A 72,089-nucleotide genomic window follows, 5' to 3' on the forward strand; every position below is an offset into this window, starting at 1 on the left:
GATTAAACAAATGTTGTGGTTAAAACATTGTAAGTTTTGTTATTAAGCCTCACATCTGCAAATAATGACTTTCCTGGGTAAGTCTTTATTCCCCCCTCTCTCATTAAATTTTAGGAAATGTTTGGAATAGGTATGTAAACATAGTAAGTTCCTGCAGGACATTTAATGTAACCCTGTAAAAGAGGTTTAACTCACCTTTCTGGGCTCAGATGTCTGTATTTTGATTCTTTTTGGAGTACACAGATATAACATTCCCTAGCATCTAGTCCTTAGCTTGAGGATCAACACAACATTTACACATTCCCAGGTATTTATAATGTCTAGCATATCAACTCTCTTCTTTGCAAAGATTCTTGTCACTGAATTATAACTTCTCACTAATCAAATTTAAAGTCAACATTTTGTGATTTCACTTATAAAAAATGCTTAATATTATAACCAGCAAAATAAATCTTGATAGTTTATTATAAAATTCTCATTAATATATAATATCTGTACACCTCTATGGGGTACATATGGTAATTCAACACATATATAGAATGTGCAATAACAAAATCAGGGTAATAAGCACTTCCATCTCTTCAACCATTTATTTTTTATGTGTTGGGAATTTCGTACTCTTATACACTGATTTTGAAATATATACTAGATTGTTTTAAGCAATAGTTACCCTAGTATGCCAAAAAAAAAAGTAATTCCTTCACTCTAATTCTACACCTTAATAAACTTCTTTCTGTCCCGTCCATCTACCTTCTTCAGTCTCTAGTAATCACTATTCTATTTATTCTATTATTTGGCAAGATTGACTATTACTTTCTACAAATGATTAAGAACATTTGATATGTGAAATGCTGATTAATTTTGAGGGATTTTCTATTATCATTGCCACAATAATATCAATGACTTTTAATGGATTATGAGGAGAGAAAAGATATTTGAATTGAAAGATCAAGTTAAGGTCTTATAAAATATATATTTATCACTCACTGATCAGGCTATAGTTTGTGTAATGTAATATAAAGTATTTGAAACAGAACATCCAAGATTTATCCCAGTATAAACTTTTAAAAATTACATAATTAGACTATCAGGTGGTTTTAGTCCTAAACACAAATATATGAGAATAAGATGAAAAAGAAGATAAATCTTTTTGTTTTTAGCAAACAAATTTGGCATATTTTTATTTTACTTAAGGCTATATATAGAGATAACCAATTCATATGAATTTAATTTCCTTATTCCATTCTAATAATGAGAAATTTACATATTTTTGCAAAAGAATATTGGCATATTCCACTGACATTTAATGAGATCTAATATAGTCACATTATTTACTTCTACAGTCATTTCTGCCTCTACATGATAGTAATTGGGATCTCTTCCAAAACACATTAGACCACTTATGCTGTTTGTTGTCTTAAAATGTTACATTTACCAATTATCTCTTAAATTTGCTCCAGAGTTGGCTTGTTTATACTCATTAAATGTACTTCAGCATTTTTAACTTTTAAGCAAATTAGAAGGTCTCTCTTTTGTTATAAAAGTTGCCAATTGCAAATGCCTTAGAAACGCTTTAAAAAACTAAAATATGGGGCCGGGGATTTAGTTTAGTGGCACTGTGCCTGCCTTGTAAGCGCAAGGTCCTGAGTTCAATCCCCGGTACCAAAAAAAAAAAAAAAAAAAAAAAAATCAATAAACTAAAATATTGAATCCATTTATAATTTTTCCTTCTGCTATAAGGGAAAAAAATCAGAAGGATATAGAAATTATGTTATGACTTCCACAAGACAAACATATGTGGACACAATTGGAAACCTGAGATAGGAAAAAATTCTAAACATTTAGAATAGGTACATTTTCATATCTTTTGAGAATACAATCCTTTCTCTTGTAATATTGATATGTTATATGAAAGTATTTTCTGAAACGGCATCCAAATCTAAGTATTGAGGTTACACTGCATGGAGTTGAATACTGTTTTCACTACTTTGTATACATACAATAGACATTATCTGATCACAGTGTGTTTTTCTCTTTAGCATTTTGTTACGTTTTACACATGAGCAAAAAGCAAACTGTAAATAAATGGATACAAATTTATTTAAATATATATTTACACACACTATATATAGTCTTAGAGATACTATGTGTACATATACTAATTTCTTTATTGTTATTTGACTAGCTAACACTGGGTAGACACCATCACACATCTTAGTCATGTCCACTAATTCTACAGTTTTACCAATTAAAGATAGGACTGTTGATTCTCAATCTATGAGTCAATATCTAGGTCTATCTATATTTGGCAAGATCTATAATTTTGCAAATGAAGGCAAATGTCTTGAAAATATTGGAGTCTTACTTTGCCACAGTTAGAACCAGTATTACTTTGAGAGATCTCACTATAGATAAGTAGGCTACAAAATAATACCAAAAATGAAATTGGTCTTCAGCACCTGCACTATATTTCCCTTCCTATTAGTCTCTTTAGAGTCTTTCCTTAAGAATGTAACGCATTTTCTAAAGACTATCTAGACCTTTCAATAATGTTAGTGTCTACCTGCTTCCTCTTTTATCTATTCATTACAGAATTTCTTTAAAAGGGTACTAAGCCATTGTGAAAGAGACATTTGCTTTATGAACAGAGATCTTTAGATTCATAATAAAGATTACAGGACAGCCTTCCTCCCTCATTATATAGATACTACAAACTGTCAGATACTATAGAGCTGACACCTACCTGTATTATTCAACCGTTAGCTTAGTGTCTGGACACAGAATGAGTTCAAAGTTTGTTTTTAAACTGAATAAATGTGGCCAGTGATTAGCAAATTAGCACCCTGGTTTTAATCCTATTAGATCACATCATGAACTATTTAAATATACTATTCAATCTTCCCAACTAGACTTTATGTCTCTCAAATCCTGGGATCTTGTATTTTTCAAGTACCTGAGCACAAGTCTTTCAAAACCATATTAATTCTTGGTAACTCTTTCTTGTGAAAATTAGTCATAAGTCACTATTTAAGAATAAAGTAATAATGGGAAAATATTAGTAATATAAAAGGTATAACAGGATTGGGTTACTGGAAAGAAAGAAGAACAATGTTGATAAACAGAGAAAGAGTTCTTGAGGATCTGTGCAGCGGTCCAGCGCGCCGGTTGCCTTAGCTACGGCAGAGAGCGTCCAACTACGCCCAGCCTACCACTCTTGCCCACAACTCCGCCCCGGCCCATCCTCAGTCCTTCCCGTTACTTTCTCCTATCCAATACCCTTACTTCCGCCCTAACCTGCCAGTGGGACCGAGGGTCCTAATATCTATGCCTACACTTGTGCTGCCTTACTACAAATATGAGCGCAAATAACTGAAGTTAGAAAAACATCCTTTCCGTATCACCAGTGCTTCTGTTTCAGAAACAAAAATACATAAGTAGTAGGTTGTTGTAAGATTAAGGCTGTGCCTATAATGAGCATCTGCGCACGATTTTCAGGCAGTGCTTTGGATAGCAGCAGTTTTGGAGGACCCCGGCTTGCCGAGGGACACGTGGACCTGAGTGGGGCGGGGCCGAGCGCTTCCTCATTGCTCAGGAAGTGTTCGGGTAGGCCGAGCTAGGTTGGCGTGTCTGTCCAGGCCGGGTCCACCATGTAAGTTATTTACTTGTCGGCCGCCCGCCCCACACCTTGGTTTGCTACCCAGTCCTAAGTTTCTCCCCTTGTGTTCCTTAGGTCGAAGGTTTCCTTTAAGATCACGCTGACGTCGGACCCGCGGCTGCCTTACAAAGTGTGAGTATTGTCTTGCCTGTCCGGGGCCGGCCTGGGCTGGAGGTGTTCGGAGCTTTTCAGGCACTCCCATTTCACGCAGCCTGCTTTCCTTCCCTCCCTTTACCCGTCTGTAAGGAGCTTTCCCCACAGGAGCCTGAAACGAGAGTTTCCCTTTGTGCTCTCGTGGATGTCACCTGGGCCCTGTCACGAGGGTCCCGGGAACGATGACTGCAGAGTTTCTGCTGACCGCTGGCCTCCCCAGGTATTCATTTGGTGGACAAGTGAAGTGGGGGGAGGACCCTTTTGGACAGGGGCTTCAGTAGTTTGCTGCTCTTCTTAAGCAGTTCTTGTCATCTGATGATTGGAAAGCCTTTCAACTGTTTGCCAGCTGTTAAAGGAATAATTGGAATAAAGGAATAAAGGAATAATTGCATATTCCAAAATTACTTGATTGCTTTTTACTGTCAGGCATTTTATTTTGTATGCCACCGAACAATAGGCATCGCAAAGTAATGAGGCTCGAATTACACATTTTCTGTGTTAGGACTTAATACGTGGTGTTCATAGAATGGGCAGTGTGCTTTTTTGGGTTTTTTTGTACCTGGGATCGAACTCAGGACGTTGCACTTTTGAGGCAGGCGGCGGAACCGTTGAGCTAAATCCCCAGCCCTAGAATGGGCAATGTGAATCAGGCCTTTTATCTATGTGAGGCCTTTCCTTACTCTTAACAGTTAGATGGATTATCACTGGTCCAAACACATGCCCATCTGGAACTTCCAATGATTCTACTTTGACACTGTTGATGTTATTTCAACTAAAAGTCTCATATGTGGCAAAGAACAGGACTAGAGTAAAGCTTTATGGAGACTCAAAAAACAAAAGATAGAAATTCCATTTGACCCAGCTATTCCCCTTCTAGGTATCCTTCCAAAAAATTTAAAGACATCATATGTACAATGATACATGCATACCTATGTTTACAGCAGCACAAGTTCATAATAGCAACATCTTGAAAATGGCCCCTATGTCCATCAACAAATGAATAGACAAAGAAAATGTGGTATTTGTACACAGTGGAGTAAAGAGGGATAGAGTTGAGTCATTTGTTCCATTGAGTCTTTTGATCCATTTGAAAAATGGATCCACCTTGAGACCGTAATGTTGTGAAATAAATCAGACACATAAGCTTAAAAATCACATGGTTTCTCTTATATGAGAAACTCAAAATATAAATCAAGAGCAAAATAAAAGATAGGTAGTAGAAAATAGGGAGATCTTTTGCAAAAAGGAGAGGTACCAAGAGAAGGAGGGAGGGGTTAATAGGAAAGGGGAAGAAAAAATTAAGATGAGTTATGTACATGTACCAGCTCTCCACAAGGAATGTAATCGTTATGTATGGCAAACATGTACTAATAAAAGTAAAAAAAGGAAAAAAATATTATAATCAGAATAATTACTACCATGGCTTAATTGAGCTGATAACAGCTGTCATCCCTTTCAGTGACTTCCAGTCCATCATCCATGCAGCCTGCAGGCCTTTTGTTCCCTTGTCTTTTCTGTCTCCAAAATATTATTTTCACACCTTATCTGAAGTATTCATTGTCATGGCCTAGAAGTTTAGGGACTCCAATAATTGCTCCATCTCTTAAACGTTGTTTTCAGGCCTTTTCTTAAAGATAACTGTGTTGTCTCTTTTCAACTCATTACTCATTATCAATTTTATAATACTTCCTTTAATTCATTGGTCACACTGTTCTTTTTTAATCTATCACTCCCCTCCCCAGTGCTATACCTGACTCATTTCTTACTTATTCAGCTTAGAGTCCATGGTACATCTAAATCATTTTCTTGGAAATATCCTCAATTCTGATGCCCCCTCTCTTCCTAGTGCATTTTGCTTGATGAAACAGCAACTCTGAACCCAACCATTTGTGTTCTATATATAACTAAATATTTCTGGAAAAGTTACACAATTAAGCTGTTAAGTTTTACGTAAAATTCTTGACTAGCATTCTACATCCCCCAATTTTGTTCATTTTTCTCCTCATTCTCAGAAATATTTCAGATTTTCCATAGCTCTTTCTCTTCTTACTCAAGCCATCAGAGGGGGAGTCTTTCATCTTTCCATCCCCACATATATAAATTTCCACGACTTATATAAACCCATGATTTCAGTCGCTTATTCATTTATAAAGATTCATTTATGAATTCTGTTCATTTAAAGAGTATTCATTTATAGAGTTCCTGTGACAAGCTGGTTGGTCCACTTGGGTTTTAGATCTTATCTATTTTAGTCTTCTCAGAATTAAAGTAGATGAAGTTAGCTGAGGGAAGTGGCATATGCTTGTAGTCCCAACACTCAGCAGGCTGAGCCAAGAGGATCACTGTGTTCTAGGCCAGTCTAAACTGTACGGCAAGACCTTATCTCAAAAAACAAAACAAAACAAAAAATAAAGTAAATGAAGTTAAGGGACCTCTTTCTCCCTGTCATTGGTTTCACCTTATGTATTTATTTTCATCAGTGTATACATGTGTTCTAGATGGGGAAAATAAAGGGGAGAGGGAGAAAGAGGACAGAGTAGGACAATATTAACATCTGTAGTATGACTCCAAAATTGTACCGGTGATTAAATTTAGTAGCCATTATTGTTATTTAGTGTAGGTTTAAGTGTGTGTGTGTGTGTGTGTGTGTGTGTGTATGTATAAACGGTAGAGGTACTGCAGAAATTCAAAAACTATTGTGTACTTTGTAAGCTGCTGGATTTTTAAAATAAATGACTGTCCTTTAGAATTATGCTTTCATTTTCTGTCTCCACCAAAATAAAAACAGGAAAAGTATGGTAAGTTTCATCCTTTAGCAATAATTTGGAGGAGTGAAATGGTGACAGCCAAGAAATCTATTCTTTGTAAAATACAGTATAGTATGCTGTTGTTGATATAATGATTATATTATATTCAGAGATTTGTAGACTAAATGAGGAATGTGGGCATATACCCGAGTGTTACATAATGGTAGTTAATGTTAACTTTAATATTGAGACATTAAAGATTGATGCGATGATGACAGAGAGTTTCAAAGAGAAATGTTACCTTGCCTCTTTTCCCTACTTGATTATATATTTTCTGTTTTTAATCACTATAATTTACTTTACCTTAGGAATCTTACCTTTTTACTTTTTAAAAAACCTTTTGTTGTGTTTTTAATTGTAATGTCAATTTATTTTTTAAACTGGGAATTCCTGCAGATTTATCTTTGGGACAAAATCGTTTTTTAAAAGTCTGTTTATCAATATGCTTGATATTAACAATCAATTAACAAAATCACACATCTCTTTCTAAAATGTTATATCAGATACTATTAAGCTCTTTTTCAGATGATGGTAAAAACTCACTTCATTGTTACCATATTTTCATCAATTTGGTCTACTATTTTAGACATGTTTATTAAGCCTATACATACTGAGATTATCGGAAAGCTTTATTATGTCATGATGCTTCCCAGGTCTACCTATAATGAAAATGATCACATTACTGCATTGGGTATAAAGAAATTTAGACAAGAAGCAGGGAGGATCAAGGAGAGATTCAACTTGTTGAAACCATATCCAGAAATAAACAGGAGCCTAGACTTACTTGTATCAAAATGGTAAAACATAACAATATGGATTTGTTAGTTTTTAGGTGCTACATTGGACACCTATTCTAAGGCTATTTGCTTTTTAATATTTTAAGATTTTTAGGGCTGGGGATTTAGCTCAGTGGTTCCGCCACCTACCTCGCAAGCGCAAGGTCCCAAGTTCGATCCCCGGTACCAAAAAAAAAAAAAATTTAAGATTTTTGTTTTTAGGGTTAATACATTACAATCAAAACAGCCAATTTTGAAACTCGAAAAGCAACTTTCTTCAGATATGTTACAATGGAAGGAGGAAGGGACACAGGCTTTAAAAAACTTACATTCCAAAATTTCTTTTTTTTTTATTCCTACAGACTCAGTGTTCCTGAAAGTACACCTTTCACAGCAGTCTTAAAGTTTGCAGCTGAAGAAGTAAGTGAAAATTGGAATAACCCTTATGCAATTCAATTTGGCAGTATGTTTTAAACTTTTAAAAAATTTGCATATACTGTCACCCATTATTTCCCTCTGGTTTTAGGGGTTTATACTATTAAAAAGTCACAAATTAAAGCTTCATTTTTTAGATACGAAAAGGATGACTTAAACAAATGGATAAGTTTCATGTAACCATTTAAAATTATAAGATCTTTCATTGAACTTAAAGGTACCAATGATAGGTAAATTTCTTTAAAAACCTTATATCATCTTATATTCTATAAACTAATTTTTTCTAGTTTTAATAGTAACAGTATAATTTTTTAGAAATCTGTCTTTTTTTTACATTCTCTGAAGGATCATGTGGAACTCAGTAAAATTTCTTTTGAAAAAAGTCTAGTTTTTAAAAATGTTAGAATTTTGTTTTTAAGAAATAATAATTCTCCTTCCAAAATTATCAGAAATGTCTATAAGCAGCTCTTCGGACATGACACTTGGAAGAGTAGCTTTATCTGGTAAAAATGTCATTAAAATATGACTTTGGAGACTTCAGATTTGTGTTTTAGTTTTAGCTGTATGACGTGGGGCAGTTTCTTCACATTCTTTGTTTCTTTTTGTTTTGTGTTTTTTGTTTTGTTTTGCAGTCCTGGGAATCAAAGATAAGTCCTTGGGAATACGAGGCAAATTGTGTACCACTGAGCTACAACCTCTGAACCCTCACTTTGTTAATCTTTGAAATGATAGTAGTTATTGCCTGTACTTCCTATCTAAGTGATTTTGTGTAAAAATATAATACTCACTAAAATTTTGTGGTGAAGTGAAAAGTGCTAGATGTGATCAGATTAACCCAAATCTAAATACTTGGGTACAGAATCCTCAGAAAAATTTATAGTCACAGAAAAATTATTGTAATAACTAAATAAGAAACCAGCTTAATTCATAGCTCTGCCCTGTGTTTAAATGATTAACTGGATGTCAGCCAACCCATCTAAGTGCTCACAGCTTCTGGTGAACTATCTCAAAGACCACTAGCATCAGTTTTTATTTACTCAGAATTAAACGCAAAAGTGGTGGTATTTGTTTTAAGTCGATTTTGATCTATTCTTCATGACGAGAGAGTAAGTAAAATGAGAGACACAGATCTGGGTACTTTTTTGCTGCACAGATGACTTGCAAGAAATATTCCAGGGACATAACAGATGCCAGATTTAAGAATTATATCTGAATAAGCTGTTTGTAATAATCATCGTTTTATGTTTTTAGTTATTTTATAGTGTCCACTTTAGTATAAATGCATTGCTGTGACCTTAGTTGTTTTGTGAATGTAGAAACAATTGTAAAGGAATGTGCAGTAGAAAAGTAACAAATATCACACAACCATATATACAAATAAAGTTTGAGAAGGACTCTCAGGAAATGATATTGTGGCATCTTTCAGTGAAAACAAAAGTTTCCTTGATTCACCATGTGTCAAGATTTAAATCCTTGATAAAATTCTCTTATTAAACAATAAAATTCCCCAGTACACAACTGGCAATTAATTCAAAAAGTCATAAGTTGTGATAACTTGAAAAGAACCTCCTGATCATCTCACATTATAAGAATTGTGAAATAATCCGAGTAGGAAAACAAATGAAAATTGAGGAGCATAAAATAAAATGCATCCAGGAGAAAACTTATCAATAATGAAGGACAAAAAGGTTAGTGATTGTGTTTTCTGTCATGAGCTATGCTTCCTCAGATTTCAGCTTAACTGTTTCTTCTGTACTCTTTAGAGAAGGAACAAACTATATCAGCAATTGCTTTTGGCTTTTAAAATACATTAAGTATGTGCTCACTTATGACTGTGACTAAGAAAATGCACAGCTTATCTTAATATGGGCATAATCTTTAGAGTAAGTCTCAGTAAGGTAACTAAAACTTGTAGGATTCTTAGTTTTGAAGGTCTGTGATACTCTAATTAATTTGAAAGTAAGCTTTTAATTGTTTTTAATCAATTGTGCATAAAGTGACCCTTTATTAATGCCTAGAGTTATATTGTCTTTATACATGCCTAGAGCAGAGCCACACACGGAAACCTAGTACAACTTTAAAAAAAAAAAATCCTTGAAAAATGGATTAGTAGCTAGGAAGTACTTCATTTACCATTTTCTTCTCAAAGATAAATAAACTGTATTGGCAATATATTAAAGGCTTTTGAGAAGGTGACTAGGCTAATATAATGTTTTTGAAATGTATTTGATTACAAAACTCAACTGTAATATTTATTAAATTAGTCCGTAGTGCAGACATGTTTAATAAGTACTGCTGGTGGGAGAAATGAATAAATTAGCAAGACTTGAAACATTTTGTCAACTGCAGGTTCTTACAGTATTAAGTGATGGACTCTACCTTATCTACGAATCCATACCTTACCTCATTTTATTGAATTTCTTCGATGACATTTCTGAAATAGGTCAGGGATGTTTTCCTGTGACTTGGCTATGGCTGTCACATAATTATTTAGTGGAAATGCACCTAACTGAACTTAGTTGTTATATCCTACTGATGTAATTGGAATATTTCAGTCCCTTGGGATGTTAAGTTAGCAAATCATGAGAATTTCAAGAAAGGGTACAAGCCTTGGCTGTTATCTGAAAACCTCCTGGAAGTCTCTCCCATTAAACACAAGAGCATCTGTTAGGAGGCAGGCGCCAGAACCACTGAGCTAAATCCCCGGCCCTTAAGAGCATCTATTAGGAACTTACAGTTTCTACCAAGAAATTTTAGAAATATTCTCATCAATTTATTCTGCTTATGTTTTGTTTGTATAAGAGAACTACATATGAAAAAAATGACATGTCTAGGGCCGGGGATTTAGCTCAGTAGTGCTGCCACCTCGCTCAAAAGTGCAAGGTCCTCCCAGTACCAAAAAAAAAAAAAAAATGACATGTCTGCATTTGAAAGTTTAAACATTGATTTGGCCATAGATTGATGTTTTTCCATTTGTTCAGTCCATAAAATAAAAGGTATTTTACAATCTTTGGTATCTTAATACAATCAGACACATTTTTTAGGATATAAGGTTGTTTAAAGACAAAGCAAATTGTAGTACTTCAATCTTGTCACTCTAAAAGATAAGTCACACTAGAATTACAGAATTGGTCATAGGTACCGCATCCTTGTTATTCATCTTTTATAGTTAAATATTTATAGAGATATCTTTCTTTTCTGCCTTTTAGTTTAAAGTTCCTGCAGCAACAAGTGCAATTATTACCAATGGTAAGAATTTCTTTAAAACTATTACCTTTGAGCTATGGACATTGTTGAAGAAGAATCTAATTAAAACTGGCTCAATCTAAAAAGCCCCAAATATATGTTAACATATATGATGTACTTAATGGTAAAACTCAAGTCAGAGTCGTTGCCTTTACTTAGCTCTATTCAGTTTCTTTGTACTTCGGTATAGATAGCACTTTATAATTTCTGGTATCTTTATCACTGCATCCCAGTTTATTACTGGGAATAGCTAAGTAGCTTTCTTTTTTTATTTGCTAAGATGTTTGGTGGTGTCATTATTTATATAAAGTTGTACTGTATGAGAAAATGCTTTAGAGAACAGTAAGTTAAACAGGAGTTTATCTTGACTATACCATGTTATTTTTCTGTAGAAAACATTCTTATAGGCTTGCAATATTTAATTCAGTTAGGTGTTCAGTTAAAATCTGAATATTTTGGAGTGCTGATAATAGTTAAGTATGATGAAATTAGTCTTATGGGAAAATAGTGAAATGATAAGATGAAGGGTAAAGCTTGCAGGAAGGAGTTAACTCTTCCAAATATAGGAATTATATTATATTTGGATATTTATATTAAATGCATGCTGTAGTGGTCCATGTGCTGTTAAGATAGACATAGGAGGTGGATTTAAAGTGCGGTACCATGATTCATCTTAGGTATGACAGAATTTCTCTCTTTAAAATATTCTGCATGTTTTCACACTGAAGTGTTTCTGTTTACAAGAAGGCTGGCCTAAAGGAAAGCTTTAGGCTCACCAATGAGTAACTCGCAGAAAAACGTTTTAAAACTTTCAAAGTGTCAGTGGAATTTTAAAGGAATGATTTGTGCTCTCTCTATTCTTAAGATTTTATGCCTCAGAGGAGTAAAGAGATGATTAATGACATACCTGGAGTGCTTTTAGCCTTTTGGAAGAAATGACAAACTTTATTTTTTATTGTATGTGACAAAACTATCTCCCTAGAAATTACTTCGATCACTGTGTTGACAGATATTCTTGTCTAATCCCACAAGATGTATAAATATTTATAGCAATAGATTTCAACAGACAGGTAACTTTTACTTGAAAGATTGTCACTTAGGTTCTGGAGTTTAAATTGTTCAATTTATGCCTGTACACACAAGCAATGTTGTTTTGGCAAATCTCTTCTTGTTACTATTTTAGCTTTAGAAATAACTTGCATGATTTTACAACTTATTTTGTAGATGGAATAGGAATAAATCCTGCACAGACTGCTGGTAAGTATTCTGTTTGAAAACTCATAAAGTGTCATTGGAGCTATGAGTGTTGATTGATGCTGAATATTTAATTTATTCTAATTAGGTTTGAGTTTTTCATCAGGATGTAGCTATTATTTAGAAATTACAGAGCATTCTTATGAGTCTGAATAATAGTTTGTTTCATTACCTGTGACAGTTATACATGTTTTTGGCTACAAGTAAACTGCATAATGGCTTTCAAGTATTAAGAGTGTTGAGTACACATAACAAAAAGTCTGAAAGTAAAATTGTGCTGATGGGAGTAGTGATTTAGAACTACCTCCTAAGAGGGTGCATTATACGTGGATAACATTTAGTAAGTGCTGCTGTTATTTTAATGAATAATATAGTCATTCACGTTTCCAGATACCGAATCCACACTTAGATCTTTAAACTATTAACATAATTCAGTGATACACTGATATCCTAATCAGCAGGCAAAGTAAAAATAGTATTATACTTTATTATAAGGAGTCTTAGACTTTTAAAAAGTGATTTTATATTTTTAAATGTCTTTTTGAGCCAGTAGTCTAATTATAAATCTTTTGAAACTGTATATGGTGTAATATACTGTAACCTCATTGTTGAGCAGTACTTAATTATTCTAAAGTTTTTTTATTATAACAAAACTATATCATCATCATGGGCCATATACTACATAGTTGAAAAGTCATTTTAAAAAACAGTTAATTCAAGAAAGAGTTTTTGCTGTATAATTTAATGAGTTTGAATTACTGCGTACTCTAACATATTGTATGTTATATTGCCTTTCATAATTGAATTGTATATATCATTGGGCATGAAGAAAACCTTGAAAGACAGTTGACCCAAATCACCATATCTAAATTTTTGTCACTTGTTACAATTTAGATTTTTTTTCCCTTGACTTAGGTCTTTTATTGTGTATTAAATATTCATGATTAAGCTAAATCATCTTATTTGCTGACTGTATTTTTTTAGCATTTCCATGACTAATTTTTTTTTTTTTATACTGGGGATTGAACTGAGGACTTTGTGCTTGCCAGGCAGGCATGGTGCCACTGAGCTACATCCCCTGCCCAAGACTGATGTTCTTATTTAAAATTTGTAAGCATTTGTTGAGTGTTGAAGACAAGGGAGGAATAGGAACAAGACATTAAAGGCATGGAATTGGTTCTCATGGTGCTTAAACGTTTGTACCTACTTTACTTTTCACTATCTTGTTTATGGTATGCAATAACTGTTGGAATATTAAGATAACTTGTCATTTTTTAAATACCTAACTTTATGTTTTGTTTGTTTGTGTAGGAAATGTTTTTCTAAAGCATGGTTCAGAACTGCGAATTATCCCTAGAGATCGTGTTGGAAGTTGCTAATGCCTGCTACTGGGAGCATGCAGTTACCTTTCAGAATAAAAATTGCTTTTTATTTTGGTTGTAAAGGTGAAATCAGGCATGTCACATACAGTGAAAACAACAAAAGTCAGTGAAACAATGAAAGGTGACTTCTTTGTCCCTTGTTCTTGTTCATACTCTTCATGTGAGGAGGAAGTGGTTATGAATGGACAGTACTAACACCACAGAAAGTCATACGGTGGTTGACTGCTGCCTCACCATACATGTGGGGAGTTGATTTGTGGTAAATGGATTATAAAACTGAATTTTTTACCTGGAAGATAATGATAATTTTTTCTGAGTTTATTTGGAAAATTAAAATTTCCTAAGTGTTACATAATTGTCTTTGAGTTAAAAGTGTAGAAGGATTGATTGTGGATCATAGATGGCATTTTGCTTGATAGCGTCTTATAGACTCACATATAGTTTGATTCTTAAATATACATTTTGTGATAAGTATAATAGACATGCCATTGAATACTTAACTATCTTTATCATTTACATTTTAAGTTTTCAACCTTAATGTATAAATTTTAATTCAATATCAAAAAACCAAAACTTTAATTTCTTGATCTAACCATTATGAGCATAAACTAATGTCCCATACCAAATTTTTTTTTTCCCCAGTACCAGGGATCGAACTCAGGACTTTGCGCTTGCCAGGCAGGCGCGGCTCCACTGAGCCAAATAGTTTTAACAGTATTCTTGCAAAATCCAATATTTGTCAGGGTGGGAATTGACAATACAGTAGAAGCAACCTTTGCTGAGTTATGTATTTCTTTAGAATTATGTGTCTCTATCAGTTTCTTAATGTGACATTCCTATGACAAAAACCCTTAAACGATAACTTCTTGAAGGTATTATTTCTGAATAGCATTCTGAAAGAATGTTGTTAGAGTGAAGATCTGAAGGTCACTACAAAGCCTAAAAAAATACTGATCGGAAGTGCTGATGAGTTATATTTATTGAAAACCTAACTTTGAGGAGGTGCTAACATTAGACACCCAAGTGGATAAGCCAGGAAAGGGAAGATGGGAAAGCTCAGATGACCAGGCTGTGGCAAAGAGGAATGAGTGGCAAGGACAACAGTAAAGAGTAATGGAAAACTGTCACAAAATGTCACAGAAAATGCCAAGGGGATGAACAGAACTGTGGAGGGTATGTTAGAAAAACTGAAATGGAAAACAAAATACATAGAATGCAAAGAAAAAAGTACCCATTATGAGTATTCAAAAAATGATGTCCATAATAAAAGATTATATTTGTGTTTACAGGGGAAATCAGTATCTGCACAGTTTGAGAGGTGAATTGAAGGCTCGTAGTGATCAGAATTAGTGCTTGCCCTACTGTATTATAAATGGGGAACCTTCTAGAGCAGGGGTTTGCCTTTCTCGTTCTTTTTAGAGATGGAAAGGTAGATGTTCAATAAATAGTTCTCAGTTTATTCATGAATAAAGGCTCTCTATGACCAATATTTATCTTAGCGCGTTTCAGTGTCTTTGCTGTTACGGCCCCAGGTTTATTGAGGAAAAACTACAATAAAATGCAACACAATCAGCATCTGAAGGATGATATCAGTACTTTAAGAAATTAACATTTTCCAAAAATCTGAAGAATAAGGAGGATTTTCAGTTATCACAGGAAAAAAGTTTTGCTAAAAAATAAATATACTAGTTTGGGATGTTTTTATTTTTATAAAAAATCTGATGCTCAAAGACCCCTCTTAGGCTTCATTTGACTAGGTATTTCTATATTCCCAATACTTGAATTTTTAGCTTAGTTCAATTTTTTTTTCCATTTTTTCTAGCACAGAAATCTGCTTGCTGTTTGCATAAGTTTATGGTCTCTTGTGCCATAAAGTGATTTATCTAATACTTTGGTTCTTTAGTTTTGAAAATTAGACTTAGTTCTTAAAGTACTTTGTTAAACAATTAGACATTTTATTATTAAATGTGGTCTATAAATTTTCTGTCCAGAATGCTTTAAAGTATTGTATTTATTATAAATACATTTTACTACACTATAAACTATATTGTCTGATCTTGCTTGATCACTTAATCAGCACACCCATTGATCCACTTTATTAAAAAAACATTTAAAACTAAAACTGATTAATGGTCATAAGCCTTGGAAATGAATATATTCTTCCAAATGCCAGTTTTACAGAAGAGAAAAAGTTCAGAAGAAAGGATTTTAGTAATTGACTAGAGCAGACAGAAGGTCACACACCTACATGATTATCAGTAACTGAGGAAATTAAAATACAGCTTTGGAAACCACTCCTCAGATTCTAACTCATTAAGTCTAGAGTAGTATATAGAAACTAATGTAAAAGACAGCTTTGGTAACAGTTGCTGTGTAGTTACTTGGAAATAATGAGGCCAACTTTTCACTTTATAGAAGAACAAAATGAGATCCAAGGGGACCGAGTAACTAGAATGTATTCCAGAATGGTGGACAGTTTCATTTTTACTGCTTAATTCTGTAGTAGCTTGAGTAAGTTCAAAGATGTCTCACTCACTGATATGGACGCTAAGTTTCTCAAGTCAATTTTTTAGTTATTTTCTTAAGAGTTATTAAATGAGAGAAAAGTTAATAGAAAACTCAGTTCTCTATTCCCCAAATTAAAATACTAAAGCTACATATATTTTTACCCAAAGACCTTGATATATTTGAAAATTTGAAGCTTTAATATACTTTAATGGAGTGATTCTAAATTAACTGATATTAATGTTCCCAAGGCCACTGATAAAACCACAGAAATAAATATGGCATGTAAATTATCCAAAAGAAATCTGTTGCATATCTGACTCTGATAGTTTAATGGATAATTACATTATTCTTCACAACAATGCTAAATTATCTCCCTTATAGGCAAAAAAGAACAAAGTTGAGGTTTGAATCCATCTTTTGATTTTGAGACTCAGCACATCATACTGAGAGAACTTTTCACTATCCATTTTCTGCAATGTGTTAGATCTGTATTGAATTACAAATTTTAAGAAATTTTTTATTAAGTTAATTGGTACATTTTAGGTATATAATATGACATTCATCATAGGAAATTTGTACCTTTACATGATATATCTTGGTTCTTATTTTTTCCCCCATTCCCCTGCCCTCCCTTCAACCCCTCCACCCCTCCCTATTTACAAAGACTTTTTGAAAGTAAGGTTTACCTTCCATGTTAGTGTATGAAATATATGTGTAAAGATAATGCCATTACTTTTAATACATGGTTTAAATATGGTAGAAATATAAAAGTTTTGGACATTATATAGAAACTAACAAAAGAGATGATACTGATGTTTCTCTGTAGTCGGGCTTAGTGGAAGTAGGGAATATCTGCTAATTCCCCATTAGATAGTTTATATTTTTTATCTTATATATCATACAGATTCCACTGCAAGATTACTTATAGCCTACTCTTTCAACTTGATTGCTGTCCATAAGCCCTTCTAACACAGAAATTCTGTATTGGCCCTCTGTTTAGTGTTAGAGATGGTTAAATCATTATTTAAACCATTAATTAAAATGTGTTCTTGAAAAGCTCAATCAACTCTTATCCACATCGAAACTGCCCAGAGGTATCTGTTAACTCATTAGTTTCCTTTCTCTTGTCATATCAGACCAATCATCAAATTCTATTGATTCTCATAACCATCTCTAATGCCCTCACGTTTGTATATATACTATCACAAAAACTACTAGCCTATATATTTCCTCTTTCACATATGTTGTATGGAGGTTTTTTTACATGGAATGTGATCATGTTATTCTACTAATGAGAAGTTCTGCTGAATAAAAATCTGACATACAAGGCTCTTCATGAACCAGTCTTTGTTTAGAGTAATCTTTTATTACTACTTTCTTCTGTATAGTTTTCTTCTCCAGAATACATTGCAGCTACACTCAACTACAAAGAGTATTTAATACCTCTGGTGTGCCATGTTGTCATACTGCAATGCTTTTACTTTCCCTATTTGTGTGACTGGAAGACCTAGGACTCATTCTTCAAGTTCAAAAGCCATTGCACCTTTTTATGACTTCTTCCAAGCAGAATTAGGAATTTTGCTATGTAGGTAATCATTGTGGTTTTATTGTTGTTGTTGTTGTTTTTTGGTACTGGGGATCGAACTCGGGTCCTTGCGCTTGCGTGGCAGGTGGAATTTGTTTTGTACATTCCTTTTTTATAGCAATTACTAAATGTGTATCTCAACTATAAATTTTATAAAAGTCTAAGATCATGGCTGAAATGATTTCAAAATTGCTTTGGCTATAATAATAACTGAAAGATATGTAAAAGAACGGATACTTTGAAAATTGGACCTATTTGTGTTTTATCTGTAATTACTAAGCTAGAATAGTTGCTTGACTATTTCTCTCACCATTCCTTACAGCAGGAATTTGTCTAAGAAATGAACTGATAAACGGAAACAAAGTCTTTGCAAATAGGGAAGGGAGGGCAGGGGAAGGGGAAAAAAATAAGAACCAAGATACTCATGTAATGGTACAAGATCCCAATAACGAATGTAACTGTTTTTCATACCTAAAATGTACTAATAAATTTAATGGGGGAAAAAATTTTTTTAAAAAAAAGAAATGAACTGATGATTTTTTAAAGATGCAAAATAGTCTTCAATTTTGAACAAATATAAGGCCTATTTTCATGAGCTCCTGAAACTTACTCAGTTCAAAAAAACAAAACTATCCAGTTAAGCAGTCATGAAGGTGAAGGTGGGATGGGCACTTTATATAATTAATCTCATTTGATTCACAAAATACTGACATTTGTTTCTTCACTACTGTTAAGGAGGCTGAGATTTGATTAAAGTATCCACAATTATAATGATACTGACTCTGAGGTTTATGTGATTATAAGTCCACACTGAATCATGTTTCCTATCATTTCTGCTAGAATTATACTAAAACATTTTTCCAAAATGAAAATGTCTGCAAGGCTGGGGATTTACCTCAGTGGTGCCGCTGCCTGCCCCACAAGCGCAACGACCCAAGTTCGATCCCCAGTACCAAAAAACATCTGGAGAGGGCTACATAGATCCTATTGGACATTTCTGTTATCTCACTTTGCTTGAAAAATGTAACAGTAATTGACATAAACATTTACATTCACAGGCTGCCTTTTAGTGAGCACATTCATAGATCAACAAAGGATTGTGAATATTTGAAAAGTAGGTTTATGACCCTATTGCCTACTTCCTATATAGAGACTCGTATAATTTTGTCACTGGATTCAAAACACTGGCCAAGGTTGGCAGACAAATGCAGAGAGCCAGTTTTTGGCATAAATAGCTGATTTTCTGGCAAAATTTGTTAGCAATGTACAAGCTGCTATTAAGAGCATATTGTGATGATATATCGTGTCAATATTTGGCTGAGTAACACTTGAATTTAATAAATTCTTAAATTCACAATTTACAACTAATGTGCTATTTCAGAAGTAACCTTTTTTTCTTTTTTTTTGGTCAGGGCCACAAACATTTTGACAAGTCTTAAATGGAGAGATTAGGACTTTCCATATATTCGTAATTGTCCACATCTAAGCACTGAAATGTAAGAGACAATGAATAAATGAGACATGGGGTTAAATGATTAGGATTGAAAAGAGAGTCACATTGTGTGTTGGGAACTACATCCTTGAGCATAAAATGACTTACTCAAAGCAAAGGGAAATGAAGGTTTTGGAGGGCAAAGAACACTGACAGATCTGGTGAATTGTAGTCAATTTTACAATTTTACAATTTTAGGTTATTCAACCTAATCTTGCAATTGCATAATCTTGCTATTTGATTTGTGGTTGGGATTAAAAGAGGGAGACCCCTCATCAGAGATTGTTGAGGGCTTCATTGTGACATGCAAATAATCATGTTCCAGAGATCATAATTTATTTTTTAAAGTTAGCTACCAACTACCTGTGCTAAGATAATGTCTTTATATCATAGAACCTTACATTTGGGGAAAGAGTCTCTAAAATGTAATCTATCTACTTATATTTCCTGGTGAGTCTGTATTTTTAAATATTTGTTTTTTAAAATATTTCATAGGAATTTTAATAAAAATAAATCTGTCTCAAGGATGCCATCCTTCTCCTCTAAAGAAAGAAATGTAAAATACTAACCTATTGTCTCTTCTACTTTCCCACTTTCCATCCCCACCCACACTTGCATGAAAGAATGTCTCTTGCTCTGGAAAGTAATAAATCTACCAAAGATTTTCCTAAGAGGACTTTTATTTGCTTGACTTTTGAGGTTGACTCTCATTTGGCTTCCATAGCCTCACTACACAGCCTTTGTATCCCTCCCTCCCCCCTCCCTGTCCCTCTTCCTCTCTTTGTATCTATCTCTTCTCTGTCTCTATCTGTTTCTATCTCTATAGATCTCCAAACAGTGCCATGAATCATCTCCTGTTTTACTTGGCTACACTGTTGTGTAGTGAATTTAAATTGGCCCTTGCAATCTTAATTCAGTCATGCTCTTCAAGCATCCTAAAATAGAAAAAAATTTTCTTTATATTGTCAAATGCAACTGGACTTAAAGCTATAATTAGTACATTCTTCTAGATGGATTTATAGTTGAGCACTTGACAGAATTTCATGTGTCAAATATATAGGTCAGTCTTCCCAGGGTAATTAACATCACCATTCTCAGAAATTTTATATCCTGAATTAAAATGGGTTATAATTAGCTTTTGAACATTATGTAGTTATTGCCAAATGAATGTGACAGATAATGAGCGTCACAGGAATCCAAAGGCTTATTGAGGGCTGTGCTGTTAGAGAAGAATTTACAGCAATGGGAATGATTTGAGCAAGAGTGTAAAGAAGGCATGTAGGGCATTAATTAAGCCAATAAGGATATCTTGGTTACTTACTAAGAGCTCGGTAATATCTGCTCATCACTGATCAAGTAATGGGATAAAAGTGCCCCTGGCTGCATAGACCTTGTAGAATAGTGGGGGAAAGACAGAAAATGTAATATTTATTGCTATGATTTAAAAAAATATACAGGATTTTAATTAGGATGGTAAGGAATAAAGGATATTTCAAATGAAACGATGAGGCTTTCCCTTATGTACTATGTGGTAGAATGCTATTTCAGAGAATAGAAAAATAAATGCAACCTGCCTTGAAAAAGACTCCCGGTGGTATATGCATAAGCAGTAAGATCGAAGTGAACCCTGCCTGTAGGTTCCTTGGTGTCAGCTTGCCCAGCTGTACACAGCATTACTGAGAGTCAATTTGAGGAATATGAAAAGGACCAGTGAAACTAGAACATAGTTAGAGAAGAAAACTGATCTAGACATAAGACTGCAGAGAGTTATGGGTCAGAACTGTAGGAATAAAGTTGGATTGCAGGAGCCCAGTTAAACGCATTTTGTCAGCAAGATGTAATGAATTTGGTCAGAGGTAGAAGTTCTAAGAAGTACAGTCAACCTCCATATCCTTAGGTTCTGTGTTCTTGGACTTAACCAAACACAGAACACAAATAGTTGGAAATGTAGAAAAATGATTCTATATTTCTTTATTGTTATTCCCTAAACACAATATATAATGATTATTTATATAATATCTTCATCCCTTGAATCATCAAGTTTTTGTGCTATATAAGTGATTGATTCAATTGTAAAGCTTGTTTTGGAGAAGTTATTTTTTAGCATTTCAGTTTGATATCTAAAAACCTGTGGATTAGAATCTTGGTAAAATTGCTGTATTAACATTCTCTTCCATTGTAAATGTATTTCTGATTCATACATCACAACAGCTATACATCTAGGTATGATTTTTTTGCAATTTGATATATAAAGTAATTAAACGTCAGAGAGGATAAGTAATCTGGCTCTTATTTCCAAGCTAATAAACTATTACACAAAGTTTAACTTGTGATTCTCTAACAACAAAGTCAGTGCCTCCTCTCCCAGCATAGTGCAAGACAGGAACAGAAGAGCAGAAGAGCAAAGGACAATCCCAGGAAAACTAAGTTCTTAATACCATAACTAATGACCATGACCTATAACCTTGCTTTAGGAAGTAGAAAACTAGAAAAGTTTATCTTTCTAGAAACAAAGACAGCATTTTTTGTTGATACATCCTGGTTGATTAAAATAAACCATATTTCAAGGTCTCCTGACTAGTATTGTATATATGGTATGTGTATAAACTGGAAGAGAACACACAACAGAAAAACATTGGCACCTTCTAGATTTAGAACAGTGGTATATTTAATTTGTGTGCATTTATGGATTTCCATTCAGTTATTCAATAAACAGTCTCTTCTTTATAATAAGCATTGTGCTAGTTGTTTGTTGTTCCAGAACTTAAATATTTCAGTAAGATTTCACAAGAAACAGGGCTTTTCTAAAACTGGACCCATAAATGAAAAGTTTCTATGGATTTAGGATACTCCAAAATAATATTAGAATATTGAATAAAACAAGGGGCTATGTTCTGTGAGCCTTCTGAAGCCATTTCAGTACTGAATTTGCTTTGGCTTCAGTAGGAATGTTGACAGGAAGCTGAAAATGATATCCACTTGTGCTCTGCAAAGCTAAGACTAAGGTCCTTTTCTGTTGAGGGAAATCTCTCTTGTGAGTCCAAGGCTGAGGGAACTCTAAAGATTCAGCTGTATAGTGAATGAACTGATTCATTCTAGTGAAAAGTTTGCTAGTTTTATTTCTAGAGTCCTGTGGGCACCCTGTGTCCTTCATGTTATTACATTATTTCCTTTTACGTTTTCATTGCAGGGACCTCATAAAGGTGAAATAGCTGATCCAATATTTTGTTCATTTTTCATAGTAATACAGTTTCTTGAGCCAGGTGTGATTACACACACCTATGATCCTTGCACTCTGGGAGTCTGAGGCAGAATTTCAAGTTCAAGCCCAGCCTGGCTAATTTAACAAATTAATTTTAAAAGGATTGATGATATAGCTCAGTGTTTAATCCACAGCACTGTAAAAAGTATATAAAAATAATATAATGTCTCACATTCAACTGATATTTTGCTCTTTGTTGGAGGAAGCCCTGTTATCTTTTAGCCCTAAATCATTGTGCTTATCAAAAGCTTACTTATTAGAGTTAACAGGCCTTTTGAATGGTACTACTTCTCTTGATTGTAAACTATGAGTTCAACTGGTTTCTTAAGATACATTCATGAGGAGATGGAGTTGGTGTTGGTAGGGGTATGTAAAAACGTCTTGATATCTGTAGTTTTACTTGTGGGACAGAACAATCCCATGAATGGGCCTCTTTCCCCTATATTTGCTTGAATCATTAAATTGCCTTTATTTCTAGATCAAAATTGAAGACTGACAATTTTCTATGGCTAAATAAATTGGATAATCTAGTTTTGGAAAAAGGTCATGTCAGGGTATTTCATATCAGCAAGGCAGGATTCACAGGGTTCACATTAAGTCATCATTGATAATATAACCCGAAGACATTGTAATTACTAGACATCTAAAAGATTACTGTTTGTGATGGAAAATACATCAATATGCTCTTTACATTAAGGAGGTTAAATGTGAGAGACGTTTTTGAATTCCAGTTAATCATGCAGTTGCCTTCGAATCTAGGCAGATCTGATCAATTACAAGGGCTAAAGCTGAGCCTCTGCAGACTATGAACAAGGGATGGAAGGTAACTTGATTCTCTCCTCCACAGGGGGGGAAAAAAAAAAGCTGGACATCTTATCCAGGCTCTCATTTTAGTACTTCTTTGTGAACAGAAATACCCACATTTTAAAGGCTCTTATTATCCCTGATACCAAAGCCAAAGAACACACACAACTATAGACTAATATCATCAGCCATTATCTATATCATTTAGACATAAAAATCCTCAACAAAGTTTGGCAAATCATATCCAGCAGTATATCACATCTTAATCATTTTGCCCAGCTAAGTATAAAAATTATATATTATTGCCAAATGGGATTCATTTCCTATATGCAATACTGGTTCAATATTTGAAAATCAAATTGTATAATACATCACAACAGACTAAAAATCATGTCATTACAATTGATACTTAAATATGTATTTGTCAAAATCTAACACCCATTCATTATATAAAAAGAAAAACTTTCAGCAAACTTGGAATAGAGAGGTATCTTCCTCAACGACATAAATTATAAAACCCTACAATTAATACTAAATTTAGTGGTGAGAAAGCAGATGCAAAAGACTAGGGAGAATGTGTGCCCTCTGCATACCTATTGAACATTGTACTAGGAAATACTAGCCAGTAGAACAGGGCAAGAGAAAATAACAGGCACTCAGACTAGAAAGGAAGAAATGTGTATAGGCTCGAGAGGTGAAAACAGACACTGAAATTCCAGATGAGGTTAATCTTGGAATTAGCAGAACAGAGTCACCATGGAAAAAATTGAAGACTACTTAATAACTACACTACAACTGTTGATATTATGCAAACACATCTCACTGTGGATTGCTATAATCTTTTGTAGTTCTTGCTGTGAATCTGTACTGCTTGACAGGTTCACTCAACATCTTCAGTTTCAACCTCATGATAGAAAATGCTGAAAAAATAATTTGCTGATTTTTGGAGTGGTGACCAAGTTTTCCAGACATCACTGCAGAGGTATAAGCTGTCATAGTCCCTCTTCTCATGCTTCTTTTTGCAACCAGTAAAGGCTGTTCATTCAGGGGAAAAAAATGGTGAATTACTAACTCTTATTTTATTTACTATCTTATTGATATGGAGAGATATACCTGGTATTTTGAGGCCTGAATGTAAAGGTTTTTTCATTAGTACATGTTTGCAGTACATAATGATTACATTTATCATGGGTGAGTTTTTATGTGTATATAACACACCTTAATTCTTTTCTCATCTCCTTCCCCTTACATCCCTCCCTGCTTCCTCAACTCCTGTTCTCCTTCCCATTTGCAAATGTTCTGTGTCAGGTAAAAGGGCCGAAGACCAAGACCAGACCAGGCCACAACAAGCCTTTATTAGGGGAATAGATCTGCCGGGCTGTCTCTGAACAAAGGAGAGACAAAAGCAATATGGCAGGGGCAGGGAGAGTCTTTTATAGAGACTGGGGTGGGGTTTGTAGGGGCAGAGGTGGGGTTGAGTGAGGTAGTGACTAGGGAATGGAGGAGCCCATGATGTCACTAGATGGTAGGAGCTGAGCGAGTATTAGGTTACTTTCTAGGCAGGAACAGGGGCATACTGGGAAGAAGGGTTTATTCTTTGGTGGGAGCAACCACCTTGGCATGACATCACACAGGGGAGGGGGCAAGGCACCATAGGAAGAGGGCAGCTACTATACATAATAGCTGCTGAGGTGGTGGGAGACCTATCATTCTGTTTCCATTTTTTTCTTCAAATCTCTTTCTTCCATCCTTGAATATAAAGTCTTAAAAAAGAAATAGTCATTTTAAAAAGGAAGTCACATTGGTGTTCCTTTCTGAACAAGGTGGCACACACGAACAGCTAATATATACAGAGTATTTACTATGTACTATGTTTTGTTTTACATTCACGTTTACTCCTCAGTATAGTCTAAGTTCAGTAAAATTCTTACTGTGTTTTAGATTGAAAAACCACAACTTTGGGAGTATTTAGTAATTTTTCTTTTTTTTTTCCAATAAATTTATTGGTACATTTTAGGTATAAATTATGGTCACATTCAGCATTGGGAATTTGTACCTGTACATGATATATCTTGGTTCTTATTTTTTCCTTATTCCTCTTCCCTGCTTTCAATCCCTCCACCCCTCCCTATCTACAAAAGCTTTGTTTTCGTTTTTTCCTTTTCTCTTTTTTTCTCTTTTCTTTCTTTTCCCCCATCCCCTCCCCCTACTTCCCCTTCCCCTTTGAATATTTTCTTCCTGTTTCACAGTATCTGTTAAACATTTTTGTCCTCATTTACACTTTCAGTTTCTCACACCAGAGAAACAATACCAAATTGTTGGTATTTAGTAATTTTTCTGACTTTACACAGGTTGCAAAAGTATGACTAAAATCTTTTCTTGAGATCTTGGTGCCCACTCTCTTGGCTAATAGACATACAGCCTCTGCTGTGGAGGCCTTTGGTAAGTTAGCTTAATTTACATCCCAGAAAGCTTTGCAATGTTTTTCTTCCCATTTGTCTTCTTCCTAGTCACTCATCTTGACCTACTCTTTAATCTCTCCATGTAGGTTAAAGTCAATTAGAAAGGTGACATGAATTGCAAACTCTGTAGTTGCATCCATATTTCCTAATGGTACTTCATATCCACCTATGTAATTCTTCCATTCTTATACTCAGGCATTTATTCACTGAGAATACAAAGATGAGTTGACCTACTCATTGCTCTTTTGAGTTAAAGGTTCCTGTTTCTGAGGCTTGGGAACAAAGCAGGCTGGCACTGATGTCTACTCATTTTCTATTGCTGTCATTGGATATTTTCATCCCTTACTTAAGGCCTGACAGATCCCTGTAACCTATTTCTGCTCACCAAGTTTTACCCTTCATTGGATAACTCAAATTGTGTCTATGAAAGAGCAAAACATTCAGAGACAAAAATAGGTAAAGCTTTGAATTCAGAAATGTAAAAATTCTAGACTGGAAGATGGCCAGGAACCATGAAGTTCATAAGTAATAGCCGAAGGCACAGCAAGTACCTTGGTATATGTATGTCTCCAGGAGTGTTCAGAATTAGACACTTAATTTGAAACAAGTACTGTTCTATCCACACAGCTGGAAGAAGTATGAAATCAAGGACCTGATCTGTCCTATGCCTCCTGGTAAGAAATGGATGACAATAAAGAGTTTGCTTAACTTAAGTGGAATGTATTATAGTGTTATGCCCATAAGGACAAATATGGATAGCTGCAAAATAGTTATTTGTTATAAACATTTCACTGAAAATAAGCTATAAGTACCGTAACAGTATCATTGCATTAATTTTTCAACTGGAATTAACTCTCCTAATAAAGTGTCAAAGTTAATATCAATGGAACAATATAATGTCTTAAAGAAAGAAACCTCAATTTTAAAGCATAAGTTTTCCAGGCCTATGGTAAGGAATTGGGTTTGGATTTAAACAAGAGTAATTTAGAGCCCAGCAGTTTTGGAGGCTGAAAGTCCAAAATCAAAATGTCAGCAGGATTGTCTCTTTCCAAGGGCTGTGAGGAAAGGAGCTATTGCTGGCCTCTCTTTTTGTTTTGGAGGTGGTCATTGTTTTCATGTCACATCTTCTATCTGTATTTGTTTGTGTTGTAAGGACATCAGTCAGACTAGGGCTTTCTCTGGTGACCTCATTAACCTAATTACCTCTGTGAAACTTCCCAGGTCCTGGGGCTTAGGACTCCAACTTATCTTGTCGGCAAGGGATAATTCAACCTCTGACAGCCTGTATAATGCTCTTTGTTGGTTGCGGCTTTTCAGACAAGGCTATCAGTTAAATAGATGAATTTAGTAAATACATGTGTTCCAAATAATTTTTTGCATATATAATTACAATTCACAAATCCAATCAGAAATTTAGGAATAAAACTCCATAATTTTAGTCATTTGAATGACTTGGAATAAATAGAAGGGAAAATGAAATGCGTTATTAATTCCCAGATTTCACTTTATCATCACAGCAAGCAGAATGATGTTAATCAGCAAATGATACTGTGGGTTCCAGTTCTCTTCAGACCTTTCCTTTGGAAGGACTCTGCAGAATTGATCAATGCCCTAAAGGTAGGTAGCTGAAAAGAAGTTTGGGCTAGCAATTCATATACCTTAATGGTTAGTTCCCTGCCAACAGTTTAGTTGCCACAGTGGCTGAAAAGTTATATGCGATTTCCTAGCTTTGTATGTGTCACTGTATACAGCTATATAATCTAAATTAGTGAAAAGGTTGTTTCCAGTAGCCAGGCTGCTTTCCATTGCTTACAGCACTTAACAAAGAACTACCCAGCATTCAATAACCTCTTTGATACAAAAATGTAAGGGCACACAAAATACCCTCTAAAGAACAATCTGTAAGCAAGAAGAGGCTATTAACATAGAGGCTTCATATTAAATGGAAAATTTAAGCAGCAGAGCCAATTATAGGTTTATTTCTAATTGCTGAAGAGACTTCAAAATAGAGGATTTAAAAATCTGCCTCAAAATGATTTCTTTTAAGTAAAATTTTTTAAAATTATGATAGGCCATATATCAAAAGGAACATCCAGGTTGCCTATCAAAGTAATTGCTTTCTCCCTCTCACTAGATTCAAGGCACAAGATAATTACCCCTCTGTGATGCTTTGTTATCAGCATTATAAATAAACCACTCAGGTGGCACCCAAGAGTAGTACCCCAGGACTCCTCCATCGAGCCTCAAAACTATAATTTGTTGCAAACACTCTAAGCAAAATACATTCTTTCTCAGTCTCTAGACTTGATAATTAGATGTGTTCAGTTAGAGTTAAAAATAAAATGAAGTAGAAGTAGAACATTTTCCAGGTGCAAGTTATTAATCTGAAGTGCTAGCAGACAGAGAGGGACTTCAGAAAGAAAATTCACGTATTTTGTGGAAGTCTTGTGTTTTGGACACTTTGCTAAGTGCTTTATCAAACGTATCTTTTTATTCTTCACAATAACCTATTAACACAATCATTTTGTGGATGTCAAGAAACATACGACTTATACAGCAAGTAAATGAAAGAAACAGGACATAAACCCAAGTTTGACTCCAATGCTTACATTCTTTCCATTCACTTCTAAAAAATAAGGCGTAAAGGTGGAGAGAATGTATAGAGTACACTAATTTTTTTAATTCATTATAAGATGTACTACAGACTGGGTAGTTTAAAAAATATGCATTTATTTTTCACACTTCTGGAGGCTGGGAAGTCCAAGAGCAGTGTCTTATCAGACTGGGTTCCAGTGAGGACCTAGTTTCTGACTTGCCTGTGTCTGTCCTCTTGCTGCTTGTCTTGACGGTGCATACAGAATGGTTGAAAGCCATTTGTTCTGTCTCCTCTGATAAGGGCGCTAATGCTAATCCCCTTCTTGAGGGTCATGATCCAATTGTCTCTCAAAGGCCCTCCCTCCTAACCATCTGATTGAGGGGTAGAGGACTTCAGCATTTGAATTTTGGGAAGACACAGACATTGAGTCCATAACATCTGGCTCTTCACACTTTGACCCCTGATGTCATTATCAGAATTATTTCTCTGCTATGCCTTGGCCTAAACCATAGTCTGTAAACATTTCATGGGCATACTGTTCTTTCTCCCTGGAATGCTTATTTCTATTCTCCATTTGCAAGAAATTCTTGACCAAATGTAATACCATTTGCAGAGATGTTTGAAAATTTGTCTGGTACTTATGTCACAATGGGGTGCTGTAAGCCAGTAAGTGCTCTTGGGCTGAGACTGCTTAACAATACGCATTGCCTTGCCTTGCCGTGTTAAGTCACCTCCACACAACAGAGACTCACTCTGTGCTAAATTCTCCTAAAGCACCTTCTGGAGACAATGACCTTACTCTCTCAAGTCCCATCTTTGAAGATTTCACATCCTCTACTCCTGGGCCTAAATGGTCCTTTCCCTCTGCAAAAATTAAGAAACACTTCTGCCTATTAGTCTATATGTTTTATGTTAATGTATTTTTTAAAGTACTTTTTTTTGGTACTGGATATCAAACTCAAGACCTTGTGCTTGCCAGGCAGTCTTGGTGCCACTGAGGTAAATCCCAATCCCTTGTATTAATGTATTTTTAATTCAGTTATTAGTTAATCTTTTTTCTCACATCTTTCTAGGTGTTCATTTTATGCTTTTTGACTGTTTTTCTTTATTCACAATATTTATATAGCATCCATGTGCCAGTCACTGTTTTAGTTCTTTATGTATATATTAACTTATTTAATCTTCTTCTTAACTCTGGAGTATTATTATTCTCATTTTATAGATGCAAAATATGAGGAACAAAAGGTTGGAAAACTTCCACAAGTATCAGAAATGTGATTCAAACCCAGGGAATCTGATTGATATTTTAACCATTAAATTTAAACCAACATGGATTATGTAAAGGTGCAAATTTCCAATGATGAATATCATTATATTGTATACTGAAAGTGTACCAATAAAATTAATTTAAAAAATTTAATGACCTCACCTAACAAAAGTGCTAAGTGTCTATTGTTAAACACCAAAATAAGACTTTAACTCTTTAGAAAATACTAATAAAATTTGTTAGGTAAGAGGCCCAAAGTTGGTTACCTGACCTAAATAAAAGAGAGAAGGAAGAGTTTCCAAAAGGATGAATTAAACATGGAGCATCAGATATGAGGCAAGTGGAGGATAGATCGAGACAAATCAGAAAAGAGTCTTACCAAATAGCTTGAATTTCCTTTTGTGTAGAGTAGATTACATCAGTCAGCTTTCTATTGCTTTGATAAAATACCACAGTCAATCAACTTAAAAAGAAGAAAGATCTTTTTTAGCTCTCAGCATTCCTGGTTTCAGCCCACAATCTGTTGACCCATTGTGATACTTACCTCATAGCAGACAGAAAGCAAAAGAAAGAGGAGAGGCTGGGGTCCCAATATCCCCAGTGATCTAAAACTGCCCACTAAGTTCTACCTCCCAAAGATTCCACCACCTCCCAGTAGCTCTACAGGCTGATGACTAAGCCTTTAGCACGCCAGCCTTTGAAGGACACTGAAGGTTCACACTATGACACTGGCCTTAAGCAAGGAGTGATTAGTCAAGAGTTTTGTGAAGATTGCTGAGCATATAAGTGAAGATGATCCGAGGACACAACTCACAGGGATGAGAGCTGCCAGGAGACTGATAGTCCAGAGCAAGAGCTGCTACTGAGGATGATGGTGGCGATCTTAGTCTGTTTGTACTGCTATAAGAAAATGCTACTGACTGGGTAAGTCATAGACAAGGGAAATTTATTTGTTGTAATTCTATGGGCTGGAGTGTCCCAGATTAAACCACTGGCAATGGTGTCTTACAGGGGCAGCTTTTTTCTTCCAAGCAGCTTTTCTTATAGCAGCACCTTGTTTCTATCTTCACATGGTAGAAAATAGAAGAGCAAGAAAGCTAAATGCTGAAGCCTTTTTATAAAGTTATTAATTTCATTCTGTAGAATTCTACCCTCATGCCTTAATCACCTCCTAAAGGCCACATCTCTTTATACTATCATATTGGTGATCAAATTTTAACATATGATTTTTGAAGGAGACACATACATTCAAACCATAACAATAACAATGATGATGATCCTCAGAGAGGCTCAAACTAGGCATCAGTATTTCTGCCATGGCCTAATATGGAACATTCTCTGCACACCACACTGAATTCTCATTATTCACTCAACTTCCAGCATACACCAAGTATCACCCATATATCCTGTTTTGGATAAGTGAATTGCAAATCAAGCCTGTATTTCTTACATTCAAATGGGGCTGGCATCATCTTATGCTGCAATAAGTGATGGTAAAGGGATTTTGATATTTAGATTGAATTCTAATATTGCTTTGATTACTAGCATTATTAAACCTCTATTAATATACTTCATTAATTGTATGAATAAGGGAAATACAAAGGCCAGAACATGTTAGAAAAGAAAGGCATCCATACCTTTTCTGGGGTTATTGTTGCTTATCTTCTGAAGAACAAATGGATATTTTATTATAAGCCTAGGAGGTATTTAAATGAATGTTTTTTTCTTCTTTTGGCAGAGACCACTATATTTTCATTTTTGTCTGAAACAAGCTTTATTTATTTATTATTTATTTTTTAATTTGCAAACTAGCCAGTCTCTGTCCTTGGTTCACTTCCTTGGATGTTCCATGGAAGTCAGTGGGATGTGGAATAATTAGCTAACAGCTGAGACTGGCTGTGTTCCTATGTGATTATTATGGTAGGAGGCCAGACAGAACAAAGAGCTGCTTTTGTATGAACAATTTCTCTACAGCGTGAATTTTAAAGGGGCTGCTTGGAGGAAATGATGACTCTAGCAGATCTGTCTGGTCCTCCCTTTCCACTTTCTCCTGCCAAGCAGCCTATTTTATAGATAGCTGGGAGAAAGACAACTATAAAAAGACTGTACGAGGTGAGTGCATGTGTATATGTATGTGTATGCTCTTTAGTGTGTTTGTGTCTGTGTGTATGCAATGTGTGGTGTATGTGTATAGTGTTTACATCTGTGTATATATTCAAGTTCAGGGCAAAATAAGAATGGCAAGGGAATTCAATGACACAGTTTCCCTTTACCTCCTTAGGTAAGCCACACAGCAGCTAAGTGTCTCAAATTCAGCACATTTCTCCTGGTTAGCAGTTGATGCACCTGCGTCCCCCAGTGTACTATATGTGACCAGAGCACATGATCTATGTATTCTCAGTCTATGCCCAGTGTGGTATTCGGCACAGGAGATCACAGTTGGTCGAATTGACTATGATCAAATCAATCCCTATTGATTTGCAGTAGTTGCTTCTGCTCATCTTACTTTGTTGCTCCAGAAAATTCTCTCAAGCATGGAAACATGGTTGTTTTTAGTACTTAAGGTAGATTCAATGTTAATATGTGAGTCTTTAATCACTGATGAATAGCAGTTCATATAAAAAACATTCAGATTGTTTGTAAGAATATTTAAACATTTTTAAATTTGTTAGAATTCAAACAACTAGAAATTTGAAACTCACTGGAAATATAAAATAGTACAGTGAAATGCTGTATCATCTGTTAAGGTTTCAATAGTAAGTATTCCTCAAACACTCATGTATTCAAGTCTTGGTCTCCAATGCAGCAGTGTTCAAAGATGGGGACTAGAGAGGTGACTGATCATGAGGGCACTAATGCCATCAGTGGATTAATCCTTTGATGAGCTAGCAGATTGGGCTGTTAGGAGTTGGGGCTCAATTGGAGGAAATAGCTCCCTGGAGGCATGGGTTTTCAGAGAATATCTTATCCCTGATCTTTTCCTCCCCTGATCCCTTGCTTTCTCTCTGCTTCCTGGCTGCCATGAGGTGAGCAGCTCTCCTCCACCTTGCCCTTCTGCCATGTTGTTCTGCCTCACCTCAGACCCTCAGCAATGCAATCAGCTAACTATGGGCTGACATGTCTGAAAATATGACCCAAAATAAATCTTTCCTCCTTTAGGTTGTATATGTCATATTTTCCCAGCAGTGGAAAGGTGACTAAAATTCATCCATCAAAATGCCAAGAAAAAACAATGCCAAGAATAAAAAAACAAAACAAAACATGTACTCGTAGCTCTCAGAGAGGCTGATGCAAGAAGATCGCAAGTTGAAGCTTAGCCTAAACAATTTAGCGGTGTGGTGATTTGTAATAATGGAGAGAACAGCTGACTCCAGCCTTGATTTTTTTGAATTAAGGCATATTTTTATTAACTTGTGCCTGATAAAACAGCTACAATTTGGCACTACTGTGAATCTTTTCTTCTTAGAGATTCTGTTAACAAATTGGGTTGGACATACCTCTTTCCTAAAGGGAGGTTTCAAATATTTATGGGCTTTCTGTGTATTTGTGCATTTCTTTACTTGACTTTCCATTATTTGTGCATTTCTTTACGTGACTTTCCATTATTTGTGCATCCATTTTTATATACTCTTAAAAATCAAATATCTTTTGTAAAGATTGGTCTTTATTTTCAGACATGGATTTGTCCTTTATAGTTTTATTGAGTACAGTTGGTCAAAGGTGATTGTATTTGATTTTAACCTTGCTACGTGGACAGTTATGATAGGGTTGTCTCTATAACTTTAAGAATAATCATTTTTACCACATCAATCTCTCTTTTCAGTCTAGAAATGTCACACTAGATCCTATTGTGGAAAAGGTATATGGCATGATTGAAATATAGAGAGACTTGGATTTAAATCTTGGATTATTTTTGTTTCTATTGCAATAAAATAAACCATTTTAAAATGAGACCAAGCATGAAGCAATACATATAGAAGTATCTAGGAAGGTACTCAATAAAAGTTAACTCCATTATTTTTGGCTTCTCATTGTCTTTCCTTGCTCTGTTTTACACCCCTCCCATGAACAAAAACTATTTTATAAACAGTAAAATCTGTATATGTATATTTTTATTCCAAAACATATAAACATCTTTCCATTCACTCGGATCCATATCCCCATAAAACTTTTGAGCAACACAGTAACTTTTGTGAGATGCTATTTTTTATTTCACTAAGAAAATGTTTACTTTATTACATTTTATTTCCCCTAATTGGATTTTTAAAACATGTTACTGGTTATTCCCAAGATCATAGAAAATATACATTATGTTATGATAAAAATATGATTAGCTAAAACATAGTGATTCCCTGGTAAACTGGGGTTATTTGGAGAGCAATTCCCCTCACAATTCTGAAGTTTTTCTTCTGCAGACTCATATGCATTGTTACCAACACCGCTCCTAACAGGTAGTCATTCCTGATTATTGATTGGTGTGAATGCTCACCATCTTGGCAGAGAGAGGACTCCACCCAGCCTGTAACAAGAGTCCACATGATTTAGTTGCAGAGCACTGAGTGGCAGTGGTATGTGTCACTGATAATTCCAAACAGGCAGAGAAAAAGCCTTTCTTGGTTCTCAGTCTTTCTCTGAAGGGACCTGTGTTAGGTGAAGAAATCGTAAACTGTGAGGCTCTTAGAGTTTGAAGTCACTTGATGGAGAATGGCTGTCTTTGAATGAACAGAAGACTCCACAGGGAAAAAAAAGATGTATACGGAGTTAATCTTTAAGAGCTTAAGGTGCCTATAAGCATAATATATCTCTTTTTTTGTCAATTTAATGTTAAGTCTAAATTCAGTTAAAGGATAACTTGAATAATTGAATTCCCACTTTGTAACTAATGTACCTTTAAACAATATTTGACTTAAAATTATTTGAATACGTGTACATATATATCTTCATTAAAAGAGAAAAGCTTTTTATAGCAATTAATCTATTATAATAATTATATAATTATAATAATAATTTATTTTCCTTAGGCATCCTTGATTAAAAAATGAGCAGTATTTTCAAAAATGATGTAACCAGAACATAGTACACAGTTATTAAAAAAAAGCTTCCTCTCATAAAAGACTGTAATCACAGACCATAACTCAGTCAAAATCCCCCTTTTCCTATAGAAGTGCACTCAGTTCTTGTGACGTAATGGAATGCAACAATGAAAATCACAGGTCGTGAATTTTGGGTGTTTCTTTATTCAATGGATAGTACAAATATTTTGGTGTTAGACTCCAGTCAAATCAAAGTTGGTTTCTTTGATTGTATTGGTCAGCTTTCTGCTGCTGCTGGGATAAAAATACTTGACATACACAGCTAGAAGGAGGAAAAGTTCATTTGTCTCATGGTTTCAGAAGTTTCCGTCCATAATTAGTTAAGCTGTAAGGCAGAAACATCATGGTGGAAAGGTATGGCAGAAAAAAGTACTCAACTCATGGCATACAAGAAGCAGAGAGTAGAGAGAGCTAGAGAGGAAGGAGCTAGGACTAGATATAATCCCCAATGTCAGCCCCCAAGACCCACCTAGATGCACCCAGAAGTATGCTTTACTAATCTTCTGGGTGCCTTTCAAGCCAATCAAACTGACAATCAAGATTAACTATCACACTGATGAAGACCATAAGTACACCTGTCAGCTATGATATTAATTACTAGCATCTCCATTAGATTTACAAACACCTTTGTAGGCTATAAGATTCTGTTTCATCAAAATGGCAGTGTAGCTATGAATGATTTTTTTTTTTTTTGTAGGAATGAAGAACTCAAAAAGACTTCTTATTCAGTCCAAGGTTGTCTTCCAAGATGGTGTTAGATTCCTCTCAAACACTTGGAACAGTGTATAATCAAAACCCGAGAGTTCTGACACGTAGCATAAGGCATTCTTCCCCCAGAATATTTAGGGCATTTGATGTACTTTATCTTGACATAAAGAATATCAACAGCTCCACTAAAATGATTTTAATTGCACTCTGAAGTATCTCCTGGATAAGTCACCTGAAGCATGAACTTCATAAAATTTTCAGAAGGTACTTTAGATAATGGTTAATGAAAACTATCCATTGAAATGTTAAAAACTTTTAATTTTCAAAGATTATTATTCTGATGTAGTTTAATTTTTTTTTTTTTTTTTTGCGATACGAGGCATCAAACTTAGGACCTTGTGCTTGCAAGGCAGGCAGCAGTACCACTGAGCTAAATCCCCGGCCCATTCTAATGTAGTTCATACTAAACCATTCTAAGAAAAAGTGGCCAAGAATCTTTTTGTATTTGAACTTAGAAAAAAAGTCAACATATATAAAAAATATCAATCCTTCTGATTTTTACTGCAATCAATTGCTATTATGAATTACTCCATAACTTACATTGATAGATGACTTATTTGTATATTGCTTTGGAGTACTTTTACATATATTAATAAATATTAATAATTGCCCTTTGAGAAATATATCTACATTTTACAAGTAAGATTGAAGGTGCAGAGCCTCAAAGTGATTAAATATTATGCCTAGTATGTTGTGTGAGAGTAGGATTGACCAGAAAACAAATACAAAACACTTTGATTAAAACAAGATAGTTTTTTTCTTAAACTCTTATGTTTATTCCTTTCTCAATTTCTAGGCTGCTATACCATGTCACTAGTCAGGAATCTAGGTTCCCTCTATCTTACTCCTCTGTAGTGTAAGGGTTTCTTTTCCAAGGTCACCAATTAGTCCAAAAGGGCTGCTGAAGCTCCAGTAATATGATCACATTCTAGTTAGAATTGGGGGAAAAGGAAAAGGAAGAATAGTTTCTGGAAATTACATTTTCCTTTTCCTGACAAAATCCTTTAGTCATATGGTTATAGCTCAGTGGAAAAATATCTTTGAAATCTCATTCTGGGTAGTCATGTGTAGAGCTAAAAATGGTGACTGGTTCTATTACTGTAAAAGTACAAATGAACGCATTTAGTGGATCAACTTCAGGTATCTGCTAGTAGTATTTCATACCTAGTAAATGATGAACCTGGTCTAGAACCTAAGCATCTTACTTTTTGTCCTATGAGTAATCGCAGTGTGCTGCCATATAAGTAAAAAGGAGATAATTTTGTCAATAGCCTTGATATTCATCATTAAATGCTGTGGTAATATCTACCAGGGGACTCTCGGCTTGCTGTTACTTGTGAGCATTTTGTAGCCCAGGCTGGCCTCAAACTCAGGGCAATCCTCCTGTCTCAACCTCTTGAGTGGTGGGATTACAGGCCTGCGCCACCACGCCCGGCTACATATTATCTTTGAAGATATGTTACTCACAATTCTGCTATCATTAAAGATTGATCTGTACAAAAACTCTATGTGAAATTAAATTCCTAAATGATTTTCCTGAGAAAGCTAAAAAAGAAAAGTCTTATGGTGTTCCTAACTGTTTTCTTCTTAAGAACAGAGTGTATCAGAAATCAGCTGTGAAATAATGGATCCGCTTGCACCCCATGTACAATTTTAAAACAAGAAACTGTACTTGCCTTTTTTTTTTTTGTACCAGGGCTCAAATTCGGGTCCTTGTGGTGCAGGCAGCAGAACTACTGAGCATTTAGCCCCGGGCCCAAGAAACTGTACTTTCATGAAAGGAATAAATACAATTTTTAGGGACCACCAAGGATGAAGAAGTCTATAATTCTAAAGAGATAGAAGATTTTACATCTTACAGCTAGTGTGGCCATCCTTTGTAACCAACCTTTGAAATTATGAGTAATTTAGTCAAGACTGGAGCTCATAATTCATCATTAGAACTCTTATTTCCCTCTAAAGGAGGGCATTTTAATATTAAGATCAATAAAATATTGATTTGAAGACATATAAAAATTTCCTCTATGGTAGGCTGAAAATAGAAGCATATTTGACAGAATCTCAGCACTTTCATACAGAAATGGCCTACATTTTGCAATGATGCTTTCAGACTAGGATGTCTCAAATGTCCCAAAGATACAGAAACACCAAACAAAAATATTAAAGGAACTGAAAAGCTTGATTAATGGAAAAGGAAGAAATGCTTTATTACCTTACTATTAGCAGAGGTTTGGAGTGGGTAAAAAACCTAAATGTTTGTATCTGGAGACAAAAAAAAAAATTATTTCTCCTCCCTCAAAGAGTTATAAGTGCTATTAATCTGAAGATGAAAAACAGATTCTAAAATTTAGACTTTTTTATTACAGCAATAGTTCTCACAGTTTAGGTACATCAGAATCACCTGGAGAGCTTCTTAAACTACAAAGAAATGGTCCGCATTCCCAGAATTCCTGCTTCAGTAGATCTGGGGTGAGGCTTGAAATCGACATTTCTTGAAGATTCTGGGTGACCTTGGTGGTACGGGCCTCAGACTGCACTTTAAAACCACTACAGTGCACAGCACATGTTTAAAGGAAAAGTTCTCCCCCTTGCAATAGTGTTGGGATTTTTCACTGTCTAGCAGAGAAAGATGATGCTTATAGCACTCTCACATGTCTGACATGACCCTAAATTACAAGTGTTAAAAGATAAATCATGCACAATTTTTCCAGATGTTTAATCTGTAACTAACTGTACATAAAGCCCAGATGCAGGAAGTTCTAAGTTTCAAGTGAATTAAACATTGGATATTTGATTGATTTTTTATATTCTCACCTGATCTAATGTTTTGGGGTCACAGAGACATAATTTTGCCATTTTAGATAAAAAAGGCACCTCCTATCATGGATATATCTATCCTATTTTTTCCAGCATGAAGTAGCTGTGTCACATTGATCCCTGCTCTATTTATGTATTTTTGATGTGGGTAATCTACTAGTTATCATTGTATTTGTCATTTCATTAGTCTTTAGCTGTTTGAATTTTCTCAGCAAGAACTCCATGTGGCCCCTTAACAAGGAATTTTACTTGTAATGATTCCATCATTGTTACAATTCTTCAAAAAAAGGGGGCTCATGGACATATAAAATATTAGATGACCATGCTGTTTGAATAGAGAAGTAGGACATCCGGTATATCTAATTTAGCATGATTTCTTTAAACAGTCCACTTTAGGCAGTATTTTCACTACTCAAGCCACACTAAGCTTAATAAGAACAAAGATAGGAGAAATATTTTAAATAAATATCTGTGATATTCAAATTAATATTATATGCTACTATCTAGTCTCTACCTAGCCTCTGACCTGAACGAAAGGAAAATATAAAGACTCCACTCTTGGTGAATAGCACATTTTCCAAGAAGCAATTAGAAACAGTAGGATTTCAGTATTAAAAATAGTTTTTCTGAATCTATTTTTTAATGAGAAATTTAATTTATTTAACATCAAAATCAAATAAAACACACACACATGACGTATCTACAGGCATTTCTTTTCAAATTGTATACAAAACTTTTTCCAGAGATATTTTAAATCAAATAATTTTAAAGACTTAAATTTTCTAATTTAGAAAGCTGACATTGTGCTGTTTGAAGACAAATAGTTTTTTAGGCAGTGCTGTAAATGGGTAGGATTATTAGCTTTAAGAGCATCTTTGAGATGAGTAACATGTTGCATTATGCACAATGAAGATGAAAATGAAAACCTCAAAGGCAACTGGCTTAAAATCTGACTCTAAAGTCCAGTTCAGCTCACATTAAAAAAAATTTCTTCATAGGAAAAGGAGAAAATGGGGAAATTTCTCTGTGATAGATACCAAACTGTTCAAAACTGTAGTGAATTTAACACTGACTTATAAGAACCTGTGATTAGCAATGTGAGATGGAGGATTAGAGGTAACTGAAATATGCTACAGTCCTGTAAAAATGTAAGTTAAATATTCAAGGAGCCATCAGATCATAAATACAGTAGTGGTTACTCTCACTATTAACAATAATTCACCAAATCTCAGTACACAGAAACCTACATCTGTGACTAACAAGAAGTCCTATAATTTCTTGGAAACCCCAGAATTATTGATTGGGTGTGAAATCTATATAATGAACACAAATCTCAGTCCACAGGTCTTGCAAATAGTTTGAGAGTTCAGGAAAAGCAAAATGGCCAGTGTGGCTGACACAGAATAAATGAAAGAAAGTCACCAATGAGACAAAGAGGTCAGGAAGGGAGCTGGGTCAGCTCATTGTGTATTCATTAGAAAATATTTGTCTGAATTCTGCATTCCGACAGGATTCAGATTCTTTATCATGAGGTTTCTACATACCATGCAAATCAGAGAATATGACATAATGTTTGTTTCAAGTGTGCCTTAATATTATGTGACAATTAGAAGCTGTATTAGGAATTAAAATATTGGAAAGGAAGTTTACCAAGAACCCTACAGAAGCTCTCTAAGGTGAGTCCCCCTAACTCTGTAGGATGGCATAGTACTGTTCCCACTCTATTTCTCATACAATATTTAAAAATAGGAGAGTTTTAAATTTATATGAAAATTGAGAAGATAGTACATACAGTTTTTCCTATCGTATGTATGCCAGCATTCCTGAGTAAATACTGATACATTGCTATTAAGTAAAGCACCTAATTAATTTACATTTCCTTAATTATTCTCTGATATCCTTTTTCCTTTTCTAAGATCCCATCAAGAATCTAACATTGTATTTATTAATGGTATCTGCTTAGCTTTCTCCTGGTTATGACAGTTTGCCAGACTTTTGTTTTTGCTGTCCTTGACCACTCCGAGGAGTACTGATCAAGTGATTTGTAGAATGCCACTTAACTAACTAGGTTTATGTATTTGTTTTAAAACATCACAGGTAATGTGGTATGTTTATCATATTGTATAAGGGTACACGTTATCAGTATGGCTTATCACTGTTCATACTATCTTTGATCACCAGACTGAGGCAATGTCAGGGTTTTCTACTATAAAGTTCCTCACTTATTCAACTCATCTTACTGTGTCGTTTGGTAGAAAATCAGTGTGTGAAGCCTACCCTTAAGGAGCAGAGTAACTCAGAAATGTTGATAGAAATAAGTACCATTTTCATCTCATGATAAAGGAAAGTAGAATTTTTATTCTTACTTCAAATAATTTAAAAGTGTGAAGTAAGGGTCATTTCATTCTCATATTTATTAATTAAAGTCCAAATCAAACTGGCTTGAATCTCTTCCACAATTTGAGTCTTGAATAGTCCCTGAAAAGACTCCTGTTTTGAAAGCTTAATCTTCAGGCTAGAGTACTATTGGGAAACAGTGAAAAATTGAGAAGATGGAGCCAGAGGAAGTAAATTAGATCTTTTAGGTTATACTCTAGAGGAGGATATTTACCTATCAGTCTCAGTCTCTCTCGCTCGCTCGCTCTCTCTCTCTCACTTTCTATCTCCCATTAGGTGAGTAGCCCCTTCATTATGCACTCCCACAATGTACTTTCATAGGCCTAAAATGAGTGCACCAAGAGACCATGGACTGAAATCTTTGAAACCATAAGCCAACATAAAGCTCCTGTACCTTTAAATTGACTATATCGGGTATTTTGTCACAGTAATGAAAGGCTAACTAACACAATGTCCATCCTCAAGCATAACAGGACCCCATCATCACTCCTTGAGAGTGGTACTTATGATTCCTCTAGTTATCTCTTGATTTCTTTCCTTCCTTGAAATTCATACCTTTCACATTTTATTTCCCTGTTTTTTTTTCTAACTACAACCCAAAGGTAGAAGATAGTATTGATTCTTTGATTTTCTCAAAGCGCTAGGCAGTTATATATGATAGATTTTTAAATTTTATTTTTTTTTTTTTATTCATTAAGTTTATTGGTACATTTTAGGTATACAACATGATCACATTGATCATTGGGAATTTACGTGATATATCTTTATATGATATATCTTTTTTTTTTTTGGTACTGGGGATTGAACTTGGAACCTTGCTCTTGGGAGGCAGAGGGCAGCACCACTGAGGTAAATCCCCAGCCCTACATGACATATCTTGGTTCTTATTTTTTTCCCCATTCAACTCTTGCACCCTTCCCTATTTCCAAAACTGTTTCTGTTTTTTCCTTTTCTCATATTTTTTCCTTTCCCTTCTTTCTTTTCCCCTACCCCTTCCACTTCCCCTTCCCCTTTGGACCTTTTCTTCCTATTTCACATTATCTATTATACATTTTGATCCTTATTTACATTTTCAATTTTTCACACCAGAGAAACTATTCAATATTTACACATGTGTGTCCTATTTATTTCACTTAAGAGTATGGCCTCGGAATGTGTGATGAAAAGAATGGTGGAAAAATTCTGTCATACATGAAGAAAAAGATGTTGCATTTCTACACAGCAGGAAAGAATTTAAGACTGAACATTAGCCATATATAATATTGGGGACACAGAATTACTTTGTCTTTTCTTCATTTGTTACTTTTGCATGCTTACTATGAGAAATTCTTTGATTGCTTTACTTTTTTGGGTTGTAGATTTTGTACTGTTTTCTCAGAAGTTTCTTACCTAAGTAACTCTTCCACAAATTCTTGAATTCCTCACAACCTCCTTCTGTGTATACTGACAAAATTCCAAAATACATTTATTCATTATTATGCTCAATAATTTATTATTTTCTCATTTTTAATCCACCTTATTGTATGCCTAAGTTTATCTTTCCACAAGCAAAGGGCTCCACTAGGTATTTTGTTACACAGGAAAGTTTGTTCCTCTGAAGAATTCTGCCATTAGTTATCTAACTTATTCTTTCTCTGCCCCAAACTCTCCCCTAGCTACTTGCCACCATCCTAATCCTCTTTTATAGTTAGAAACTGTAAATATTAATCAATTTTCAATTAAAGAGACAAAGTACTGCAAGGGATTAATTCTGACAACTAGCAACAAAGGTGATATGATAATTTGAAGATGAACAAAGGAGAAAAAGAATGAAACATGAATCCAAAAGCTGGGTGTAGAAAGGACTGAAAATACAAAAGAAAAAAGAGGCTACCTAGAGATCAGGAAGGTACTCCCACTCCTGGCCTGGAGCTCAGGAGCCCACAGTCCCAGCTGGGCTTCTAGAGTTCTGCCATTAATGCAGACAGAACGGGAGCCACCCGTGTGACTGCAGAAGTTACTGAAATTTTAACTTCCGATGCTACTGGAAATGCTGTTTCTGCACTTATGTAGGAGCCACAACTGAATCTACTGAAAATGGTGAAGTTTTTTAGTCCCCTTATTCACCTTCAATTGCCTGCCACTTCTCAGAATAATAACTTATTTCCTCCATATTTTAACACCTGACCCATGCTCCCATTGCTGGAACTTAATCATAATCTAATTGGTTAGGGAGTCTAAATTGTTTTCTGGCTTCCAGCTCCTTGAAATACAAAAGAAAAACAAAAACGGAGGTGAGTAGCTAGAGACCATATGTGGAACAATCTCCCTTATTGTTTACTCAGAATCCATAAATACACCTACCTATATTTAATTTCTAAACACAAAATGTCAATGACAACATGATGAAAACAGTCCTAACAAAATGTCATCATTTCCCTGAAAAGAAATGACAGAAAGTCCTACCAGTCACAATATTCTTATTTGAGTAATATTTATTTTTTCAGTTCTACCAATTGCCTTCATAATTTAAAGTTTAAATTATAATATTAATCACCAACACACCTTAAAGTAGGAGACAAAGATAGGAAACTTCACTTAACATATGCAAATGTAGGCATAATAAGAAATAATGCATAAAGATTAAATGTTTTTTAACAGGCTGCAAGGTAGTGATTAACATTAATATATTCTTTTCATTCCATTTACCTCTTGCTGCAGCCATTCCCTCAGCTGATCAGAATTCTCTTTTTTTTTTTTTTTTTTTGTACTGGGGATTGAACTCAGGTCCTTGTGCTTGTGAGGCAGGTGGCGGAATCACTGAGCTAAATCCCCGGCCCTGATCAGAACTCTTTACCTGATGGTTTAAGACTTCATTTTTGAAGTCCCCAGATCATGAAAAACAATGCCTTTTTTGGTATATTACAATCTTCCATTAATTTTATCACTGATCACCAAAGCACTACTTTTCACATAGTCCCCATTTCTCTATTTTGTAATGACAAGTCCATTTCCTGACCATATTTGAGATCAGTCACTGCATTCTATACTTTAGGGGTCTGATGTTCCCAAAGTATGCCTGTCTCATCTTCCAGTTCTCTGAAGTCATTTTGTCCTAAGACAAAAGCATTCTTCTTTTGAATCATAAGTCTTCTACACTAGCCAAGCTTAAAGTTAAGTGGGCAATATTCATTTGTTTTTTTAATTAAAGCATCAGTATTAATGACAGAAGAGTCACTTTACTTCTATCTGGATTTCTAGGCCCGTGTATTGTGCATATGGAAAGAATAGCAGCATGTATTGGTAGCTGCATTAGGGCACACAGAGATTGTACAGAATATGAGTTCTGTCCTAGAATATACTTGTCAGCAGGCCAAGTAGAGTTTTCAGTAAGTCATCCAACCATTCTAACAGAATAGATGTTTGAGCGAAATAAGGCATTAGCAAAGATGAATGAATCCCTCAAAAATGAGCCTATGTGATTCATTTGCTATAAAAGCAGTGTTATGTGTGATAACATGAAAGTGAATAAGGAATTCAATTATAACAAAAATAAATAAGAGTGCTGAAAGTATGACTTTGGATAGACTGTCAAGATTATTCCAAAGAGGATGAATTATCTTCCATTCCAATTCAAGGGATTCACTACACTCAAATGGTTAGCTGGCCATTCCATGTAGTCCTGCCATATTGAAGGCTTGATGTTGTGTCTAAGCCCTCATCAGGGCCAATAGCAAAATCAACCTTGGTGAGGGTAATACATTTTGAGAAATTTTGGATCTACTGGATCTTGAAGACTTGGTGGCAGAACAACTTGCAATGAATCCTGAATTTATCACGGAGATTTCTCTTATTTTATCACCTGCTCAGAAGTGGAAGCCTTTTAGTGAGTAAATGAATCAGAGAAGCATATAAAAGTTTTGTTGTTTCCAGAAACCAATGAGGCTCATCCAGCATTGTGCCACTTTCTTGGTGGTGGATTATACGAGGTGTAATCACTTGACTTTCACTTAGAAGAACTACTGAATCCATAAGCCTTTGACTACATGGGCTTAGTTACCAGAGATCAAGATGCTAGACCAATAGACTATAGACTTTTTGAAATCTCACTGAGGTGCCAGGTTATGAATTTTTATGGCAAAACAAATCTCTGCCACTTTTATATATACATGTCTCACTAATTCTTAGGGTATTTGCTACAAACTTTTTACCAGGTATAATCATCATTATTCCACCAGTAATACCAAACACTATGTTGTTCTGATGACAAAACAATAAGGATTCCTTGGACTATATTATGAAAGAAGAGTGAGATAGCCTTGAATTAAAGCAATGAAAGTCTACCAAGCTGCCTCAGATAAAAACAAGATATTTCTACTGAAACTTTTTGAGTTAATATAAAGAAAAAATAATTTTGTCAGAATTATAATTACAGAACACATAAGAAGAGCAGTGACAATTGACTCTAATGAAGATTAAATTTATAATTATCTTTTGTCATTATCTAAGATCCACTTGTCTTTTTCAGGCTGAATAGGCAAGTTAAATGAGAATCTGAGAAGCATCACTACTTCTGCATCTTCCAGACTTTGCAGTTCACCCAGGTATACAGGATTGCTTTTGGTGTGCTATTTTTATAGGGAGAGCTTGCTCCAGAGGATTTTTCCCCTTCCTACAAAGCAGCCCTCACTGCATGTTTAACAGAACCACTTGGAGATTTCACCAGGTACTGAGTGGGTATATTCAAATTATATACATTTTCAAAGTAGGCTTGCAGACCCAGTTGACCCACTGTGAGAAAGTCATAGGTCAAAACTCTAGACTTCTGTAGGCTATTACTCTGGCTCATGGGTCCACCGGAATTAGTGTCAGTTCAGAGCCAGTGTCAAGTCATTCCTGTAAATCTGTGCATTTTCCTTTCCTCTTTACAAAGCTACTCTGCTAGGTGACTGTGGAGGAGAGTTCATTCGCATCCTTGTAGCATTGTCTCCATGTTCTTTCTCAAAAATCTGTATCCTGTTTTCCCCTCATTCTAGGGGATCTGGATCTGTGCCTTGAATGAGGTCTGGGCATTCATTTAAGGGCTAGGACTCTCAATTATAGTTACATCCTATCAAGTCTGCTTACTTGAAACATTTTTTTCTTTTATATGTCAAATGAAATTTTACTAGTATGCCCATCCCTTTGGACCTTATGGGATACCATGATCAGTTTGCTAACAGTAAGAGCTTTGTGAATTTAACCATCTGATACTACTGTGCACATTTCTGTAATCATGTCCAGCCTTCTCTGGTGGTGAATCCTGATCTCCAGTCTTTGTCACTCTGGAGCCTCACTGAAATCCGAGATCCTATCTCTATAAAGGAATCTCATTCTGGCATCTCCATTAAGCAGAGAAATACTAGTACAGAGATTTCCAGTATTGCTAGTAGTTTTTACACCATTCTATTTGTCAATGATGAAGTGAAAAAAGCCTCCTCTTGGCTTTCCCAATTAGAAAAAGGAGAAGCACTTAATAGCAACATTTCTATATGTATTGGTAACCCTTAACTTTCCTTTCTCTACTGGTATCTCATCTTCATTTAACATAGTCTTTAGTTCAAGCCAAGTTTCAGTTAATCATTTGGCCGAACTATTGTTACACCTGGCTCCAGGCTGAATTCAGAATATCTGAGCAATTCATCAATATCAACAAAATTGGTTTGCTACATGCTTTTGCCTTTGGTCTAGAACAATTATAATCCACTTACCAATAGAATGCCCAGCTATCTTGCAACTCTGAACACACATGCTTTCTGGGGAGCTGCTGTGGGCAGTGGTTCTAAGTAACACCCATGCAGGATGCTGTTGCAGAGAACCATTACACTGCTGGAGGCTTTAGTCACCTGTAGTCACTAACTGCTCAGATAATTATGTAATAGTCAAAAGAATATGACTTCTATAATTTCTGCTTCTTTAAATATGATGCAATTTTCTTTGTAGTGAACTATAAAAATGGCTTTTGAAAGTGATTTATGGATGCTTGAAAAGAAAATTCATTCTCCATAGGATACAGGGTTAAAATAGTAGGCTTTGTGAAGTGTATTATTCAATTCTATTTGTGTATTCTTTTCTTATTGCTTATTTCTATGTCAGGAACTAAAGTAACTGCATTAAAGTTTCTCACAATGATTGCTTCTACTAGTTTCTCTTCACTTTTACTGTTTTTTCTTCTTTACATATCTTAATGCTGTGTTATTAAACTGTCCCAGTGTATCACATATTCTTTCAATATAGATCTGCTCCCTTTGCTTTTTGTTTTCATTTTCTTTATTTTGCTTCTTATAATTCTTGGTATATCTTTGCTTTGTTTTTCATTTGTAATTTTTATTTCTTTGGTTATATATAGTATTTCAGTGCAGTTTTATTTAAGAAATGCAGAGTTTGATTTGATTTTTAAACACATTTATGAATTATTAGCCTTTAAAGGGAGATGTTTTACTTATTTTCATTTATTGCAATAACTAATTTATTCCAGTGGTAGCTTATTTTTACTTAATTAAAGGAGTAAATCACATAATATATTAAAATTATTCAAAAGAAAAATCTTAAATATAAGAAATATTACATAATAATTAAAATCTTAGTAATAGCAATGCTTCATAAAATTGTGGAAAATAGGGTAAGTAAAAAATACAGAATAAAGTTATCAATATTTCTACCATTAAGCTATAAGCACTGTTAAGATTCTGGTATATTGTCTTCCTCTCTATATATTATTTCGCATGACTAAAATCAAAGTATATACTATTTTGCTTTCTCTAATTATATCATAAGCATTTTCTTACATCATTAAACATACTTTGTAGGCAATTGTCTTAATGGCTACAATTTACTGTCTTGTAGTCATAATAATTTTTAGTAATTATAGCTCTACTATGAAAATGAGTTTTCTTATTTATTACTATTAATATATTTTTGAATGCAATTTATTAGTTACTTAGACTTCAGAAATAGCATTGTTCTGTCAAAAATATAGTTTTTAAAAAGGTTCCTTGACACATAACACAGGGCTTCTTTCAAAAATGTGTGCCAACTCATGTTCCCAATATAATGAATTTAAAGTGAAAAATTAAGTTTGGTTTTATGTTTGCTCATTGTTTTATCTCTATTGTCTACACAGTGTTTTGCATACATAGCAGACCTTCAGAAAATAGTTTTAAATGAATAACTGTATTATTCTTATGAAGGTTATAGTGCTAAGGCAGTGAAGTTATCATTCCTTTACAGTATGAGGATGTATTTATTTCTAAAATGAACTAAGTAATTTCCCCAAAGTGAATTGCTAGTTGTTGAAATATCCCACAAAATAGAACATAGTTTACTGTCTCAAACTTTTTTCTTTCTTCATCAATTTAGGATATAATAAATTTTTTTATGTTTTCTAATTGATTGTGTCCATATGTATCAGTATCTAAAGTACCAGATAATATATATTTTAATCCTTATCAAGTTAAAGTAAAATGTTATATTCTTCAAATTCATCAAGGACTCCACACCTACATACAAGTCAAATTTGACAGTGATTGTCCCAGAAATAAAAGATAGAACTGACAATATGAATCATCTATCTGTATACATAGGGATAATAAACAATTTATATCCATTTTCCCTTTAGTTAATTCTCCAAACTTGATGCATGTGAAATCTAGAATTCACTCAGAAATCAGCAGTGAGATGGTAGAATGTGAGACTATCAGAATATATATATAAAAGTTAAATAGAAAAATTCCTGTGCGAATGAACCCACAGAGGGGTACCCTTCAAACATGCATATAAGTACTTATCAAACTTCTGGTGAATCTCTGCTGTGCTTGTATGAGTGATAAAGGAGCCCAGTAGTGGTGAGGCAGGACAGGGGAGATGTGATGGAAGACTGAAAGAGACTGAGAGAGGTTGGAAAAATTTCAGCTGCTACTTGTTACCCATTGTCAGGAAAATAGGGTTTTGACATTAAATCTTTCCAAGTTGGAAAGAATTTGTAAACACATTACAATTTCCACTAGAACTCTAAATGATCTATATCAGAGAGGTATAAACCATATTCAAAGAATAAAATATTCACCTTGGATAAGGTTGAAGCCAAAATAGACTTACTCTAACAGCTAAAACAAAGTTTCTATACATTTAAGATATTAAATGCCAGGTGGAGTAATTAATAAGACACTCTCTAGAAGAGGATAAATTAAACTGGAGTTGCTATAATAAGTCTTAAACAATATATGGTGCCAATCAAAAATTAGTAGATACGCAAAAAATCAAGAACACATGACTAATATGCAAGAGAAAAAATAATTAAAGAGATTCACAAATACTTAAGACCTTTAAGTCAATAAATAAGGAGTGTAAACATCTTTGATAAATATGTTTAAATTCCTCAGAACAAAGTAGACATAATAGAGGAGTGATTAAAACACAAAAAATATGACTAACACTGAAAATACAATTTTTAATTATAAAAGTCTTTGATGGTATTAATAGAATAATAAATAGAACAATAGAGGGGATTACAAACTTGAAGCCAAAAGAGTAAAAATCATACAAATTGAAGGACAAGGATGGATACATTTAAAAGTTAAATCTAAGTCTCAATAACTTGTGGGACTATCAAATCACTTAGCATTATTGTAGGTAAACTCTCAGAAAGAATAAAGGCAGAAAACTAATAAAAAATGTATGAAAATAATACTAGCCAAAAATAATACTACACATTTGTTTAAAAGTAGTTATGCATAGATCCAACAAGCTCCACAATGATAAAGTAAGACTAGCAATCCATATCCAGTGAGGCTGTGGTGGGGATCAGTGATAAAGCACTTGCCTAGCATTGCAAGGCCCTCAGTTCCATCACCAGCACCACAAATAATATTAATAACAATAAAGCCATAGTGATTCATATCGTAGTCAGTTACAGAAAACAATGATAAACAAAGAATATCTACAATAGAGCAGAATAGACACATTACATACAGAATTCAACTAAGAATGAGAGCTGCCTACTCATCACAAAAGTTGTACATCATTGGAGAGTGGAATAATGTCCTTAACACATTTATTAAAAGAAACAGAAAAACAAAAACAAACGCTGTTAATCCAGAAGTCTGTACACAGAAAAAATATCTTCCCAAACACATGTGTAAATACCAAATAGTTTCTCTGGTGTGAGAAGCTGAAAGTGTAAATAAGAATCAAAATGTATAATAGATAATGTGAAATAGGAAGAAAAGGTCCAAAGGGGAAGGGGAAGTGGGATGGGTAGGGAAAAGGAAAGGAGGGAAAGGAATAAATATGAGAAAAGGAAAAAATGGAAACAGAGTCTTTGTAAATAGGGAGAGGTGGAGGGGTTGAAAGGAGGGCAAGGGAATGGGACAAAAAATAAGAACCAAGATATATAAAGGTACAAATTCACAATAATGAATGTCAGCATATTGTACACCTGAAATGTACCAATAGAATTAATGCAAAAAAGAACAAATAAAGACAGTTTAGGTAATTAAGTGTTGAAACAAATTTCTGCTTTGGCTGAGGTAAAAAATAAACACTATAATCTCTCTCATGGATTGATTACATTAAATACTCTAGACAAAATACAAAATCAAACAACTGATGGCTCTGAAATGTGAGCCAAAGTAGATGGCTTGTGGTGGGCTATCAAAACTTTTTAAAACAGCTATCCATATGATATAGGAATGGCAAAGGTAGGCTTTCTATTAATTTTCACAGCAGTGGTATAGGAGGCTAAAACTTTCATAAATATCCTATTTATATGACCGAAGAATGTAGAAAAAGGAACATCCCACAGACCAGAGTGTAGAAGGGAATTTCAGAAAGAAGAGAGTTGGAAAAGGGGATTCCTTTACTGTCTATAAACATGTCCAAGTCTTTCTTAGGACCATCCCTGAGTTATGCATAAATGAGACAAACCTCAAATAATATAACAAAGGTGCTGGAAATTAAGCTTTAGACATAGCTCCAAATTCAGACTGATCCTGGCATGATGCATGTTTATGACAGATTAAACCAGCATATTAAAAACTTTGAAAACTAATGGATAAAAACTGCAGCCCACAGAAAGCAAGCAGAACTAGTGTTCGACCTTCTGAGCTGATTACTTGGAAAAACAACAAGGTAACATTCTCAAGATCATAATAGACCTCATAGTTTATAAAGAATAATATTCAAAAATTCCAGGATCCAATCCAAAATTATTTGATGTGAAACAAGCCAAGAAATCTGACTAATTTTCAAAGAAATGACAATCTGGGAAAAGAGCCAGATTTTAGAATTTTTGGAGTTTAAAGTAACTAAGAGAACTGTGTTTCATGAAGTTAAGTTGAATACAAAACAAATTATTTTAAAATAAAAGATTTTAGCAAAGAAATATAAACTAGTTTTTAAAATTAGAAATGTTAAAAGTAAAGGTGCAGTAGCCAAAATTAAAAAGGCCTTCCATGAGCTGAGTAGCAAAATGAAGATAACAGAAAAGTCTGGTTGACAGTAGAGCAGTTGAAGTTTGTATGATCCTCACCACTGATGCAGAAGAAGCTTTGGGAAAAATTCAACATCCATTTAAAATCGCAGCAACAAAAACTTCAAAAACTACCCTCCTCAATCTCATAAAGGATATTTAGTAAAAGTACAGTAATGTTAACGTCATGCTTAATGGTTAAATATTGAAATTGTACCTCTCAAAGAATAATTAAAGAATACTCATTTTCACCACTCTTCTTCAATATTGTATTGAATATCCTAATGAACTCAGGCAATAAATAAATAAATAAATAAATAAATAAATAAATAGACATTGGAAAGAAAGAAATAAACATGTCTGTATTTACCAGTAATATAATTGTTACAAAGACAATTCTAACACATGTACAAAAATCTACTAGAACGTGTAAGTTATTTGAGCAAAGTCATCAGACTTAAGGTCAACATTTCAACAATCAACTGTTTCTAAATACTAGCAGTAGCAAGTGGAAATTTGAGTTAGTATTTTTTAAAAAATCAAAAACAGCCATTATAAGAATAAATTTAAAGAAATGTGTGCATGATCCCTAAATTTAAAAGTATAAAGTTTTTTAAAAGTACCAATTATTACTAAGAGCAGTTAAAGGCACACACATAAAACAAAAATGTTTTCAGATTAGAAGTTGCAGTATTAAGAAACCTGTACTTGCTAAACTGATTTATATATTGAATGAGATCCCAGTCAAATTCCAAGCAGACATTTTATAGAAATTTTAAAGATAATTATAATATTTACATGTAACAAAGTATTTATAATAGTCAAGGCATTTTTTTTAAACAACTATATTGGAAATCTACCGATTTCAAGGATTAGCACAAAGCTATTTCAGGAAGGCACTGAAATCTTGGCATAAAGATAGGCAAGAGGTTTATGGACTCTGGAAATAGATCCATATCTATATAGTAAATTGATTTTCAGAAAAGGTATTGATATAATTAAATGCTGAATGAATAGCCTTTTCAACAAATGGCACCAGAACAACTAAATAATATAAAAAGAATTGAAATTCTCCTCTACCTCACAAAGTTAATCTTTTATGCATAACAAACCTAGACATAAAACCTAAATCCAAGGCTTCTAGAGAAAATGGAATAATATGTATATGACCTTGGCTAAAGGAAAGGTTTCTTTCATAGCACACAAAAATATTAACCATAAAAAATAAGCACAATAGACTTCATCAAAATTTAGAACTTCTATTCTTAAAAAATGCTATTAAAATAAAAATTAAAGACATAAAGTTGGAGAAAACATATATGTTGTCCTATAACTCAATAATGAAGCATATAGGCAAAAGTTATGAAGAAAATCTTAAAATAAGAAAATATACTATTAACTAATACTATACTTTTGCCAATTTTTTATATTTAAAAAAGTAGATGCCCATCACCATTGATTATTAAGGAAACTAAAACATCACGAAGTGCTTGTCAGATATATCAGAAATGACTAAAAATAAAAGATTTGGTGGTGTTACATGTTGATAAGGGTGAGGAATAAATACAACTCTTTTACACTGATGATAGGAATAAAAAAATTACAAACTTTGGAAAGCAGTCTGTCAGGGTCTTACATAACTAAACAAATACTCTATGTCCTGGCAGGTCTACTCCTGGGAACTTATGTAAGAAGAATTAAAGATATATGTCAAAAAATTACAAAATTAAATCCATTGTAGATTTCTTCATAAAGTGCCCAAACTGGAAAGAATCCAAAATTTTATCAATAGGTGAATGAACAAGTTTTGGTATATTCACACAAATACATTCAACAATAATAAAGACACATGCAACAACATAAGTGAATCTCAAAAAACTACCCAAATGAAAGAAGCTTAGCTTGGAAGAGCATGTATTATATGATTCCATTTATATGACGTTCCAAAACAGGCAAAATTGAGCTACAACTATATAAATTAGAAGAGATGTTGCCTTTGGCCTGAAGATCAGATCAAAAGTTTGATTTCTAAAGGATAAAGGCACAAAGAAATTTCTATGATGCTAAAAATACAAAGAATATATATATATGTGTGTGTGTGTGTGTGTATGTGTGTGCATATATATAACATGTACAATTCAATATATCATTATATATTTGTTTATAAAACATAAATAATAGTATTAGTTATACAGATTTATATATTTCCAAAATCTATTAAATTCTATTCTTAAAATGGATTTTTAAATGTTTGCAAATTATACTTCAATTAATATTAAACATATGCAAATGCAATTTTAGTTATTATTTACAGAATTTACAACTGATGTAATGGTGATACCATAAAGTTCAATCTCAGCTATGCCTCATACTAATTTCTGAAAATTTATACTGCTGTTCTGAAAATACTACCTTATAGTTTGTGGTTACAGGACGACTAATGAAACAATGTATATAAAGGACATATATACATATATTGAAGGTTTATTACCTCAATAAACAATAGCTATTTTGAGCCAAATGTCTAAAGAAACCCCAGTAAGATCCGTAAATATGCAGATGTTAGGTGTGTTTTGGGGAGGCAGGTATAACGTTAAGCCTGGGTGTGAAATTTACCTGTACTGCAGTCTGGGAACCATAATACTTACAATTTCTTTCTTTTATTAAATTCTTTTATTGGTACATTGTAGGTATACAACAGAATTACATTTCTCATTGGGAATTGTACCTTTACATAATGCATCTTGGTTCTTATTTTTTCCCCATTCCTAGACCTCCCTTCACGCCCTCCACCCTTCCCTATATACAAAGACTTTATTTTCATTTTTTTCATTTCTCATCATTTGTCAGTTCCGTTCTTTCCTTTCCCCTGCTCCTCCCACTACCCCTTTGGACCTTTGCTTCCTATTTTACATTATCAACTATTCATTCTAATCATTGGTACATTTTAGGTATACAATATAATGACATTCATCATTGGAAAGTTGCACCTTTACATAGTCTCTCTTGGTTCTTATTTTTCACCCTTGCCCAGCCCTCCCTTCAACCCCTCCAGTCCTCCCTATTTACAAAGATTTTGTTCCTATTTTTCCATTTTCTCATATTAATCCCATTCCCTTTTATCCTTTCCCTTAGCCCTCCCACTTCCTTCCCCTTTGCCCCTTTTCTTCCTATTTCACATTACCTATTATACATTTTAGTCCTTATTTACACTTTCAGTTTCTCACACCAGAGAAACTATTCAGTATTTATACGTGTGTGTCCTATTTATTTCACTTAAGAGTATCGCCTTAATGTGCATCCACTTAGGTATAAATGTCTCTAATTTCTCATTTTTTATGGCTGAGTAGTACTCCATTTTATAAAAAAAACCCACATTTTCTTTATCCAGTCGCCAGTTGATGGGCATTTAGGCTGTTTCCAAGTTTTAGCTATTACAAACTGCACTGCTATGAACATGGGCACACATATATCACTGTGGTATGATTCTTTTAATTCTTTGGGAAGATCCCCAGCAGTAGAATAGTGGGGTCAAATGGGACTTCCAGTCCTAGTTCTTTGAGGTAACTCCATACTGATTTCCACAGTGGTTGCACCAGTCTACACTCCCACCAGCAATGGAGCAGGGTTCCTCTTTCCCCACAGCCCCGCCAGCATTTGTTATTGGTTGATTTCATGATAGCAGCCATTCTTTCTGGAGTGAAGTGGAATCTCAGCATTGTTTTCATTTGCATCTCTCCAATGACTAGTGATGTTGAACATTTTTTATGTATTTATTTGCTATTTCTACTTCTTTGTCTGAGAAATGTCTATTCATTTCAGATGCCCATTTTTGGATTGAGCCTTTAAATTTGGGAGGTCTGATCTTTTTAAGTTCTTTAGAGATTCGAGATAGTAGACCTTTGTCTGAGGAAGAGCAGGTGAAGATTTTTTCCCACATTGTGGGTTGTCTCTTCACACTGCTAGTGGTTTCTCTTGCTGTGCAGAAGCCTTTTAATAAGAAGAGATCCCACTTGTTGATTGTTTATGCTAGTTCACGGGCAACTGAGGTTTTGTTCATAAAATCTTTTCCTACACCGATGTCTTCAAGTGTTCTACCTAACCTCTGTTCTAACTGGTTCAGAGTTTCTATTTTAATATTTAGATCTTTAATCCATTTTGACTTTAGTTTACTGCATGATGAGAGATGTAGGTCTAGTTTTAATGTTTGGCAAGTTGAAGTCCAATTTTTCCAGCACCATTTATTAAAGAGGCTATCTTTCCTCCAATGAGGGTGTTTGGCTCCTTTATCGAAGATGAGATGGCTGAGTGTGTCTGGCATTGTTTCTGCATCTTCTAATCTGTTCCACAGGTCCTCAGGTCTGTTTCTTTGCCAGTACCATGCTGTTTTTATCACAGTAGCTTTGTAGTATAGGTGCAGGTTGGGGATTGTGATGCCCCCTGCCATGTCTCTGCTACCTAGAATTGCTTTTGCTTTTCTGGGTCTCTTCTTGTTCCAAATGAATTTTTGGATTATTTTCTCAAGGTCCATGAAGTATGCTGCTGGCATCTCAATTGGAATTGCATTAAATCTATATAGCAGTTTTGGAAGTATGGCCATTTTCACTCTATTAATCCTTCCTACCCAGGAGCAGGGGATGTCTGTCCATTTTCTGATATCATCTTCAATCTCTTTTTTCAGAGTGCCATAGTTTTCAGAGAAGAGGTCTTTGATTTCTTTCGTTAGGTTGATTCTTAGGTATTTCAGTATTTTGGACGCTATTGTGAAAGGAACTATTTGCCCTATTTCTCTCTCAGTGAGTCTGTCATTGGTGTAGAGGAAAGCTATTGACTTTTGTGTGTTGACCTTGTAACCAGCTACTTGACTGAATTTGGTTATTAAGTCTAGAAGACTTTTGGTGGAGTTCTTGGGGTCTTCTATATAGAGTATCATGTCATCTGCAAATAATGACAATTTGACTTCTTCATTACCTATCTTTATTCCTTTTATTTCTTTCTCTAATCTAATTGCCATAGCTAATGTTTCCAGAACTATACTGAACAAGAGTGGTGATAGTGGACATCCTTGTCTTGTTCCTGATTTTAGTGTGAGGGATTTCAGGTTTTGATCATTTAGTATGATATTGGCTGTTGCTTTTTCATAGATGGCTTCTATCAGTTTGCAGTAGAGACCATGTATTCCAATTTTTTGTAGGATTTTTATCATAAAGGCATGTTGGATTTTGTCAAATGCTTTTTCTGCATCTATGGAGATAATCATATGGTTTTTGCCCTTGGCTCTATTGATATAGTGTATTACCTTGATTGATTTGCGTATATTGAACCATCCGTGCATCCCTGGGATGAATCCCACTTGATCAGGGTGTATGATCTTCTTGATGATCTTCTGCATTCTGTTTGCCATTATCTTATTAAGGATTTTTGCATCTATGTTCATTAGTGAGATTGGCCTATAGTTCTCCTTTTCAGATGGGTCTTTCTCTGCTTTGAGGATCAAGGTGATGCTTGCTTCCAGGAATGAATATGGGAGTATTGCTTCCCTTTCAATTTCATTGAAGAGTTTAAACAATAGTGGCAGCAGTTCCTCTCTAAATGTCTTGTAGAATTCAGCAGTGAAGCCATCAGGGCCCGGGCTTTTCTTAGTTGATAAGTTTTTAATTACCTTTTCAATTTCATTGGTTGATATTGGGTTGTTCAGAATTTTTAGGTCTTCTTCGTTCAACTTTGGTAATTCATATGTATCTAGGAATCTGTCCATTTCTTCTGTGTTGTCCATCTTATTGGTGTATAGGTTCTGGAAGTAGGTATTGATGATCCTCTGGATTTCTGCTGGGTCTGTTGTAATTTCACCATTTTCATTCCTAATTGCATGGATTTGGGCCTTTTCTTTCCTTTTTCTGATAAGGTTGGCTAAGGGGTTGTCAATTTTGTTGATTCTTCTGAAGAACCAACTCTTGGCTTCATTGATTTTTTGTATCGTTCTCTTAGTCTCCATTGCACTGATTTCTCCTCTGATCTTTATAATTTTCTCCCATGTTTGAACTTTGGGGTTGTCCTGCTCTTCTTTTTCTAGAAGCTTGAGGTTCAGCATCAGGTTGTTTAACTGGGCTCATTCTGTTTTCCTAATATACGTATTCACTGCTATGAATTTCCCTCATAAGACTGCTTTCATTGTGTCCCATAGATTCTGATATGTTGTATTGTCATTGTCATTTAATTGAAGAAACTGTCTGATTTCTTCTTTAATTTCCTCTGTGACCCATTGGTTATTCAGAAGTATGTTGTTCAATTTCCACATGTTCATGAAATTTTTTGAGTTTCTTTTGCTATGGATCTCCAATTTCATCACACTATGGTCTGATAATGTACAGGGGATAACTTCAATTCCTTTGCACTTACTTAAACATGTTCTATGTGTGAGTATGTGGTCTATTTTGGAAAATGACCCATGTGCAGCTGAGAAGAATGTGTATTCTGATTTTGTGGGATGGAAGACTCTGTAAACATCTGTTAAGTTCATTGGTTCAAGAGTTCCACTGAGTTCTTGTATTTCCTTACTTATTTTTAGTCTAGTTGATCTATCTATTTGTGACAGTGTGGTGTTGAGGTCCCCCACTACAATTGTATTAGTGCATATATGACTTTTCATGTCCATTAGAATTTGTTTTATATAGTTGGGTGCACTAGTGTTTGGTGCATAGATATTTATGATTGTCATCTCTTCCTCTTGGATTCTTCCCTTTACAAGGATGTTATGTCCTTCTTCATCTCTATTAATCAGTGTTGGTTTGAAATCTACTTGATCTGCCAAGAGGATAACTGCTCCTGCTTTTTTTTGGGTTCCTGTCGCATGCAGCATTGTTTTTCACCCTTTAACTTTCAGTCTATGAGTTTCCTTTTGAATTAAGTGTGTTTCTTGTCTGCAGCATATTGTTGGATTTTGCTTCTTGACCCATTCTCCCAGTCTATTTCTTTTGATTGGTGAATTGAAACCATTAACGTTAATGGTTATAACTGAAACGTATTGCCTTGTCATTGCCATGACTTTTTCTTTTTGTTGGGTTCTCCCCCTTTCCATTTAATTTCTTGTCATGCCAGGTGGGTTCATTCTGCTTTGCTTTCTGGGGTTGTGATCCTCAATGTCTGTTCCTAAGATATTGTGTAAAATTCTTTGGAGTGCTGGTTTGGTATTCACGAAGTTCTTAATGTGCTCATTGTCATGAAAGTATCTTATTTCTCCATCCATTTTGAAAGATAGTTTTGCAGGGTACCCCAATCTGGTTTGGAGGCTGTTTTCTTTTCAGGCTTGGAATATATCACTCCAAGCTCTTCTTGCCTTAATGGGTTGTGTTGAGAAGTCTGCTGTGATTCTGAAGGGCTTTCCTTTGCATGTGATTTGTTTCTTTTCTCTGACTGGTTGTAGAACTTTGTTCTTCTGTTGAGTTTCTGGAATCTTAACAATTATATGCCTATGTGTAGATGTTTTTTGATCAAGGCTATTTGGAGTCCTATATGCCTCACTTATCTGTATGTCAAGCTCTTTTCCCCTGCTTGGGAAGTTTTCTGCCATTATTTCTGTGAAGAGATTTTTTATATCATCTGCACTCTCTCCTGTTTCTTCATTGACTCCAATCAGTGTTATGTTATTCTTTGCATCATCTAGCAGCTGCTGGATTGATTTCTCATGTTCCTTTATAATTTTGAAGCAATTTTTCTTTTCGTGGTCACTAATTGCAATCTTATGTTCTATATCTGAAATTCTATCCTCACATTGGCTCATTCTGCTATGTAGACTTTGAATGGAGTTTTTCCTGTCCTGGAAATCTATTTGCATCTGTTTTATGGATTCCATTTGTTTCCTATGTTGGGATTCCATCATGTTCCGGAGCTCCTCTCTAGATTTATTAATCATGTCTTGCACTAGGGGCGCAATTTCTCCCGTTATCTGAGAAATTATTTCTGATTTCATTTTTTCCAGATCCCCTTTTGTTGCCAGTTCAGTGGGTCCAGGTGGTTGAGTATCAGAGTGTTCCATCTCATTTCCCTTTGGGGTTGCTATAGGTGATCTGGAAATCTGGTTTTGAGACTTATTTACATGTTTTCTCATTTCGACTGGGGGGGTGCTCTTAGCGCCTGTACGGATTACCTCCTCTGAGCTGGGAGAGGTGGGACAGGGGCTGGGAGCAGTGGTAGGAATGGTGGCCCAAAAGCCCTTTCCTGTGGGCTGGGAGCACCGGGAGAGATGGTGGCTGGGAAGCCCCTTCCTCTGGACCAAGAGCAGTGGGATAGCATCTCAGGAGCCCCTACCTCTGGGCCGGGAGTGGTGGGAGGGATGGTGGCCTGGAAGCCCCCTCCTCTGGGCCAGGAGCAGTGGGGCAGAAGGTGGCCCAAAAGCCCTTTCCTCTGGGCTGGGAGCAGCGGGAGGGATGGTGACTGGGAAGCCCCTTCCTCTGGACCAGGAGCAGTGGGATGGCGGCTCAGAAGCCCCTACCTCTGGGCTGGGAGCAGCAGGACTCAGTACCTTGGACTGGTGGTCAGGTGTCCTCTGCATCTTTGTAGTGTGGAACCAGGTGGCTGTACAGAGGAGCAGGGGGCGGGGTCCAGTGGATTGTTGCCGTTGCGCAGGCTAATTTGGGGTGTTCCACATGACTCGGGACCTCGGTAGGGTGTGCACAGACCTGCCTGTCTGGAGGGGGCTGATTCAGCATCTTCTCACAATTTCACGACTCTCCATCTTTATGGATTCTGTCATCTTTCCCATGAGGAAACCTGGTTAGGCTATTCTGCATCATCTCATAACCTTTTCACAGGGGAGGAAACTGCACAAACTAGAACTCAACTTAGGAAGAATCAGAAAACACTGTTCTGATTTACTTTGAATGGCAATATTAAAGAGAGAATTTTGGGTTTCCAGTCTGCTAATTGACTTGAAGAAGAAGAGAGAGAACCAGAGGAAGAAGAGGAGGAGGAAGAGAAAGAGGAGGGAGGATTAGGTAAATGAAGAGGAGAAGGAAGAGGAGGAAAAAGAAGATTGATTTCACTAGCTAGATTCTTGGTTAATTTTTCCAAACTACCAGTCTTGTCTGGGTAAGTCTGAAGGTTACTAAAGGGCTTGTATCCATCTTAAAGTATATTCTTTATGATCCTATTTTGTAAAAGGAATTTCATTTTAGTGATATTATATAAAATATTACTAGAGAGATTATGGAAAATGTCTATTTTCATTATTTGGGGACAAATAGGTAGAATGACACATATATTTTAGAAGCCCTAATGTATCGAAAATATAATTCCCAATATAGATAACTAAAACACAAGGCCAAGAGGGAGGATAGTAATTATTTTTATTTAATTTCGTCTGTAAGATTTCCAGTTTGTTCTATTCGGAAACAACATCAGCATTGGATATAGAGAGCTTGACATATTTTACCAAAGAAAAGGAAGGAAGAATTTCCAGTCTTCATGGGTCTAGTATAATCTTCTTGATTTTAGTAAGTTTATTTAAATTGAAAATGACCTTTGACATCTATTACTTCTTAAAATAAAAGAGAAATTTCTTCAGCTTACTCCAGCAGAAATGGGAATTTTATCTTATCATAACTCTGATAATTAGGCTGTGGTCATTGAGTTAATTTTATACTATGAAGTGAAAATAGTCCAACAGTTCACTAATTGATGACTTGAGAGGTCTTAGTATCCCTGATTAGTAGGTAAAACAACTGAGAAGTAAAATTCTGTCTTTGCCAAAGAGGCTGACATTTTGTAATTCTTATGTTTTATGGTCCACTACCTGGTGATACTATAGTCTATTATTACTGATTCCTTGAGAAGTAACAGTCTTTCTTCCACTTGTAACAAATTATTTAATTCTCATCTTTCAGACTGACTAAAATCTTTTAATTTTACTCTATTCTAATTTATAATCCTCTCATCAGCTTAGTTTTTGACCTCATTCATGAGCCCTTGCCTGCGAATAATTTCAATGGCTTCTGTTTTTATCCTATTAAATTAAAATTTCATAAAAAATTGTCATATGAATCTTGTCAGGTTACTGTGAGAATTAAATGAGGTCATGTCAAGAAAGCACTTAATCCATTGACTGGCACATTTTAAATACTAGATGAATATCAACTATTACGTGTGATGAACTCCTTTTGGGAAGAGTCTTTATCTTTATAACTTTATGTATGGTAATTCACATTCCTCCAAGCCACTGCTTCCTAAATCAATTCTGTATGATAATTTTATAAAGATGATTTAAATTGTGAAAATATATGATGGCTTTCACTAGACACATCCCTTCCCAACGTTGTGATTTGTTTTCCAACTAAGAAGGATCTCAGATTGTTAGTGATACTTCCTAAAAACTTTTTTCTTCATTGATCAATAGTTGGGCAAATACATTAAGTAGGGGAAATTAACAAACATCATGAATTCTCAGCATTGTATAATGATGAATGTATAGTAATGTCATTAACTCTGTAAAATGACTATATATGATCCTAAATTATCTTTCTACTCTTTATAACTGTTCAATGAACCATAACTGACTATAAAAACAAAATTTTTAATTCAAACACTTTATATTAAAATATACTGAGAGCTAAAGTGCTACATCTAGACAATGAAATATTATTTATTCAACACTAAAAAACCAGGCTAACAAACTATGAAGACACATGTGAAATGTTTAAATGCACTGAGGAAAGTGAAAGAAACCAATCTAAAAAAGCTGTATACAGTACCATATGATTACAAATATATAGTCTTCTGGAAAAGGCAAAATCATGAAGATAGTATAAGGATATGTGGTTTTAGGGCATCAGGGGAGGGAGAGATGAATAGGCTGAGCACACAGGATTTCTAGGGCAGTGAGACTACCTTGTATGATACTGGGATAGAGGGTGTATCTTACGCCCATGGAATCCATACTCAGTGGACTCTAATGTAAACTGTGGACTCTGGAATGTACACCCCAGTGTAGGATGTTGACAGCAGAGGAAGCTGTGCATGTGTGGGGCAGGGAGTATATGGCAAATCTCTGTACCTTCCTTTCATCTCCTTTTTTTTTTTGGTACCAGAGATTGAACTCGAGTCTTTGCATTTTCACAGCAGGTGGTGAAACCACTGAGCTAAATCCGTGGCCCTGTACCTTCCTTTCAATTTTGCTGTAAACCTACAAATTCTCCAAAAAATAAAATTTTTTTTCAACACGAATATTTTGTGGTTATTTTTATTAGATTTTTAACCTAATAAATGTGTTACCTTTCTTGTGACATATAGAGGTGTAACAATAATAAAACTGACAACAAATAATCTGATTGACTGCATGTATCCCTCTTTTACATATGTGGAAAAGATGCATCAGAATTCAAAATTTTGAAGGAGGTAATGTCTTCTTTCAGTTCTCCATCCTTATTGCAAAAACTCATTGACTTAAGAGGAGTCTTCAAGAGTTTCTTAGACCATAGATTCTTTTTTTTTTTTTTTAGTGTACTGGTAATATATCATAGTATTACACCATACTACATTTCCTTAGTCATTCTTTTTCTGTCAAGAAGCAGTTTTTCTAAGTTCAGAATGGCCAGTTATTCCCCCTGACAGTTAGTAAGTAACCCACTTTAATATATTCTATTTTTTCCCACACAAACAATTGCCCAGAGTGAAGAGACATTGATCACCCTGCTTATAAGTCCTTTGTAGAAAACTCCAAGGGAACTTGATTAGAGATTTTTAAAAGCCATTCTAAGAACTTCTAAGTGCCTAAAGGTAACTTGCTGATGTTTCTAAATGTCTTTGGATACAATTTTAAGACTTTCTTAGGGTGATCAGAGCTGCATTTTACTTTTGAGCAGTAATATCAAATAATTAAACAGAATGGAAGGAAAAAAATGGAAAAACTTTTGCATATAAAGAGGGCAAGGGGAATGTTAAAGAAAATAAGAATTAAGATATATTATGTTCAGGTACAAATTCCCCATGATTAATGTGATTAATATCTACAACAAATAATGTACTAATAAAAAATAAAGTTTAATATCAAATAATTAACTGTTTTACTTATTTCATTGATTAGTTTTCATTTTTAATGGAAATTTGTGTTCTTTATCAAATCAACCTATTTTGATTAATACCTTAATATTTTTGAATAATAGGTTGATTATAATTTAATTTCCTCTAACATTTTACGTGTATTTCCTTCATAAAATCTCATAAGTCATTCATCTGAAATCTGAGCTTTTATTGTATGCTTATTGTTTCTGTTGACTTTAAAGAGGGGAGCATTTTCCCATGTGTTTTATAATTTTGGACTGTTTTTATTCATGCTGACAAAGCTTATATCAGTAGATTCATGTGAAACCTGAGATAAAAGTGTTTATCTCCAGAATGGGCTTGATTTTATTCCTACAACAACCCAGAACTCATGTTTAAAATAAATTTCTCAGCCTGGCTTTTCTGACCTCACGTAACAGTGTAAATTAAAACCTCAAACATATGTGAAGAGTTACCTAATTTCACTTCAATTTTTGTTTCTTCTAAGTTTCTATGAAATTAAATTGGTCCATAAATGAATTTTAAATAATATCTATAGTATAATCTGCCACCCATGTCTATGTCTTATGTCCTTTGTATAGAAAGATGTCTCAAATCATATTCACACTGGTTAAATTTAGATGATGCCATTCTAATTGATTTGTTTCATTCTTTCCACTTGTTTTCCCATTTTTAAATATTTATACTGAACATTTATTGTGGTGTAAAAAATAAAGATTTATAAAGTAGTGGGTTACTATTATGGCAAAATAAATTTCAGAGAATGTAATTATGTTCTACAGAGTAGTAACTTACACAAAAAAAGGGAGTACTTTATATACTTAGAGAATTGACATGCAGACCATCTTCTTTACAGAATTCCAATGATCTATGAAAATCAGGAGAAAACAAAATATATATATTTTTTTACTTTACAAATGTGGCTACGTAGTTATATGTGGAAAGCTACTAGGTAATTTGAATGATGTTTGTACTTGTTGCAAGAGACTATAAAGAATTAGAGAAACATTTTATTGCAAAAACCTGGCATTGGACTGAAGAATTAATTTAGTGTAGGGTACTTAATTGGGTCACTCAGGAAGGTCTCCTAAGAGAGATAATACTAAAACTGAATCTGGAAACATAAGCGGCTATTCTCTTGAGATACCGAAAGAAAGGGAAAGGAGTTTTCTTGGCTAAAAAGAAAGATGCTGAAAAACCATAAAACCTGGGAAAAGAAATTCAGGGAATAGTGACTAGTTAATATTTTTACAGCACCATATGTAAACAGATGTGGTAAGAATTGAGATTGAAGAGGCAGAGAAATGTGCGATCACAAAAACTGTATTCTTGGGTGTACTAATGAGTTTGGATCTTATCATGAAAGCAAGTCTGTTGATGCAGTTAATTCTCCTGAATGTTTCAGCACATTCTGGTGGGGAAAATACTTCTTACATTAAATTGAATCCAGTCTTGTTTCCTACAAGTTGGGCACAGCACTGCCACCCACTCAGGAACAAATTGTTCCAATGCTTAATAACAGTCCACCCACATGGACTTTTAAAATACGTATAATTATGAGAGATTATAGCTCTTTCATGTTAGTAATTAATTTGTTCACTATTTTTATCAGAGATAAATGAAAAAATAATTCCAAATTATCTAGAAGTACCCCAAATTTTAAATAGAAGTTTTAAATTAAAATGGTTTAAAAATCCTTCTTTGTTTTGAGTTAGGCCAGGGCTATTTTATAAAAGATCCAGTATGGCACACCTGCAAAGTATTTTCTATGTGACAGACCCTGCCTTCTTAACTCAGAGACTTTTCTTAACATCCAGTCTAATCACAGTATACAATTTGAGAAACTGAAATAATTAATGGATTCCATGCCAAAGAGTGTTCAAAATGTGTCCGATTTGTTGGTCCCACTTAGCAAATTCAGTGCCACTGCATTCCATCTATGATTCAAAATCAACCAAATGTATAGTTTGTAAAGAAAGTAACAAATATTTATCCTTATCTAAAATTATGTGAAGATATGTAGCTATGCTAAGTAACTGTAGGAAAGGGAGACTGCCTGTCTAACCTGAAACTCTCAGAAAAAAAAGAGATAGCTAACTCCTATGTAGTCTGATAGCAAGAGGCCTAATTCACTCTCATAAGAAGTCTCTTACACAATTTGAAGGGATTTACAATGAAAGTCAGAAAATCAAAAGTGTAAATATCTTTAAAAGTTCATGGGATAAAAATTTAAAATTTATTTAAAAAATTCATATCTAAGTGATTACAGGATTTGGATAATTAAGATGACTGAATTACCAATATTTTCGTTTTCATGATGAAAATGTTGCAAAATTGACAAGAAAAACTTCTTGTACCTAACATAATATATTTAAGCAAAATAAGCACAATCCTATATAGAGAATACATGCAGATAATTTTTCTGAAGAACATGTAGCTTATAGTTTTTCTTTACAGCTAGGTGTATTCTGTAAAATAACTTCTTTTTTTCTGCTTCAATTCTTGTATTGGTACATCTTAGGTATACAATACATTTACATTTATCATTGGGTGCTTGTACCTGCACATGATGTATCCTGGTTCTTATTTTTTCCCCATTCCCTGTGCACCCTTCACCCCTCCACCCTTCCCTATTTACATAGACTTTGTTTGCATTTTTTTTCTTTTCTCATAATTTTTCCTTTCAAATCCTAGGACGAAAGCTTACAAAGACAATTACATATGATGACCATCCTGGAGAAACAACTTGTTATGTTAAAGAGCTTCTCATCTGTACCTTGAGGAAATATTTAATTTATTTATAATGGGAATGTCAGATCCTAATATAAAGCTACATCCATGTCTAGTTTCTTCAGGCTTCTATAGCAAAATTCATTAGACTGAGTAATTTATAAACAACAAAAATCGTTGTTGGGGGTTGAGAAGTCCATGTTCAAAGTGCCAGCAGACTCTACGTGGGGAGGACTTTCCTTCTTGTAAATGGCATCTTTTGATCCTCACGTGGTGGAGTCGGGTGGCAAGCTCCCTTGGGCCTCTTCTAAAAGGGCACAATCCAGAGAGTAGGTCCTTGTGACCTATCATTTCCCCAAACCTCTGTCTCTTCATACCTAGGGCTTAGGATTCAATATATGAATTTTATACAAACCATCTAGTAGTCCGAAAGCACTAGATGGTTGTCATATTTTCTGTTGAATCCTCATCACCTGGAAGTTATATATAAATAGCATACAAAATTTGGACAAATTGGTTTATATTTGACTTAAAATGATTCTCCAAAATGTCAGTGCTTGCCATCCATACCCTAACAGACACATCTGGGTAGGTGAACAATTGAAGCTGCTGCTAGCAACAATGGCAAAGAATAGACATCACAGGGAGCAAGGGTGTATCCTGTACTGAGTCATTGAAAGGACTCGTTAGGGATCAGGGCTCTGGTTAGGTGGCTCATCAATCTTATCAGGAAGGAGGATGGATAAGCTTAAGGCTAATGCTGTATTTATTAAAGAATCAGCAGTTATTATATTAGCCAACATAGGAGGATATTTGATCATTTTTATCACTTGGATCATGTTTTTCCTAAGTTCAGATATCATTATAGACTGGCCTTGTTTTTTCTTGAAACATCAAGGTCATAGAGTTGCCTTCTTTGATTCTAGTATTTTGAAAAATGCTTATGTTTAATAGAAGAATACCAGGAGCCAGCTCAGGTGCCACGCCAGCTGCTTGCAACACCAGGACAGGGCTGGCAGTGCCAGGCAAGCTCCTGAGCAAGAGACCACCTGAAATATGTCTTTCTTCCCAAAAAGATTGATTGTGATATTAAATTACAGAATTATCCCTGCTTCCTTGAATTCTCCAAAAAGCCATTTAACCAGAGCTCCTACAAATAGTTAACCCTTTACAATAGCTCCTTACCAGGATGCATCTTTGCTCCCCAGGATGCACATTCTAGGCCATTGCAACTAGTAGCAGCCCAGCTTGTTCAACTACAGGGATGTTTCTGGTAGTCTTTTGCCTTTGGTCTTTCTTGAAGTTAATTTACCATTTATTCTTTCAATTTTAACTTTCATGCTTAATACATTTTTCAGTGGTTAACTATAAGAATTTTGAGCTATGCATCATCAACTCAAAGAACACTGTGAAGATACCTGATGAAATTTTTGTAATGGGAAGATAGTCTGAAAAACTGAACAACAAAGCTCTAAAGTCATTACTTATATAATTTAAAGTAGTATGGTAGAATTATGAGCTCTTTTTTTTCACCTTCTTTCGGAGGTTTTTCTCTTATTTCTAATTAAAATTTTTTAAAATGTGTAAAATGCTTTGAATAGGTGTTAAATACTTAAAATGCTCAGAATCAATTTTTATTATGAATAATTACATGTCAGTGACCAGTAAAGTGCATTTTTCTTCAGAATATAAGTAACTTTGGATAAAAAACAGCTAAAATAAGTGAAAAACCAATCTTCACAATCATATTCTTTGAGGAACAGGGTGCTTTAATGTAGTCATCACAGGGAGAAGTCCCTGCAAATGTATGATTCTAAGTACCAATAATTGTGAACCATTAGCAGGAGCCGAGCAATTTGGTGGAAGAAGGAAACAGAAATTGTCAAGAATTTTAAGTCCAAATTAGAGCCCCTTAGGCTTTCTGCAGGTTTTCCACAGGCTTTTGTTTCAGACTAGCTTTGCAAAGATTATGTTCCTGGCCTATTCATTCTAAAAGGCTTTTTAAATAACAACTGGAGAGATTTATAAGAACCAAACATTGTGTTCAAATGTAAGAATAAGAAAAGCAGCAGGATGTGGAGAAGGGAGGTGACTTTCTAATGGGTGTTCATAGCAATCTACTTCAGTATTTGATTAGCAATATGAAGTTAACAAACATGCTTTTCTGTTTTGTCTATCAGTGGAAAGCCTGGAAGTTCCAAGCTATGAGGCCTTGAAAAACTTATATATGAGAGAAAAATAAACCCACAATGAACAGCTACAGGTAAATCTAGGAAAGTCTCTTATTTATTGATTGATGAGAAAAATATTTACCAAATGCTAAGAACTATGCTAGATCCTGGGAATAGAATGAAAAAAAAACACAAACAAATTTTATCATAAATAACTATGCCTTTAGGGTAGGGAGTGGAAATGGGGAATATATAAAACAGTACTATCATATGCTATCTGTGTTAATATCCTGTTACTGCAGTAACAAATTAGTACCCATGTGGTAGCTTAAAACAACACAAATTTATTCTCTTAAAGTTCTGAGGATCAGAAGTTGAAATTGGATTTTAGTACACTGAAACAAATGTCAGGCTTCCTCTCAGTGGAAAGGGAAAACCAGTTTTCTTGTCTTTTCTAGCTTCTGCATTCCTTGTCAGTTTTTTTTTTTAAGCCTAAAAAGCTCTAATCTCTTTTTAAAATACTATTTCAGTAGACTTCATTTTTTAGCGCAGTTTTAGCTTCACAGCAAAATTGGGCAGAAGATACAGACTTCCCATTTAATAATATAAATCCCAACACACACAGACATATTCTCCTTAGCAGTTTCTTCCGCCCAAGTGGGACATGTGTTGTAATCGATAAGCCCATGCTGACATCACTACTCCTTGTGGTGTATATTGCAGTGGTTTAGAGAAATGTATAATGATTATACATATCCACCATTATAGTATTACACCAGGTAGCCTCACGCCTTTAAAAATCTGGTGTTGTCTTTCTATTCACTCTCCATCTCCCCAGCACAAGGCAGCCATTGAACTTTTCATTGCCTCTGCTGTTTTGCATTTAGAATGTCATGGATTTGGAATAATTCAAAACACAAAGTCTTTCAAATTGTCTAGATTTATTTTTCACCCCTGGATGTGCAGTTGATCATGCTTCTTGGTATTTTGAGTACATATCCCTAGATTTCCAGTGAGGAGCTAAAGCCCCAGTGGGCTTCTATTTTCATTGTCCTTTTCTCTGACTGAGGCAGATAATTTGAGCTGTATAGAATCAGGCTCAATAATAATCTCACAGATTTGTACCAAGGCCAACAGGAACTAAGAATCAACCCTGAATCTGGCAGTGATTATTTAAACAACTGCAAATCATTTGATTTTGCAGTATATTTATTCCCATTTTTATTTAACATTTAGCTAAAATTATCTTTGAAATATGGATTCCTTTCAGTTAAGAGTAAAATTCCCCTTTTGACACTACAGTATCAGTGACTAACACATTTCTGTAATAATATATTTTTACTTGATACTCAAATTCGTTAATGTCATAAGATGTCACATTTCTTATCTTATTTCTTAAAATTCAGAAATGTAGTCTCAGAGGAATTGGCTATAGAGTTTTTATCATGTAAATACTATTCCACTAACTCAATAAAATAGAAATTCCCATTTTACTAGTAATTATCATAATAGAAACACTTTTCAAAGATTATTTTCTTAAGCAGTTATTTGAGGTTATATATTGTGGAAGTTTTATATGATAATATCTTGTTAAAAAGTTTAAAATATTTCCAAATATTGGTTCAATTCTCCTGCATTTTAAAAAGAGCATATAAATATTTGAAAATTAAATTATATTAGATAAGGGTATTTCACAGCGAATATATTGATCATATATGTGTTTTTGTTTTACTTTTGTAGCACATTTAAAAGTTTTGACAGCTTCAAGTTTGGAGAATCTGACTGTTTTCTCCTTGTCTACAAAATATCATTTTTTCTTTAAATTTCGTATAGAACAAACATAAAAGAGTTACACATAGGTTCTTCTAGTCATTTTAACAACTTCAGTGTTATATCATTCAAATACCATATAGCTTACACATTTAAAATATATAATTCAGTAGTTTTCAGGATATTCACAGAGTTGTGCTGTCTCCACAACTAATTTTAGGACATTTTTATTGCCTTGAAAAGATATTCCAGAACACAGAGCAGTCATTCCCCATTTGCCCTTAACACCTTCAGACCTAGGCAATCATTACTATGTCTCTACATGAATTTGCCTATTCTGGACATTTCACTAAAAATGGAAACATAGAATATGTGATCTTTCTTGACTGGCTTTTTCATTTAGCAAAATGTTTTCAAGGTCCATCAATGTTGCTACATGTATCAGCCCTTGGTTCATTTTTTTATGCTAAAACATGCCATTGTGTCGACTAATATACGACATTTTATTGGTCCATTCATCAATTGATGGACACATGGGTTATTTTAGTATTTTGGCTATTAAACCAAAAGCTACTGTGGACCAGTTCTGCATAAATTTATGAGTTTTGCTTTTATTTATTTTGTGTGTATTAGTTAGTAGTGGGATTGTTGGGTCACATGTTAATGCTATATTTAATCCTTTACAGTGCTGCCAGACTGTTTTCCAAAGTGGCTACAATATTCTGCATCCACATTAGCAATATGTCAGAGTTTCAACTTATTGTCAACACTTGTTATTGGACATCTTTTTGTTTATAACCAATCTCTTAGGTAAGAAGTTGTATATCATTGTAATTTTGAGTCATATTTCCCTAATGAGAAATGATGTTGAGCATCTTTTCATTTGCTTATTGACCTTTTAGTTGGATGACTTTTTTACTATAGAGTTCTGAGGTCTTTATATATTCTAGAGACAAGTGTAGATAAAAAATCAGATACATGTTTTACAAATATGAATTTTTTCTCAGCATTCTGCACATAATCATTTTACTTTCTTGATAACATTGATAGCACAAAGTTTTAGATTCATATCAAGTGAACTTATCTATTTATTCTTGTTGCTTATGCTATTAATGTCATATTTATGAAAGTTTTGCCTAACTCAAAATTCAAAGATTTACTCTACTTTCTTACATGAACTATATAGTTTTAGCACCTACAGTTTAAGTCTATACTCCATTTTGAGTTAATTATGTATGTGGCATGTGTGCGCACGCAGATATAGGAGGAAGAAATCAAATTTTCTAATTCCCTTCCCTTCCCTCTTCTCCCGTCCTCTCCTCTTCTGTCCCCTCCCCTCCCCTTCCCTTCCAATTGTCTTCTCTTCTCTTCTCTTATTATACTAAGGATTGAACCCAGAGCCTTCCCAATGAGCTACCTTCCCAACCCATGTTTTTTATTTTTTGAGAAAGGTCTTGCTAAGTAACTAAATTGCCCAGGCTAATCTTAAACTTGCAATCTTCTTGCCTTGCTTTCAAGAGTATGGGATTGATCACAAGCATGAGCCACCACGCCTGGCTCCAACTTTATTTTTTTGCAGACAAAAAATATAGTTATTCCTGTACTTTTAATGAAAGGACTATTATTCCCACATTGAATCGTTTCAGCACTTTTGTCAAAATCAATTGACCTTATATGTATGGGATTCTTTATGGACTCTTTATTCTACTCCATTTACCTATATGTCTATCACACTATTGTCAGTGTCACACAGTTTTGACTACTGCAGTGTTATAGTACGTTTTGAAATCAGGAAATGTGAGTTCTTCAATTTTTTTTCAGGTATGTTTCAGCTATTTTAGGTTTCATTTCTTTATGATGTATCTTCTACAAATAATTTGTATGCATTTTGTATACAATGCATGATATTGCTGAATATACTTCATTCATGGAAAAGGTCTTGGTAATTCTTAAGTTTTATTTGCACAACCTACTAATTGTTTTTTTATCGTCTATGGAAGAATCTGTCAGGCCTGCTGGGATTAGAATTAGAGTTTACAACGAGGTCAAGTAGAGTTTTAGACAATCTATCATATTTTTTTATGTTGTCTCTTTCATATCTTCTTGTTCCCCATTAGGC

General features: G+C 34.6%; 1 protein-coding gene across 3 annotated transcripts; it reads left to right on the forward strand.

Moving 5' to 3' along the window:
- The first annotated feature begins 3,495 nt into the window (after positions 1-3,495).
- Ufm1 (ubiquitin fold modifier 1) lies at positions 3,496-33,701 on the forward strand. 3 transcript variants are annotated; one of them, XR_015446668.1, is made up of 7 exons: positions 3,496-3,649; positions 3,731-3,787; positions 7,754-7,811; positions 11,036-11,075; positions 12,297-12,329; positions 27,339-27,438; positions 29,640-33,701. XR_015446668.1 is itself a non-coding variant. In XM_087199530.1 (6 exons), coding segments are annotated over exons 1-6 (219 nt in total). In that variant the 5' UTR covers positions 3,496-3,647; the 3' UTR covers positions 27,368-33,701. The 3 variants fall into 3 exon arrangements, 2 of the variants coding, with proteins under 2 accessions (XP_087055656.1, XP_004874111.1); XM_087199530.1 differs by having other exon boundaries at positions 27,339-33,701; XM_004874054.3 differs by lacking the exons at positions 27,339-27,438; positions 29,640-33,701 and adding an exon at positions 13,638-17,556 and having other exon boundaries at positions 3,497-3,649.
- The last annotated feature ends 38,388 nt before the right edge of the window (positions 33,702-72,089 follow it).

This window comes from Heterocephalus glaber, unplaced genomic scaffold (genome assembly GCF_053883595.1).
Source record: "Heterocephalus glaber isolate CG9 unplaced genomic scaffold, H.glaber_assembly_v1.0 deba00001720, whole genome shotgun sequence".
In the NCBI taxonomy this organism is placed as follows: Eukaryota; Metazoa; Chordata; class Mammalia; order Rodentia; family Bathyergidae; genus Heterocephalus; species Heterocephalus glaber.

Bases quoted from the DNA above. Each gene is read 5' to 3' on its own strand.
- Ufm1 (XM_004874054.3), top strand. The intron at 11,076-12,296 runs GTAAGAATTTCT...CTTATTTTGTAG, and splicing joins AAGTGCAATTATTACCAATG to ATGGAATAGGAATAAATCCT. The intron at 12,330-13,637 runs GTAAGTATTCTG...TTGTTTGTGTAG, and splicing joins AAATCCTGCACAGACTGCTG to GAAATGTTTTTCTAAAGCAT.